We start from the raw sequence: 70,265 nt of genomic DNA on the forward strand, positions 1-70,265 counted from the left end.
TAATCGGAAAGCACTGAGGATAACTACGTGAGCTCAGCTTTGAAACTGGGCGACCCTGGGCAAACCTTATTCCCCTCCGTGGTAGACGAGACAGTTGCGGGTCCTAAGCTGCCTGAGGCACACTCCTCGCGCCCACCTTCTCTTTGCTGCCGGAAGGCCTCACCTAAGAGGCCTGAGTTTACTCGTGACGGAAGCCGTCTGAGTGTACTCGTGTGAGGCCTGCTGCTCTCAGGTCCTTGCTGGGAGCTTCAGCAAGAGCACTCTGGAGCTCGCCGACAAAAGAATTGTGAGCCCCCACGGCCTCAGGTAAAAGTCCAGACTTCCCCCGTCAGTAACACCTCGGAGTGCCATAGGAGCGAAGAAGCATGCGTTAACGGGATGCTTCAACAGTGCTAGGGATTTATTTCACGAGACACTGTGCACTCACGTTCGTCGTAACAACTGTCAAAGGGCACTGTATGCCTTCCAACTCCTCTGTTGCGTTTGAGCCACAGGAAGTAAAGGCATTCGTTTGATTAAGCTCCGTGAACGGGCAACGATGATGGCGAAGCGCTGCCCTGTTCGCTCGAAAGCTCTCGTCTGTACGGCCTTCCGGCGGCCTCAGGCTACGCAGTTCTAAACAGCCTTACATTCCACGCTGGTGTGCCCCCAATTAGGAATTTGGGCTCTTCTGTGAGACACCCACGTGCGTCCGAAATGAAACCGGGGGGCTCCCCCAGGACGTCTGCGTACGGCAGTCGGTTGCCAGCTGTTTACTTCCAGCCGGAGAAAGCAAAAGAGGACAGCTTTCCCAGGGACGATTCTGGACCCTTGGGACCATCCAGAGTCACCAAAGCCTAAACTTTGCACGGCCTGGGGAACGCTCTTCCGCCTGTCCAGCAATCCCCACGTCAAAACCTTTCTCAGCAGAGGCAGGCACTCTCTCCCTTGTACCGGATAGCTCGGCAGAGCCTTCCGAGAAACATGCTGCGTCATTCAGCTTGAACGTGGGACGCGGAGGGGAGAGTACGCTTTCTCCCCGTTTGGAGGCGCCTTGCGCTTGGCTTCAAAGCTGCCTGAACGGCACTAGCGGCCCGACGTCTCTGCACGGCAGGATTGTCGTTGTGGGCCGAGGCTGCGTGTTCTCGCAAAACGAAAACCGTGCTGGCGATCCCTTTCTAGGAACTCCTCCCACGGCACCACATGTTCAGCTCCGGCCGAACGAAAGGTGACCTCAGGCCTCAAGGTAAGTTCCAGTGTTTCACGTCGGGGGAGTTGGGTGTGCAGTGGTTTCCATGAGGCCATACTCCACCACGGAGTGCCTTAACTCTGCCACGCTCCTGGGGGCACACAGGATAGGAGCTCGTTCGCCAAGCTGGCAGGATGACTTCTCTCCGTGCCGGAACGGCGGCTCCTGGCTTCTGAGGAACCTTAGCCTCAACAGGGCCCTGGAGAAAGCGCTTCACATTTTCATAGCAAGGGCAACGTACTGCTCTCTGGCTTGCCTGGGTCGAGTGCCCCAGGCGTCAAAGAGCCTCGCGAAGGCAGTGCTGCGCAGACTCCCTTTGCCAGTCGCACGGCCTCCTTGACTGAAAGAGAACTGCAGTGCCAAAAGGCACCGTGCTGACGACTGGCTCCAGGAGGAGACTCGGGACAGCACTCTCACAGAAGCGAAAGCTAGGCTGTGGGCCCCGCCTGAGGACCAGCACGTTTTCCACACTTAACACAGCTAAGGAATGAGCCAGACGACAGCCTTGGTCCCTGAGGCCTACCTAAGGTACTGCCATACTTACCCAGTAGATCCCACGCAGAGGTCCCTGTGCCCAAACGGGCCTCCATGGAAGGGCCCTGTTCCTCCCGTGTGTTTCCTTGAGGTAATCGGAAACCACTGAGGATAACTACGTGAGCTCAGCTTTGAAACTGGGCGACCCTGGGCAAACCTTATTCCCCTCCGTGGTAGACGAGACAGTTGCGGGTCCTAAGCTGCCTGAGGCACACTCCTCGCGCCCACCTTCTCTTTGCTGCCGGAAGGCCTCACCTAAGAGGCCTGAGTTTACTCGTGACGGAAGCCGTCTGAGTGTACTCGTGTGAGGCCTGCTGCTCTCAGGTCCTTGCTGGGAGCTTCAGCAAGAGCACTCTGGAGCTCGCCGACAAAAGAATTGTGAGCCCCCCCGGCCTCAGGTAAAAGTCCAGACTTCCCCCGTCAGTAACACCTCGGAGTGCCATAGGAGCGAAGAAGCATGCGTTAACGGGATGCTTCAACAGTGCTAGGGATTTATTTCACGAGACACTGTGCACTCACGTTCGTCGTAACAACTGTCAAAGGGCACTGTATGCCTTCCAACTCCTCTGTTGCGTTTGAGCCACAGGAAGTAAAGGCATTCGTTTGATTAAGCTCCGTGAACGGGCAACGATGATGGCGAAGCGCTGCCCTGTTCGCTCGAAAGCTCTCGTCTGTACGGCCTTCCGGCGGCCTCAGGCTACGCAGTTCTAAACAGCCTTACATTCCACGCTGGTGTGCCCCCAATTAGGAATTTGGGCTCTTCTGTGAGACACCCACGTGCGTCCCAAATGAAACCGGGGGGCTCCCCCAGGACGTCTGCGTACGGCAGTCGGTTGCCAGCGGTTTACTTCCAGCCGGAGAAAGCAAAAGAGGACAGCTTTCCCAGGGACGATTCTGGACCCTTGGGACCATCCAGAGTCACCAAAGCCTAAACTTTGCACGGCCTGGGGAACGCTCTTCCGCCTGTCCAGCAATCCCCACGTCAAAACCTTTCTCAGCAGAGGCAGGCACTCTCTCCCTTGTACCGGATAGCTCGGCAGAGCCTTCCGAGAAACATGCTGCGTCATTCAGCTTGAACGTGGGACGCGGAGGGGAGAGTACGCTTTCTCCCCGTTTGGAGGCGCCTTGCGCTTGGCTTCAAAGCTGCCTGAACGGCACTAGCGGCCCGACGTCTCTGCACGGCAGGATTGTCGCTGTGGGCCGAGGCTGCGTGTTCTCTCAAAACGAAAACCGTGCTGGCGATCCCTTTCTAGGAACTCCTCCCACGGCACCACATGTTCAGCTCCGGCCGAACGAAAGGTGACCTCAGGCCTCAAGGTAAGTTCCAGTGTTTCACGTCGGGGGAGTTGGGTGTGCAGTGGTTTCCATGAGGCCATACTCCACCACGGAGTGCCTTAACTCTGCGACGCTCCTGGGGGCACACAGGATAGGAGCTCGTTCGCCAAGCTGGCAGGATGACTTCTCTCCGTGCCGGAACGGCGGCTCCTGGCTTCTGAGGAACCTTAGCCTCAACAGGGCCCTGGAGAAAGCGCTTCACATTTTCATAGCAAGGGCAACGTACTGCTCTCTGGCTTGCCTGGGTCGAGTGCCCCAGGCGTCAAAGAGCCTCGCGAAGGCAGTGCTGCGCAGACTCCCTTTGCCAGTCGCACGGCCTCCTTGACTGAAAGAGAACTGCAGTGCCAAAAGGCACCGTGCTGACGACTGGCTCCAGGAGGAGACTCGGGACAGCACTCTCACAGAAGCGAAAGCTAGGCTGTGGGCCCAGCCTGAGGACCAGCACGTTTTCCACACTTAACACAGCTAAGGCATGAGCCAGGCGACAGCCTTGGTCCCTGAGGCCTACCTAAGGTACTGCCATACTTACCCAGTAGATCCCACGCAGAGGTCCCTGTGCCCAAACGGGCCTCCATGGAAGGGCCCTGTTCCTCCCGTGTGTTTCCTTGAGGTAATCGGAAACCACTGAGGATAACTACGTGAGCTCAGCTTTGAAACTGGGCGACCCTGGGCAAACCTTATTCCCCTCCGTGGTAGACGAGACAGTTGCGGGTCCTAAGCTGCCTGAAGCACACTCCTCGCGCCCACCTTCTCTTTGCTGCCGGAAGGCCTCACCTAAGAGGCCTGAGTTTACTCGTGACGGAAGCCGTCTGAGTGTACTCGTGTGAGGCCTGCTGCTCTCAGGTCCTTGCTGGGAGCTTCAGCAAGAGCACTCTGGAGCTCGCCGACAAAAGAATTGTGAGCCCCCCCGGCCTCAGGTAAAAGTCCAGATTTCCCCCGTCAGTAACACCTCGGAGTGCCATAGGAGCGAAGAAGCATGCGTTAACGGGATGCTTCAACAGTGCTAGGGATTTATTTCACGAGACACTGTGCACTCACGTTCGTCGTAACAACTGTCAAAGGGCACTGTATGCCTTCCAACTCCTCTGTTGCGTTTGAGCCACAGGAAGTAAAGGCATTCGTTTGATTAAGCTCCGTGAACGGGCAACGATGATGGCGAAGCGCTGCCCTGTTCGCTCGAAAGCTCTCGTCTGTACGGCCTTCCGGCGGCCTCAGGCTACGCAGTTCTAAACAGCCTTACATTCCACGCTGGTGTGCCCCCAATTAGGAATTTGGGCTCTTCTGTGAGACACCCACGTGCGTCCCAAATGAAACCGGGGGGCTCCCCCAGGACGTCTGCGTACGGCAGTCGGTTGCCAGCTGTTTACTTCCAGCCGGAGAAAGCAAAAGAGGACAGCTTTCCCAGGGACGATTCTGGACCCTTGGGACCATCCAGAGTCACCAAAGCCTAAACTTTGCACGGCCTGGGGAACGCTCTTCCGCCTGTCCAGCAATCCCCACGTCAAAACCTTTCTCAGCAGAGGCAGGCACTCTCTCCCTTGTACCGGATAGCTCGGCAGAGCCTTCCGAGAAACATGCTGCGTCATTCAGCTTGAACGTGGGACGCGGAGGGGAGAGTACGCTTTCTCCCCGCTTGGAGGCGCCTTGCGCTTGGCTTCAAAGCTGCCTGAACGGCACTAGCGGCCCCACGTCTCTGCACGGCAGGATTGTCGTTGTGGGCCGAGGCTGCGTGTTCTCTCAAAACGAAAACCGTGCTGGCGATCCCTTTCTAGGAACTCCTCCCACGGCACCACATGTTCAGCTCCGGCCGAACGAAAGGTGACCTCAGGCCTCAAGGTAAGTTCCAGTGTTTCACGTCGGGGTAGTTGGGTGTGCAGTGGTTTCCATGAGGCCATACTCCACCACGGAGTGCCTTAACTCTGCGACGCTCCTGGGGGCACACAGGATAGGAGCTCGTTCGCCAAGCTGGCAGGATGACTTCTCTCCGTGCCGGAACGGCGGCTCCTGGCTTCTGAGGAACCTTAGCCTCAACAGGGCCCTGGAGAAAGCTCTTCACATTCATAGCAAGGGCAACGTACTGCTCTCTGGCTTGCCTGGGTCGAGTGCCCCAGGCGTCAAAGAGCCTCGCGAAGGCAGTGCTGCGCAGACTCCCTTTGCCAGTCGCACGGCCTCCTTGACTGAAAGAGAACTGCAGTGCCAAAAGGCACCGTGCTGACGACTGGCTCCAGGAGGAGACTCGGGACAGCACTCTCACAGAAGCGAAAGCTAGGCTGTGGGCCCAGCCTGAGGACCAGCACGTTTTCCACACTTAACACAGCTAAGGCATGAGCCAGGCGACAGCCTTGGTCCCTGAGGCCTACCTAAGGTACTGCCATACTTACCCAGTAGATCCCACGCAGAGGTCCCTGTGCCCAAACGGTCCTCCATGGAAGGGCCCTGTTCCTCCCGTGTGTTTCCTTGAGGTAATCGGAAACCACTGAGGATAACTACGTGAGCTCAGCTTTGAAACTGGGCCACCCTGGGCAAACCTTATTCCCCTCCGTGGTAGACGAGACAGTTGCGAGTCCTAAGCTGCCTGAGGCACACTCCTCGCGCCCACCTTCTCTTTGCTGCCGGAAGGCCTCACCTAAGAGGCCTGAGTTTACTCGTGACGGAAGCCGTCTGAGTGTACTCGTGTGAGGCCTGCTGCTCTCAGGTCCTTGCTGGGAGCTTCAGCAAGAGCACTCTGGAGCTCGCCGACAAAAGAATTGTGAGCCCCCCCGGCCTCAGGTAAAAGTCCAGACTTCCCCCGTCAGTAACACCTCGGAGTGCCATAGGAGCGAAGAAGCATGCGTTAACGGGATGCTTCAACAGTGCTAGGGATTTATTTCACGAGACACTGTGCTCTCACGTTCGTCGTAACAACTGTCAAAGGCACTGTATGCCTTCCAACTCCTCTGTTGCGTTTGAGCCACAGGAAGTAAAGGCATTCGTTTGATTAAGCTCCGTGAACGGGCAACGATGATGGCGAAGCGCTGCCCTGTTCGCTCGAAAGCTCTCGTCTGTACGGCCTTCCGGCGGCCTCAGGGTACGCAGTTCTAAACAGCCTTACATTCCACGCTGGTGTGCCCCCAATTAGGAATTTGGGCTCTTCTGTGAGACACCCACGTGCGTCCCAAATGAAACCGGGGGGCTCCCCCAGGACGTCTGCGTACGGCAGTCGGTTGCCAGCTGTTTACTTCCAGCCGGAGAAAGCAAAAGAGGACAGCTTTCCCAGGGACGATTCTGGACCCTTGGGACCATCCAGAGTCACCAAAGCCTAAACTTTGCACGGCCTGGGGAACGCTCTTCCGCCTGTCCAGCAATCCCCACGTCAAAACCTTTCTCAGCAGAGGCAGGCACTCTCTCCCTTGTACCGGATAGCTCGGCAGAGCCTTCCGAGAAACATGCTGCGTCATTCAGCTTGAACGTGGGACGCGGAGGGGAGAGTACGCTTTCTCCCCGTTTGGAGGCGCCTTGCGCTTGGCTTCAAAGCTGCCTGAACGGCACTAGCGGCCCGACGTCTCTGCACGGCAGGATTGTCGTTGTGGGCCGAGGCTGCGTGTTCTCTCAAAACGAAAACCGTGCTGGCGATCCCTTTCTAGGAACTCCTCCCACGGCACCACATGTTCAGCTCCGGCCGAACGAAAGGTGACCTCAGGCCTCAAGGTAAGTTCCAGTGTTTCACGTCGGGGGAGTTGGGTGTGCAGTGGTTTCCATGAGGCCATACTCCACCACGGAGTGCCTTAACTCTGCGACGCTCCTGGGGGCACACAGGATAGGAGCTCGTTCGCCAAGCTGGCAGGATGACTTCTCTCCGTGCCGGAACGGCGGCTCCTGGCTTCTGAGGAACCTTAGCCTCAACAGGGCCCTGGAGAAAGCGCTTCACATTTTCATAGCAAGGGCAACGTACTGCTCTCTGGCTTGCCTGGGTCGAGTGCCCCAGGCGTCAAAGAGCCTCGCGAAGGCAGTGTTGCGCAGACTCCCTTTGCCAGTCGCACGGCCTCCTTGACTGAAAGAGAACTGCAGTGCGAAAAGGCACCGTGCTGACGACTGGCTCCAGGAGGAGACTCGGGACAGCACTCTCACAGAAGCGAAAGCTAGGCTGTGGGCCCAGCCTGAGGACCAGCACGTTTTCCACACTTAACACAGCTAAGGCATGAGCCAGGCGACAGCCTTGGTCCCTGAGGCCTACCTAAGGTACTGCCTTACTTACCCAGTAGATCCCACGCAGAGGTCCCTGTGCCCAAACGGGCCTCCATGGAAGGGCCCTGTTCCTCCCGTGTGTTTCCTTGAGGTAATCGGAAACCACTGAGGATAACTACGTGAGCTCAGCTTTGAAACTGGGCGACCCTGGGCAAACCTTATTCCCCTCCGTGGTAGACGAGACAGTTGCGGGTCCTAAGCTGCCTGAGGCACACTCCTCGCGCCCACCTTCTCTTTGCTGCCGGAAGGCCTCACCTAAGAGGCCTGAGTTTACTCGTGACGGAAGCCGTCTGAGTGTACTCGTGTGAGGCCTGCTGCTCTCAGGTCCTTGCTGGGAGCTTCAGCAAGAGCACTCTGGAGCTCGCCGACAAAAGAATTGTGAGCCCCCACGGCCTCAGGTAAAAGTCCAGACTTCCCCCGTCAGTAACACCTCGGAGTGCCATAGGAGCGAAGAAGCATGCGTTAACGGGATGCTTCAACAGTGCTAGGGATTTATTTCACGAGACACTGTGCACTCACGTTCGTCGTAACAACTGTCAAAGGGCACTGTATGCCTTCCAACTCCTCTGTTGCGTTTGAGCCACAGGAAGTAAAGGCATTCGTTTGATTAAGCTCCGTGAACGGGCAACGATGATGGCGAAGCGCTGCCCTGTTCGCTCGAAAGCTCTCGTCTGTACGGCCTTCCAGCGGCCTCAGGGTACGCAGTTCTAAACAGCCTTACATTCCACGCTGGTGTGCCCCCAATTAGGAATTTGGGCTCTTCTGTGAGACACCCACGTGCGTCCCAAATGAAACCGGGGGGCTCCCCCAGGACGTCTGCGTACGGCAGTCGGTTGCCAGCTGTTTACTTCCAGCCGGAGAAAGCAAAAGAGGACAGCTTTCCCAGGGACGATTCTGGACCCTTGGGACCATCCAGAGTCACCAAAGCCTAAACTTTGCACGGCCTGGGGAACGCTCTTCCGCCTGTCCAGCAATCCCCACGTCAAAACCTTTCTCAGCAGAGGCAGGCACTCTCTCCCTTGTACTGGATAGCTCGGCAGAGCCTTCCGAGAAACATGCTGCGTCATTCAGCTTGAACGTGGGACGCGGAGGGGAGAGTACGCTTTCTCCCCGTTTGGAGGCGCCTTGCGCTTGGCTTCAAAGCTGCCTGAACGGCACTAGCGGCCCGACGTCTCTGCACGGCAGGATTGTCGTTGTGGGCCGAGGCTGCGTGTTCTTGCAAAACGAAAACCGTGCTGGCGATCCCTTTCTAGGAACTCCTCCCACGGCACCACATGTTCAGCTCCGGCCGAACGAAAGGTGACCTCAGGCCTCAAGGTAAGTTCCAGTGTTTCACGTCGGGGGAGTTGGGTGTGCAGTGGTTTCCATGAGGCCATACTCCACCACGGAGTGCCTTAACTCTGCGACGCTCCTGGGGGCACACAGGATAGGAGCTCGTTCGCCAAGCTGGCAGGATGACTTCTCTCCGTGCCGGAACGGCGGCTCCTGGCTTCTGAGGAACCTTAGCCTCAACAGGGCCCTGGAGAAAGCGCTTCACATTTTCATAGCAAGGGCAACGTACTGCTCTCTGGCTTGCCTGGGTCGAGTGCCCCAGGCGTCAAAGAGCCTCGCGAAGGCAGTGCTGCGCAGACTCCCTTTGCCAGTCGCACGGCCTCCTTGACTGAAAGAGAACTGCAGTGCCAAAAGGCACCGTGCTGACGACTGGCTCCAGGAGGAGACTCGGGACAGCACTCTCACAGAAGCGAAAGCTAGGCTGTGGGCCCAGCCTGAGGACCAGCACGTTTTCCACACTTAACACAGCTAAGGCATGAGCCAGGCGACAGCCTTGGTCCCTGAGGCCTACCTAAGGTACTGCCATACTTACCCAGTAGATCCCACGCAGAGGTCCCTGTGCCCAAACGGTCCTCCAGGGAAGGGCCCTGTTCCTCCCGTGTGTTTCCTTCAGGTAATCGGAAACCACTGAGGATAACTACGTGAGCTCAGCTTTGAAACTGGGCCACCCTGGGCAAACCTTATTCCCCTCCGTGGTAGACGAGACAGTTGCGAGTCCTAAGCTGCCTGAGGCACACTCCTCGCGCCCACCTTCTCTTTGCTGCCGGAAGGCCTCACCTAAGAGGCCTGAGTTTACTCGTGACGGAAGCCGTCTGAGTGTACTCGTGTGAGGCCTGCTGCTCTCAGGTCCTTGCTGGGAGCTTCAGCAAGAGCACTCTGGAGCTCGCCGACAAAAGAATTGTGAGCCCCCCCGGCCTCAGGTAAAAGTCCAGACTTCCCCCGTCAGTAACACCTCGGAGTGCCATAGGAGCGAAGAAGCATGCATTAACGGGATGCTTCAACAGTGCTAGGGATTTATTTCACGAGACACTGTGCTCTCACGTTCGTCGTAACAACTGTCAAAGGCACTGTATGCCTTCCAACTCCTCTGTTGCGTTTGAGCCACAGGAAGTAAAGGCATTCGTTTGATTAAGCTCCGTGAACGGGCAACGATGATGGCGAAGCGCTGCCCTGTTCGCTCGAAAGCTCTCGTCTGTACGGCCTTCCAGCGGCCTCAGGGTACGCAGTTCTAAACAGCCTTACATTCCACGCTGGTGTGCCCCCAATTAGGAATTTGGGCTCTTCTGTGAGACACCCACGTGCGTCCCAAATGAAACCGGGGGGCTCCCCCAGGACGTCTGCGTACGGCAGTCGGTTGCCAGCTGTTTACTTCCAGCCGGAGAAAGCAAAAGAGGACAGCTTTCCCAGGGACGATTCTGGACCCTTGGGACCATCCAGAGTCACCAAAGCCTAAACTTTGCACGGCCTGGGGAACGCTCTTCCGCCTGTCCAGCAATCCCCACGTCAAAACCTTTCTCAGCACAGGCAGGCACTCTCTCCCTTGTACCGGATAGCTCGGCAGAGCCTTCCGAGAAACATGCTGCGTCATTCAGCTTGAACGTGGGACGCGGAGGGGAGAGTACGCTTTCTCCCCGTTTGGAGGCGCCTTGCGCTTGGCTTCAAAGCTGCCTGAACGGCACTAGCGGCCCGACGTCTCTGCACGGCAGGATTGTCGTTGTGGGCCGAGGCTGCGTGTTCTCTCAAAACGAAAACCGTGCTGGCGATCCCTTTCTAGGAACTCCTCCCACGGCACCACATGTTCAGCTCCGGCCGAACGAAAGGTGACCTCAGGCCTCAAGGTAAGTTCCAGTGTTTCACGTCGGGGGAGTTGGGTGTGCAGTGGTTTCCATGAGGCCATACTCCACCACGGAGTGCCTTAACTCTGCGACGCTCCTGGGGGCACACAGGATAGGAGCTCGTTCGCCAAGCTGGCAGGATGACTTCTCTCCGTGCCGGAACGGCGGCTCCTGGCTTCTGAGGAACCTTAGCCTCAACAGGGCCCTGGAGAAAGCGCTTCACATTCATAGCAAGGGCAACGTACTGCTCTCTGGCTTGCCTGGGTCGAGTGCCCCAGGCGTCAAAGAGCCTCGCGAAGGCAGTGTTGCGCAGACTCCCTTTGCCAGTCGCACGGCCTCCTTGACTGAAAGAGAACTGCAGTGCGAAAAGGCACCGTGCTGACGACTGGCTCCAGGAGGAGACTCGGGACAGCACTCTCACAGAAGCGAAAGCTAGGCTGTGGGCCCAGCCTGAGGACCAGCACGTTTTCCACACTTAACACAGCTAAGGCATGAGCCAGGCGACAGCCTTGGTCCCTGAGGCCTACCTAAGGTACTGCCTTACTTACCCAGTAGATCCCACGCAGAGGTCCCTGTGCCCAAACGGGCCTCCATGGAAGGGCCCTGTTCCTCCCGTGTGTTTCCTTGAGGTAATCGGAAACCACTGAGGATAACTACGTGAGCTCAGCTTTGAAACTGGGCGACCCTGGGCAAACCTTATTCCCCTCCGTGGTAGACGAGACAGTTGCGGGTCCTAAGCTGCCTGAGGCACACTCCTCGCGCCCACCTTCTCTTTGCTGCCGGAAGGCCTCACCTAAGAGGCCTGAGTTTACTCGTGACGGAAGCCGTCTGAGTGTACTCGTGTGAGGCCTGCTGCTCTCAGGTCCTTGCTGGGAGCTTCAGCAAGAGCACTCTGGAGCTCGCCGACAAAAGAATTGTGAGCCCCCACGGCCTCAGGTAAAAGTCCAGACTTCCCCCGTCAGTAACACCTCGGAGTGCCATAGGAGCGAAGAAGCATGCGTTAACGGGATGCTTCAACAGTGCTAGGGATTTATTTCACGAGACACTGTGCACTCACGTTCGTCGTAACAACTGTCAAAGGGCACTGTATGCCTTCCAACTCCTCTGTTGCGTTTGAGCCACAGGAAGTAAAGGCATTCGTTTGATTAAGCTCCGTGAACGGGCAACGATGATGGCGAAGCGCTGCCCTGTTCGCTCGAAAGCTCTCGTCTGTACGGCCTTCCGGCGGCCTCAGGCTACGCAGTTCTAAACAGCCTTACATTCCACGCTGGTGTGCCCCCAATTAGGAATTTGGGCTCTTCTGTGAGACACCCACGTGCGTCCCAAATGAAACCGGGGGGCTCCCCCAGGACGTCTGCGTACGGCAGTCGGTTGCCAGCGGTTTACTTCCAGCCGGAGAAAGCAAAAGAGGACAGCTTTCCCAGGGACGATTCTGGACCCTTGGGACCATCCAGAGTCACCAAAGCCTAAACTTTGCACGGCCTGGGGAACGCTCTTCCGCCTGTCCAGCAATCCCCACGTCAAAACCTTTCTCAGCAGAGGCAGGCACTCTCTCCCTTGTACCGGATAGCTCGGCAGAGCCTTCCGAGAAACATGCTGCGTCATTCAGCTTGAACGTGGGACGCGGAGGGGAGAGTACGCTTTCTCCCCGTTTGGAGGCGCCTTGCGCTTGGCTTCAAAGCTGCCTGAACGGCACTAGCGGCCCGACGTCTCTGCACGGCAGGATTGTCGTTGTGGGCCGAGGCTGCGTGTTCTCGCAAAACGAAAACCGTGCTGGCGATCCCTTTCTAGGAACTCCTCCCACGGCACCACATGTTCAGCTCCGGCCGAACGAAAGGTGACCTCAGGCCTCAAGGTAAGTTCCAGTGTTTCACGTCGGGGGAGTTGGGTGTGCAGTGGTTTCCATGAGGCCATACTCCACCACGGAGTGCCTTAACTCTGCGACGCTCCTGGGGACACACAGGATAGGAGCTCGTTCGCCAAGCTGGCAAGATGACTTCTCTCCGTGCCGGAACGGCGGCTCCTGGCTTCTGAGGAACCTTAGCCTCAACAGGGCCCTGGAGAAAGCTCTTCACATTCATAGCAAGGGCAACGTACTGCTCTCTGGCTTGCCTGGGTCGAGTGCCCCAGGCGTCAAAGAGCCTCGCGAAGGCAGTGTTGCGCAGACTCCCTTTGCCAGTCGCACGGCCTCCTTGACTGAAAGAGAACTGCAGTGCGAAAAGGCACCGTGCTGACGACTGGCTCCAGGAGGAGACTCGGGACAGCACTCTCACAGAAGCGAAAGCTAGGCTGTGGGCCCAGCCTGAGGACCAGCACGTTTTCCACACTTAACACAGCTAAGGCATGAGCCAGGCGACAGCCTTGGTCCCTGAGGCCTACCTAAGGTACTGCCTTACTTACCCAGTAGATCCCACGCAGAGGTCCCTGTGCCCAAACGGGCCTCCATGGAAGGGCCCTGTTCCTCCCGTGTGTTTCCTTGAGGTAATCGGAAACCACTGAGGATAACTACGTGAGCTCAGCTTTGAAACTGGGCGACCCTGGGCAAACCTTATTCCCCTCCGTGGTAGACGAGACAGTTGCGGGTCCTAAGCTGCCTGAGGCACACTCCTCGCGCCCACCTTCTCTTTGCTGCCGGAAGGCCTCACCTAAGAGGCCTGAGTTTACTCGTGACGGAAGCCGTCTGAGTGTACTCGTGTGAGGCCTGCTGCTCTCAGGTCCTTGCTGGGAGCTTCAGCAAGAGCACTCTGGAGCTCGCCGACAAAAGAATTGTGAGCCCCCCCGGCCTCAGGTAAAAGTCCAGACTTCCCCCGTCAGTAACACCTCGGAGTGCCATAGGAGCGAAGAAGCATGCGTTAACGGGATGCTTCAACAGTGCTAGGGATTTATTTCACGAGACACTGTGCACTCACGTTCGTCGTAACAACTGTCAAAGGGCACTGTATGCCTTCCAACTCCTCTGTTGCGTTTGAGCCACAGGAAGTAAAGGCATTCGTTTGATTAAGCTCCGTGAACGGGCAACGATGATGGCGAAGCGCTGCCCTGTTCGCTCGAAAGCTCTCGTCTGTACGGCCTTCCGGCGGCCTCAGGCTACGCAGTTCTAAACAGCCTTACATTCCACGCTGGTGTGCCCCCAATTAGGAATTTGGGCTCTTCTGTGAGACACCCACGTGCGTCCCAAATGAAACCGGGGGGCTCCCCCAGGACGTCTGCGTACGGCAGTCGGTTGCCAGCGGTTTACTTCCAGCCGGAGAAAGCAAAAGAGGACAGCTTTCCCAGGGACGATTCTGGACCCTTGGGACCATCCAGAGTCACCAAAGCCTAAACTTTGCACGGCCTGGGGAACGCTCTTCCGCCTGTCCAGCAATCCCCACGTCAAAACCTTTCTCAGCAGAGGCAGGCACTCTCTCCCTTGTACCGGATAGCTCGGCAGAGCCTTCCGAGAAACATGCTGCGTCATTCAGCTTGAACGTGGGACGCGGAGGGGAGAGTACGCTTTCTCCCCGTTTGGAGGCGCCTTGCGCTTGGCTTCAAAGCTGCCTGAACGGCACTAGCGGCCCGACGTCTCTGCACGGCAGGATTGTCGCTGTGGGCCGAGGCTGCGTGTTCTCTCAAAACGAAAACCGTGCTGGCGATCCCTTTCTAGGAACTCCTCCCACGGCACCACATGTTCAGCTCCGGCCGAACGAAAGGTGACCTCAGGCCTCAAGGTAAGTTCCAGTGTTTCACGTCGGGGGAGTTGGGTGTGCAGTGGTTTCCATGAGGCCATACTCCACCACGGAGTGCCTTAACTCTGCGACGCTCCTGGGGGCACACAGGATAGGAGCTCGTTCGCCAAGCTGGCAGGATGACTTCTCTCCGTGCCGGAACGGCGGCTCCTGGCTTCTGAGGAACCTTAGCCTCAACAGGGCCCTGGAGAAAGCTCTTCACATTTTCATAGCAAGGGCAACGTACTGCTCTCTGGCTTGCCTGGGTCGAGTGCCCCAGGCGTCAAAGAGCCTCGCGAAGGCAGTGCTGCGCAGACTCCCTTAGCCAGTCGCACGGCCTCCTTGACTGAAAGAGAACTGCAGTGCCAAAAGGCACCGTGCTGACGACTGGCTCCAGGAGGAGACTCGGGACAGCACTCTCACAGAAGCGAAAGCTAGGCTGTGGGCCCCGCCTGAGGACCAGCACGTTTTCCACACTTAACACAGCTAAGGAATGAGCCAGACGACAGCCTTGGTCCCTGAGGCCTACCTAAGGTACTGCCATACTTACCCAGTAGATCCCACGCAGAGGTCCCTGTGCCCAAACGGGCCTCCATGGAAGGGCCCTGTTCCTCCCGTGTGTTTCCTTGAGGTAATCGGAAACCACTGAGGATAACTACGTGAGCTCAGCTTTGAAACTGGGCGACCCTGGGCAAACCTTATTCCCCTCCGTGGTAGACGAGACAGTTGCGGGTCCTAAGCTGCCTGAGGCACACTCCTCGCGCCCACCTTCTCTTTGCTGCCGGAAGGCCTCACCTAAGAGGCCTGAGTTTACTCGTGACGGAAGCCGTCTGAGTGTACTCGTGTGAGGCCTGCTGCTCTCAGGTCCTTGCTGGGAGCTTCAGCAAGAGCACTCTGGAGCTCGCCGACAAAAGAATTGTGAGCCCCCCCGGCCTCAGGTAAAAGTCCAGACTTCCCCCGTCAGTAACACCTCGGAGTGCCATAGGAGCGAAGAAGCATGCGTTAACGGGATGCTTCAACAGTGCTAGGGATTTATTTCACGAGACACTGTGCACTCACGTTCGTCGTAACAACTGTCAAAGGGCACTGTATGCCTTCCAACTCCTCTGTTGCGTTTGAGCCACAGGAAGTAAAGGCATTCGTTTGATTAAGCTCCGTGAACGGGCAACGATGACGGCGAAGCGCTGCCCTGTTCGCTCGAAAGCTCTCGTCTGTACGGCCTTCCAGCGGCCTCAGGGTACGCAGTTCTAAACAGCCTTACATTCCACGCTGGTGTGCCCCCAATTAGGAATTTGGGCTCTTCTGTGAGACACCCACGTGCGTCCCAAATGAAACCGGGGGGCTCCCCCAGGACGTCTGCGTACGGCAGTCGGTTGCCAGCTGTTTACTTCCAGCCGGAGAAAGCAAAAGAGGACAGCTTTCCCAGGGACGATTCTGGACCCTTGGGACCATCCAGAGTCACCAAAGCCTAAACTTTGCACGGCCTGGGGAACGCTCTTCCGCCTGTCCAGCAATCCCCACGTCAAAACCTTTCTCAGCAGAGGCAGGCACTCTCTCCCTTGTACCGGATAGCTCGGCAGAGCCTTCCGAGAAACATGCTGCGTCATTCAGCTTGAACGTGGGACGCGGAGGGGAGAGTACGCTTTCTCCCCGTTTGGAGGCGCCTTGCGCTTGGCTTCAAAGCTGCCTGAACGGCACTAGCGGCCCGACGTCTCTGCACGGCAGGATTGTCGCTGTGGGCCGAGGCTGCGTGTTCTCTCAAAACGAAAACCGTGCTGGCGATCCCTTTCTAGGAACTCCTCCCACGGCACCACATGTTCAGCTCCGGCCGAACGAAAGGTGACCTCAGGCCTCAAGGTAAGTTCCAGTGTTTCACGTCGGGGGAGTTGGGTGTGCAGTGGTTTCCATGAGGCCATACTCCACCACGGAGTGCCTTAACTCTGCGACGCTCCTGGGGGCACACAGGATAGGAGCTCGTTCGCCAAGCTGGCAGGATGACTTCTCTCCGTGCCGGAACGGCGGCTCCTGGCTTCTGAGGAACCTTAGCCTCAACAGGGCCCTGGAGAAAGCGCTTCACATTTTCATAGCAAGGGCAACGTACTGCTCTCTGGCTTGCCTGGGTCGAGTGCCCCAGGCGTCAAAGAGCCTCGCGAAGGCAGTGCTGCGCAGACTCCCTTTGCCAGTCGCACGGCCTCCTTGACTGAAAGAGAACTGCAGTGCCAAAAGGCACCGTGCTGACGACTGGCTCCAGGAGGAGACTCGGGACAGCACTCTCACAGAAGCGAAAGCTAGGCTGTGGGCCCCGCCTGAGGACCAGCACGTTTTCCACACTTAACACAGCTAAGGAATGAGCCAGACGACAGCCTTGGTCCCTGAGGCCTACCTAAGGTACTGCCATACTTACCCAGTAGATCCCACGCAGAGGTCCCTGTGCCCAAACGGGCCTCCATGGAAGGGCCCTGTTCCTCCCGTGTGTTTCCTTGAGGTAATCGGAAACCACTGAGGATAACTACGTGAGCTCAGCTTTGAAACTGGGCGACCCTGGGCAAACCTTATTCCCCTCCGTGGTAGACGAGACAGTTGCGGGTCCTAAGCTGCCTGAGGCACACTCCTCGCGCCCACCTTCTCTTTGCTGCCGGAAGGCCTCACCTAAGAGGCCTGAGTTTACTCGTGACGGAAGCCGTCTGAGTGTACTCGTGTGAGGCCTGCTGCTCTCAGGTCCTTGCTGGGAGCTTCAGCAAGAGCACTCTGGAGCTCGCCGACAAAAGAATTGTGAGCCCCCCCGGCCTCAGGTAAAAGTCCAGACTTCCCCCGTCAGTAACACCTCGGAGTGCCATAGGAGCGAAGAAGCATGCGTTAACGGGATGCTTCAACAGTGCTAGGGATTTATTTCACGAGACACTGTGCACTCACGTTCGTCGTAACAACTGTCAAAGGGCACTGTATGCCTTCCAACTCCTCTGTTGCGTTTGAGCCACAGGAAGTAAAGGCATTCGTTTGATTAAGCTCCGTGAACGGGCAACGATGATGGCGAAGCGCTGCCCTGTTCGCTCGAAAGCTCTCGTCTGTACGGCCTTCCGGCGGCCTCAGGGTACGCAGTTCTAAACAGCCTTACATTCCACGCTGGTGTGCCCCCAATTAGGAATTTGGGCTCTTCTGTGAGACACCCACGTGCGTCCCAAATGAAACCGGGGGGCTCCCCCAGGACGTCTGCGTACGGCAGTCGGTTGCCAGCGGTTTACTTCCAGCCGGAGAAAGCAAAAGAGGACAGCTTTCCCAGGGACGATTCTGGACCCTTGGGACCATCCAGAGTCACCAAAGCCTAAACTTTGCACGGCCTGGGGAACGCTCTTCCGCCTGTCCAGCAATCCCCACGTCAAAACCTTTCTCAGCAGAGGCAGGCACTCTCTCCCTTGTACCGGATAGCTCGGCAGAGCCTTCCGAGAAACATGCTGCGTCATTCAGCTTGAACGTGGGACGCGGAGGGGAGAGTACGCTTTCTCCCCGTTTGGAGGCGCCTTGCGCTTGGCTTCAAAGCTGCCTGAACGGCACTAGCGGCCCGACGTCTCTGCACGGCAGGATTGTCGCTGTGGGCCGAGGCTGCGTGTTCTCTCAAAACGAAAACCGTGCTGGCGATCCCTTTCTAGGAACTCCTCCCACGGCACCACATGTTCAGCTCCGGCCGAACGAAAGGTGACCTCAGGCCTCAAGGTAAGTTCCAGTGTTTCACGTCGGGGGAGTTGGGTGTGCAGTGGTTTCCATGAGGCCATACTCCACCACGGAGTGCCTTAACTCTGCGACGCTCCTGGGGGCACACAGGATAGGAGCTCGTTCGCCAAGCTGGCAGGATGACTTCTCTCCGTGCCGGAACGGCGGCTCCTGGCTTCTGAGGAACCTTAGCCTCAACAGGGCCCTGGAGAAAGCGCTTCACATTTTCATAGCAAGGGCAACGTACTGCTCTCTGGCTTGCCTGGGTCGAGTGCCCCAGGCGTCAAAGAGCCTCGCGAAGGCAGTGTTGCGCAGACTCCCTTTGCCAGTCGCACGGCCTCCTTGACTGAAAGAGAACTGCAGTGCCAAAAGGCACCGTGCTGACGACTGGCTCCAGGAGGAGACTCGGGACAGCACTCTCACAGAAGCGAAAGCTAGGCTGTGGGCCCCGCCTGAGGACCAGCACGTTTTCCACACTTAACACAGCTAAGGAATGAGCCAGACGACAGCCTTGGTCCCTGAGGCCTACCTAAGGTACTGCCATACTTACCCAGTAGATCCCACGCAGAGGTCCCTGTGCCCAAACGGGCCTCCATGGAAGGGCCCTGTTCCTCCCGTGTGTTTCCTTGAGGTAATCGGAAACCACTGAGGATAACTACGTGAGCTCAGCTTTGAAACTGGGCGACCCTGGGCAAACCTTATTCCCCTCCGTGGTAGACGAGACAGTTGCGGGTCCTAAGCTGCCTGAGGCACACTCCTCGCGCCCACCTTCTCTTTGCTGCCGGAAGGCCTCACCTAAGAGGCCTGAGTTTACTCGTGACGGAAGCCGTCTGAGTGTACTCGTGTGAGGCCTGCTGCTCTCAGGTCCTTGCTGGGAGCTTCAGCAAGAGCACTCTGGAGCTCGCCGACAAAAGAATTGTGAGCCCCCCCGGCCTCAGGTAAAAGTCCAGACTTCCCCCGTCAGTAACACCTCGGAGTGCCATAGGAGCGAAGAAGCATGCGTTAACGGGATGCTTCAACAGTGCTAGGGATTTATTTCACGAGACACTGTGCACTCACGTTCGTCGTAACAACTGTCAAAGGGCACTGTATGCCTTCCAACTCCTCTGTTGCGTTTGAGCCACAGGAAGTAAAGGCATTCGTTTGATTAAGCTCCGTGAACGGGCAACGATGATGGCGAAGCGCTGCCCTGTTCGCTCGAAAGCTCTCGTCTGTACGGCCTTCCGGCGGCCTCAGGCTACGCAGTTCTAAACAGCCTTACATTCCACGCTGGTGTGCCCCCAATTAGGAATTTGGGCTCTTCTGTGAGACACCCACGTGCGTCCCAAATGAAACCGGGGGGCTCCCCCAGGACGTCTGCGTACGGCAGTCGGTTGCCAGCGGTTTACTTCCAGCCGGAGAAAGCAAAAGAGGACAGCTTTCCCAGGGACGATTCTGGACCCTTGGGACCATCCAGAGTCACCAAAGCCTAAACTTTGCACGGCCTGGGGAACGCTCTTCCGCCTGTCCAGCAATCCCCACGTCAAAACCTTTCTCAGCAGAGGCAGGCACTCTCTCCCTTGTACCGGATAGCTCGGCAGAGCCTTCCGAGAAACATGCTGCGTCATTCAGCTTGAACGTGGGACGCGGAGGGGAGAGTACGCTTTCTCCCCGTTTGGAGGCGCCTTGCGCTTGGCTTCAAAGCTGCCTGAACGGCACTAGCGGCCCGACGTCTCTGCACGGCAGGATTGTCGTTGTGGGCCGAGGCTGCGTGTTCTCGCAAAACGAAAACCGTGCTGGCGATCCCTTTCTAGGAACTCCTCCCACGGCACCACATGTTCAGCTCCGGCCGAACGAAAGGTGACCTCAGGCCTCAAGGTAAGTTCCAGTGTTTCACGTCGGGGGAGTTGGGTGTGCAGTGGTTTCCATGAGGCCATACTCCACCACGGAGTGCCTTAACTCTGCGACGCTCCTGGGGGCACACAGGATAGGAGCTCGTTCGCCAAGCTGGCAGGATGACTTCTCTCCGTGCCGGAACGGCGGCTCCTGGCTTCTGAGGAACCTTAGCCTCAACAGGGCCCTGGAGAAAGCGCTTCACATTTTCATAGCAAGGGCAACGTACTGCTCTCTGGCTTGCCTGGGTCGAGTGCCCCAGGCGTCAAAGAGCCTCGCGAAGGCAGTGCTGCGCAGACTCCCTTTGCCAGTCGCACGGCCTCCTTGACTGAAAGAGAACTGCAGTGCGAAAAGGCACCGTGCTGACGACTGGCTCCAGGAGGAGACTCGGGACAGCACTCTCACAGAAGCGAAAGCTAGGCTGTGGGCCTCGCCTGAGGACCAGCACGTTTTCCACACTTAACACAGCTAAGGAATGAGCCAGACGACAGCCTTGGTCCCTGAGGCCTACCTAAGGTACTGCCATACTTACCCAGTAGATCCCACGCAGAGGTCCCTGTGCCCAAACGGGCCTCCATGGAAGGGCCCTGTTCCTCCCGTGTGTTTCCTTGAGGTAATCGGAAACCACTGAGGATAACTACGTGAGCTCAGCTTTGAAACTGGGCGACCCTGGGCAAACCTTATTCCCCTCCGTGGTAGACGAGACAGTTGCGGGTCCTAAGCTGCCTGAGGCACACTCCTCGCGCCCACCTTCTCTTTGCTGCCGGAAGGCCTCACCTAAGAGGCCTGAGTTTACTCGTGACGGAAGCCGTCTGAGTGTACTCGTGTGAGGCCTGCTGCTCTCAGGTCCTTGCTGGGAGCTTCAGCAAGAGCACTCTGGAGCTCGCCGACAAAAGAATTGTGAGCCCCCCCGGCCTCAGGTAAAAGTCCAGACTTCCCCCGTCAGTAACACCTCGGAGTGCCATAGGAGCGAAGAAGCATGCGTTAACGGGATGCTTCAACAGTGCTAGGGATTTATTTCACGAGACACTGTGCACTCACGTTCGTCGTAACAACTGTCAAAGGGCACTGTATGCCTTCCAACTCCTCTGTTGCGTTTGAGCCACAGGAAGTAAAGGCATTCGTTTGATTAAGCTCCGTGAACGGGCAACGATGATGGCGAAGCGCTGCCCTGTTCGCTCGAAAGCTCTCGTCTGTACGGCCTTCCGGCGGCCTCAGGGTACGCAGTTCTAAACAGCCTTACATTCCACGCTGGTGTGCCCCCAATTAGGAATTTGGGCTCTTCTGTGAGACACCCACGTGCGTCCCAAATGAAACCGGGGGGCTCCCCCAGGACGTCTGCGTACGGCAGTCGGTTGCCAGCTGTTTACTTCCAGCCGGAGAAAGCAAAAGAGGACAGCTTTCCCAGGGACGATTCTGGACCCTTGGGACCATCCAGAGTCACCAAAGCCTAAACTTTGCACGGCCTGGGGAACGCTCTTCCGCCTGTCCAGCAATCCCCACGTCAAAACCTTTCTCAGCAGAGGCAGGCACTCTCTCCCTTGTACCGGATAGCTCGGCAGAGCCTTCCGAGAAACATGCTGCGTCATTCAGCTTGAACGTGGGACGCGGAGGGGAGAGTACGCTTTCTCCCCGTTTGGAGGCGCCTTGCGCTTGGCTTCAAAGCTGCCTGAACGGCACTAGCGGCCCGACGTCTCTGCACGGCAGGATTGTCGCTGTGGGCCGAGGCTGCGTGTTCTCTCAAAACGAAAACCGTGCTGGCGATCCCTTTCTAGGAACTCCTCCCACGGCACCACATGTTCAGCTCCGGCCGAACGAAAGGTGACCTCAGGCCTCAAGGTAAGTTCCAGTGTTTCACGTCGGGGGAGTTGGGTGTGCAGTGGTTTCCATGAGGCCATACTCCACCACGGAGTGCCTTAACTCTGCGACGCTCCTGGGGGCACACAGGATAGGAGCTCGTTCGCCAAGCTGGCAGGATGACTTCTCTCCGTGCCGGAACGGCGGCTCCTGGCTTCTGAGGAACCTTAGCCTCAACAGGGCCCTGGAGAAAGCGCTTCACATTTTCATAGCAAGGGCAACGTACTGCTCTCTGGCTTGCCTGGGTCGAGTGCCCCAGGCGTCAAAGAGCCTCGCGAAGGCAGTGCTGCGCAGACTCCCTTAGCCAGTCGCACGGCCTCCTTGACTGAAAGAGAACTGCAGTGCCAAAAGGCACCGTGCTGACGACTGGCTCCAGGAGGAGACTCGGGACAGCACTCTCACAGAAGCGAAAGCTAGGCTGTGGGCCCCGCCTGAGGACCAGCACGTTTTCCACACTTAACACAGCTAAGGAATGAGCCAGACGACAGCCTTGGTCCCTGAGGCCTACCTAAGGTACTGCCATACTTACCCAGTAGATCCCACGCAGAGGTCCCTGTGCCCAAACGGGCCTCCATGGAAGGGCCCTGTTCCTCCCGTGTGTTTCCTTGAGGTAATCGGAAAGCACTGAGGATAACTACGTGAGCTCAGCTTTGAAACTGGGCGACCCTGGGCAAACCTTATTCCCCTCCGTGGTAGACGAGACAGTTGCGGGTCCTAAGCTGCCTGAGGCACACTCCTCGCGCCCACCTTCTCTTTGCTGCCGGAAGGCCTCACCTAAGAGGCCTGAGTTTACTCGTGACGGAAGCCGTCTGAGTGTACTCGTGTGAGGCCTGCTGCTCTCAGGTCCTTGCTGGGAGCTTCAGCAAGAGCACTCTGGAGCTCGCCGACAAAAGAATTGTGAGCCCCCCCGGCCTCAGGTAAAAGTCCAGACTTCCCCCGTCAGTAACACCTCGGAGTGCCATAGGAGCGAAGAAGCATGCGTTAACGGGATGCTTCAACAGTGCTAGGGATTTATTTCACGAGACACTGTGCACTCACGTTCGTCGTAACAACTGTCAAAGGGCACTGTATGCCTTCCAACTCCTCTGTTGCGTTTGAGCCACAGGAAGTAAAGGCATTCGTTTGATTAAGCTCCGTGAACGGGCAACGATGATGGCGAAGCGCTGCCCTGTTCGCTCGAAAGCTCTCGTCTGTACGGCCTTCCGGCGGCCTCAGGGTACGCAGTTCTAAACAGCCTTACATTCCACGCTGGTGTGCCCCCAATTAGGAATTTGGGCTCTTCTGTGAGACACCCACGTGCGTCCCAAATGAAACCGGGGGGCTCCCCCAGGACGTCTGCGTACGGCAGTCGGTTGCCAGCTGTTTACTTCCAGCCGGAGAAAGCAAAAGAGGACAGCTTTCCCAGGGACGATTCTGGACCCTTGGGACCATCCAGAGTCACCAAAGCCTAAACTTTGCACGGCCTGGGGAACGCTCTTCCGCCTGTCCAGCAATCCCCACGTCAAAACCTTTCTCAGCAGAGGCAGGCACTCTCTCCCTTGTACCGGATAGCTCGGCAGAGCCTTCCGAGAAACATGCTGCGTCATTCAGCTTGAACGTGGGACGCGGAGGGGAGAGTACGCTTTCTCCCCGTTTGGAGGCGCCTTGCGCTTGGCTTCAAAGCTGCCTGAACGGCACTAGCGGCCCGACGTCTCTGCACGGCAGGATTGTCGCTGTGGGCCGAGGCTGCGTGTTCTCGCAAAACGAAAACCGTGCTGGCGATCCCTTTCTAGGAACTCCTCCCACGGCACCACATGTTCAGCTCCGGCCGAACGAAAGGTGACCTCAGGCCTCAAGGTAAGTTCCAGTGTTTCACGTCGGGGGAGTTGGGTGTGCAGTGGTTTCCATGAGGCCATACTCCACCACGGAGTGCCTTAACTCTGCGACGCTCCTGGGGGCACACAGGATAGGAGCTCGTTCGCCAAGCTGGCAGGATGACTTCTCTCCGTGCCGGAACGGCGGCTCCTGGCTTCTGAGGAACCTTAGCCTCAACAGGGCCCTGGAGAAAGCGCTTCACATTTTCATAGCAAGGGCAACGTACTGCTCTCTGGCTTGCCTGGGTCGAGTGCCCCAGGCGTCAAAGAGCCTCGCGAAGGCAGTGCTGCGCAGACTCCCTTTGCCAGTCGCACGGCCTCCTTGACTGAAAGAGAACTGCAGTGCCAAAAGGCACCGTGCTGACGACTGGCTCCAGGAGGAGACTCGGGACAGCACTCTCACAGAAGCGAAAGCTAGGCTGTGGGCCCAGCCTGAGGACCAGCACGTTTTCCACACTTAACACAGCTAAGGCATGAGCCAGGCGACAGCCTTGGTCCCTGAGGCCTACCTAAGGTACTGCCTTACTTACCCAGTAGATCCCACGCAGAGGTCCCTGTGCCCAAACGGGCCTCCATGGAAGGGCCCTGTTCCTCCCGTGTGTTTCCTTGAGGTAATCGGAAACCACTGAGGATAACTACGTGAGCTCAGCTTTGAAACTGGGCGACCCTGGGCAAACCTTATTCCCCTCCGTGGTAGACGAGACAGTTGCGGGTCCTAAGCTGCCTGAGGCACACTCCTCGCGCCCACCTTCTCTTTGCTGCCGGAAGGCCTCACCTAAGAGGCCTGAGTTTACTCGTGACGGAAGCCGTCTGAGTGTACTCGTGTGAGGCCTGCTGCTCTCAGGTCCTTGCTGGGAGCTTCAGCAAGAGCACTCTGGAGCTCGCCGACAAAAGAATTGTGAGCCCCCCCGGCCTCAGGTAAAAGTCCAGACTTCCCCCGTCAGTAACACCTCGGAGTGCCATAGGAGCGAAGAAGCATGCGTTAACGGGATGCTTCAACAGTGCTAGGGATTTATTTCACGAGACACTGTGCACTCACGTTCGTCGTAACAACTGTCAAAGGGCACTGTATGCCTTCCAACTCCTCTGTTGCGTTTGAGCCACAGGAAGTAAAGGCATTCGTTTGATTAAGCTCCGTGAACGGGCAACGATGATGGCGAAGCGCTGCCCTGTTCGCTCGAAAGCTCTCGTCTGTACGGCCTTCCGGCGGCCTCAGGGTACGCAGTTCTAAACAGCCTTACATTCCACGCTGGTGTGCCCCCAATTAGGAATTTGGGCTCTTCTGTGAGACACCCACGTGCATCCCAAATGAAACCGGGGGGCTCCCCCAGGACGTCTGCGTACGGCAGTCGGTTGCCAGCTGTTTACTTCCAGCCGGAGAAAGCAAAAGAGGACAGCTTTCCCAGGGACGATTCTGGACCCTTGGGACCATCCAGAGTCACCAAAGCCTAAACTTTGCACGGCCTGGGGAACGCTCTTCCGCCTGTCCAGCAATCCCCACGTCAAAACCTTTCTCAGCAGAGGCAGGCACTCTCTCCCTTGTACCGGATAGCTCGGCAGAGCCTTCCGAGAAACATGCTGCGTCATTCAGCTTGAACGTGGGACGCGGAGGGGAGAGTACGCTTTCTCCCCGTTTGGAGGCGCCTTGCGCTTGGCTTCAAAGCTGCCTGAACGGCACTAGCGGCCCGACGTCTCTGCACGGCAGGATTGTCGTTGTGGGCCGAGGCTGCGTGTTCTCTCAAAACGAAAACCGTGCTGGCGATCCCTTTCTAGGAACTCCTCCCACGGCACCACATGTTCAGCTCCGGCCGAACGAAAGGTGACCTCAGGCCTCAAGGTAAGTTCCAGTGTTTCACGTCGGGGGAGTTGGGTGTGCAGTGGTTTCCATGAGGCCATACTCCACCACGGAGTGCCTTAACTCTGCGACGCTCCTGGGGGCACACAGGATAGGAGCTCCTTCGCCAAGTTGGCAGGATGACTTCTCTCCGTGCCGGAACGGCGGCTCCTGGCTTCTGAGGAACCTTAGGCTCAACAGGGCCCTGGAGAAAGCGCTTCACATTTTCATAGCAAGGGCAACGTACTGCTCTCTGGCTTGCCTGGGTCGAGTGCCCCAGGCGTCAAAGAGCCTCGCGAAGGCAGTGCTGCGCAGACTCCCTTTGCCAGTCGCACGGCCTCCTTGACTGAAAGAGAACTGCAGTGCCAAAAGGCACCGTGCTGACGACTGGCTCCAGGAGGAGACTCGGGACAGCACTCTCACAGAAGTGAAAGCTAGGCTGTGGGCCCCGCCTGAGGACCAGCACGTTTTCCACACTTAACACAGCTAAGGAATGAGCCAGACGACAGCCTTGGTCCCTGAGGCCTACCTAAGGTACTGCCATACTTACCCAGTAGATCCCACGCAGAGGTCCCTGTGCCCAAACGGGCCTCCATGGAAGGGCCCTGTTCCTCCCGTGTGTTTCCTTGAGGTAATCGGAAACCACTGAGGATAACTACGTGAGCTCAGCTTTGAAACTGGGCGACCCTGGGCAAACCTTATTCCCCTCCGTGGTAGACGAGACAGTTGCGGGTCCTAAGCTGCCTGAGGCACACTCCTCGCGCCCACCTTCTCTTTGCTGCCGGAAGGCCTCACCTAAGAGGCCTGAGTTTACTCGTGACGGAAGCCGTCTGAGTGTACTCGTGTGAGGCCTGCTGCTCTCAGGTCCTTGCTGGGAGCTTCAGCAAGAGCACTCTGGAGCTCGCCGACAAAAGAATTGTGAGCCCCCCCGGCCTCAGGTAAAAGTCCAGACTTCCCCCGTCAGTAACACCTCGGAGTGCCATAGGAGCGAAGAAGCATGCGTTAACGGGATGCTTCAACAGTGCTAGGGATTTATTTCACGAGACACTGTGCACTCACGTTCGTCGTAACAACTGTCAAAGGGCACTGTATGCCTTCCAACTCCTCTGTTGCGTTTGAGCCACAGGAAGTAAAGGCATTCGTTTGATTAAGCTCCGTGAACGGGCAACGATGATGGCGAAGCGCTGCCCTGTTCGCTCGAAAGCTCTCGTCTGTACGGCCTTCCAGCGGCCTCAGGGTACGCAGTTCTAAACAGCCTTACATTCCACGCTGGTGTGCCCCCAATTAGGAATTTGGGCTCTTCTGTGAGACACCCACGTGCGTCCCAAATGAAACCGGGGGGCTCCCCCAGGACGTCTGCGTACGGCAGTCGGTTGCCAGCTGTTTACTTCCAGCCGGAGAAAGCAAAAGAGGACAGCTTTCCCAGGGACGATTCTGGACCCTTGGGACCATCCAGAGTCACCAAAGCCTAAACTTTGCACGGCCTGGGGAACGCTCTTCCGCCTGTCCAGCAATCCCCACGTCAAAACCTTTCTCAGCAGAGGCAGGCACTCTCTCCCTTGTACCGGATAGCTCGGCAGAGCCTTCCGAGAAACATGCTGCGTCATTCAGCTTGAACGTGGGACGCGGAGGGGAGAGTACGCTTTCTCCCCGTTTGGAGGCGCCTTGCGCTTGGCTTCAAAGCTGCCTGAACGGCACTAGCGGCCCGACGTCTCTGCACGGCAGGATTGTCGCTGTGGGCCGAGGCTGCGTGTTCTCTCAAAACGAAAACCGTGCTGGCGATCCCTTTCTAGGAACTCCTCCCACGGCACCACATGTTCAGCTCCGGCCGAACGAAAGGTGACCTCAGGCCTCAAGGTAAGTTCCAGTGTTTCACGTCGGGGGAGTTGGGTGTGCAGTGGTTTCCATGAGGCCATACTCCACCACGGAGTGCCTTAACTCTGCGACGCTCCTGGGGGCACACAGGATAGGAGCTCGTTCGCCAAGCTGGCAGGATGACTTCTCTCCGTGCCGGAACGGCGGCTCCTGGCTTCTGAGGAACCTTAGGCTCAACAGGGCCCTGGAGAAAGCGCTTCACATTTTCATAGCAAGGGCAACGTACTGCTCTCTGGCTTGCCTGGGTCGAGTGCCCCAGGCGTCAAAGAGCCTCGCGAAGGCAGTGCTGCGCAGACTCCCTTTGCCAGTCGCACGGCCTCCTTGACTGAAAGAGAACTGCAGTGCCAAAAGGCACCGTGCTGACGACTGGCTCCAGGAGGAGACTCGGGACAGCACTCTCACAGAAGCGAAAGCTAGGCTGTGGGCCCCGCCTGAGGACCAGCACGTTTTCCACACTTAACACAGCTAAGGAATGAGCCAGACGACAGCCTTGGTCCCTGAGGCCTACCTAAGGTACTGCCATACTTACCCAGTAGATCCCACGCAGAGGTCCCTGTGCCCAAACGGGCCTCCATGGAAGGGCCCTGTTCCTCCCGTGTGTTTCCTTGAGGTAATCGGAAACCACTGAGGATAACTACGTGAGCTCAGCTTTGAAACTGGGCGACCCTGGGCAAACCTTATTCCCCTCCGTGGTAGACGAGACAGTTGCGGGTCCTAAGCTGCCTGAGGCACACTCCTCGCGCCCACCTTCTCTTTGCTGCCGGAAGGCCTCACCTAAGAGGCCTGAGTTTACTCGTGACGGAAGCCGTCTGAGTGTACTCGTGTGAGGCCTGCTGCTCTCAGGTCCTTGCTGGGAGCTTCAGCAAGAGCACTCTGGAGCTCGCCGACAAAAGAATTGTGAGCCCCCCCGGCCTCAGGTAAAAGTCCAGACTTCCCCCGTCAGTAACACCTCGGAGTGCCATAGGAGCGAAGAAGCATGCGTTAACGGGATGCTTCAACAGTGCTAGGGATTTATTTCACGAGACACTGTGCACTCACGTTCGTCGTAACAACTGTCAAAGGGCACTGTATGCCTTCCAACTCCTCTGTTGCGTTTGAGCCACAGGAAGTAAAGGCATTCGTTTGATTAAGCTCCGTGAACGGGCAACGATGATGGCGAAGCGCTGCCCTGTTCGCTCGAAAGCTCTCGTCTGTACGGCCTTCCGGCGGCCTCAGGGTACGCAGTTCTAAACAGCCTTACATTCCACGCTGGTGTGCCCCCAATTAGGAATTTGGGCTCTTCTGTGAGACACCCACGTGCGTCCCAAATGAAACCGGGGGGCTCCCCCAGGACGTCTGCGTACGGCAGTCGGTTGCCAGCTGTTTACTTCCAGCCGGAGAAAGCAAAAGAGGACAGCTTTCCCAGGGACGATTCTGGACCCTTGGGACCATCCAGAGTCACCAAAGCCTAAACTTTGCACGGCCTGGGGAACGCTCTTCCGCCTGTCCAGCAATCCCCACGTCAAAACCTTTCTCAGCAGAGGCAGGCACTCTCTCCCTTGTACCGGATAGCTCGGCAGAGCCTTCCGAGAAACATGCTGCGTCATTCAGCTTGAACGTGGGACGCGGAGGGGAGAGTACGCTTTCTCCCCGTTTGGAGGCGCCTTGCGCTTGGCTTCAAAGCTGCCTGAACGGCACTAGCGGCCCGACGTCTCTGCACGGCAGGATTGTTGTTGTGGGCCGAGGCTGCGTGTTCTCTCAAAACGAAAACCGTGCTGGCGATCCCTTTCTAGGAACTCCTCCCACGGCACCACATGTTCAGCTCCGGCCGAACGAAAGGTGACCTCAGGCCTCAAGGTAAGTTCCAGTGTTTCACGTCGGGGGAGTTGGGTGTGCAGTGGTTTCCATGAGGCCATACTCCACCACGGAGTGCCTTAACTCTGCCACGCACCTGGGGGCACACAGGATAGGAGCTCGTTCGCCAAGTTGGCAGGATGACTTCTCTCCGTGCCGGAACGGCGGCTCCTGGCTTCTGAGGAACCTTAGGCTCAACAGGGCCCTGGAGAAAGCGCTTCACATTTTCATAGCAAGGGCAACGTACTGCTCTCTGGCTTGCCTGGGTCGAGTGCCCCAGGCGTCAAAGAGCCTCGCGAAGGCAGTGCTGCGCAGACTCCCTTTGCCAGTCGCACGGCCTCCTTGACTGAAAGAGAACTGCAGTGCCAAAAGGCACCGTGCTGACGACTGGCTCCAGGAGGAGACTCGGGACAGCACTCTCACAGAAGCGAAAGCTAGGCTGTGGGCCCCGCCTGAGGACCAGCACGTTTTCCACACTTAACACAGCTAAGGAATGAGCCAGACGACAGCCTTGGTCCCTGAGGCCTACCTAAGGTACTGCCATACTTACCCAGTAGATCCCACGCAGAGGTCCCTGTGCCCAAACGGGCCTCCATGGAAGGGCCCTGTTCCTCCCGTGTGTTTCCTTGAGGTAATCGGAAACCACTGAGGATAACTACGTGAGCTCAGCTTTGAAACTGGGCGACCCTGGGCAAACCTTATTCCCCTCCGTGGTAGACGAGACAGTTGCGGGTCCTAAGCTGCCTGAGGCACACTCCTCGCGCCCACCTTCTCTTTGCTGCCGGAAGGCCTCACCTAAGAGGCCTGAGTTTACTCGTGACGGAAGCCGTCTGAGTGTACTCGTGTGAGGCCTGCTGCTCTCAGGTCCTTGCTGGGAGCTTCAGCAAGAGCACTCTGGAGCTCGCCGACAAAAGAATTGTGAGCCCCCCCGGCCTCAGGTAAAAGTCCAGACTTCCCCCGTCAGTAACACCTCGGAGTGCCATAGGAGCGAAGAAGCATGCGTTAACGGGATGCTTCAACAGTGCTAGGGATTTATTTCACGAGACACTGTGCACTCACGTTCGTCGTAACAACTGTCAAAGGGCACTGTATGCCTTCCAACTCCTCTGTTGCGTTTGAGCCACAGGAAGTAAAGGCATTCGTTTGATTAAGCTCCGTGAACGGGCAACGATGATGGCGAAGCGCTGCCCTGTTCGCTCGAAAGCTCTCGTCTGTACGGCCTTCCGGCGGCCTCAGGCTACGCAGTTCTAAACAGCCTTACATTCCACGCTGGTGTGCCCCCAATTAGGAATTTGGGCTCTTCTGTGAGACACCCACGTGCGTCCGAAATGAAACCGGGGGGCTCCCCCAGGACGTCTGCGTACGGCAGTCGGTTGCCAGCTGTTTACTTCCAGCCGGAGAAAGCAAAAGAGGACAGCTTTCCCAGGGACGATTCTGGACCCTTGGGACCATCCAGAGTCACCAAAGCCTAAACTTTGCACGGCCTGGGGAACGCTCTTCCGCCTGTCCAGCAATCCCCACGTCAAAACCTTTCTCAGCAGAGGCAGGCACTCTCTCCCTTGTACCGGATAGCTCGGCAGAGCCTTCCGAGAAACATGCTGCGTCATTCAGCTTGAACGTGGGACGCGGAGGGGAGAGTACGCTTTCTCCCCGTTTGGAGGCGCCTTGCGCTTGGCTTCAAAGCTGCCTGAACGGCACTAGCGGCCCGACGTCTCTGCACGGCAGGATTGTCGCTGTGGGCCGAGGCTGCGTGTTCTCTCAAAACGAAAACCGTGCTGGCGATCCCTTTCTAGGAACTCCTCCCACGGCACCACATGTTCAGCTCCGGCCGAACGAAAGGTGACCTCAGGCCTCAAGGTAAGTTCCAGTGTTTCACGTCGGGGGAGTTGGGTGTGCAGTGGTTTCCATGAGGCCATACTCCACCACGGAGTGCCTTAACTCTGCGACGCTCCTGGGGGCACACAGGATAGGAGCTCGTTCGCCAAGCTGGCAGGATGACTTCTCTCCGTGCCGGAACGGCGGCTCCTGGCTTCTGAGGAACCTTAGGCTCAACAGGGCCCTGGAGAAAGCGCTTCACATTTTCATAGCAAGGGCAACGTACTGCTCTCTGGCTTGCCTGGGTCGAGTGCCCCAGGCGTCAAAGAGCCTCGCGAAGGCAGTGTTGCGCAGACTCCCTTTGCCAGTCGCACGGCCTCCTTGACTGAAAGAGAACTGCAGTGCCAAAAGGCACCGTGCTGACGACTGGCTCCAGGAGGAGACTCGGGACAGCACTCTCACAGAAGCGAAAGCTAGGCTGTGGGCCCCGCCTGAGGACCAGCACGTTTTCCACACTTAACACAGCTAAGGAATGAGCCAGACGACAGCCTTGGTCCCTGAGGCCTACCTAAGGTACTGCCATACTTACCCAGTAGATCCCACGCAGAGGTCCCTGTGCCCAAACGGGCCTCCATGGAAGGGCCCTGTTCCTCCCGTGTGTTTCCTTGAGGTAATCGGAAACCACTGAGGATAACTACGTGAGCTCAGCTTTGAAACTGGGCGACCCTGGGCAAACCTTATTCCCCTCCGTGGTAGACGAGACAGTTGCGGGTCCTAAGCTGCCTGAGGCACACTCCTCGCGCCCACCTTCTCTTTGCTGCCGGAAGGCCTCACCTAAGAGGCCTGAGTTTACTCGTGACGGAAGCCGTCTGAGTGTACTCGTGTGAGGCCTGCTGCTCTCAGGTCCTTGCTGGGAGCTTCAGCAAGAGCACTCTGGAGCTCGCCGACAAAAGAATTGTGAGCCCCCCCGGCCTCAGGTAAAAGTCCAGACTTCCCCCGTCAGTAACACCTCGGAGTGCCATAGGAGCGAAGAAGCATGCGTTAACGGGATGCTTCAACAGTGCTAGGGATTTATTTCACGAGACACTGTGCACTCACGTTCGTCGTAACAACTGTCAAAGGGCACTGTATGCCTTCCAACTCCTCTGTTGCGTTTGAGCCACAGGAAGTAAAGGCATTCGTTTGATTAAGCTCCGTGAACGGGCAACGATGATGGCGAAGCGCTGCCCTGTTCGCTCGAAAGCTCTCGTCTGTACGGCCTTCCGGCGGCCTCAGGCTACGCAGTTCTAAACAGCCTTACATTCCACGCTGGTGTGCCCCCAATTAGGAATTTGGGCTCTTCTGTGAGACACCCACGTGCGTCCGAAATGAAACCGGGGGGCTCCCCCAGGACGTCTGCGTACGGCAGTCGGTTGCCAGCTGTTTACTTCCAGCCGGAGAAAGCAAAAGAGGACAGCTTTCCCAGGGACGATTCTGGACCCTTGGGACCATCCAGAGTCACCAAAGCCTAAACTTTGCACGGCCTGGGGAACGCTCTTCCGCCTGTCCAGCAATCCCCACGTCAAAACCTTTCTCAGCAGAGGCAGGCACTCTCTCCCTTGTACCGGATAGCTCGGCAGAGCCTTCCGAGAAACATGCTGCGTCATTCAGCTTGAACGTGGGACGCGGAGGGGAGAGTACGCTTTCTCCCCGTTTGGAGGCGCCTTGCGCTTGGCTTCAAAGCTGCCTGAACGGCACTAGCGGCCCGACGTCTCTGCACGGCAGGATTGTCGCTGTGGGCCGAGGCTGCGTGTTCTCTCAAAACGAAAACCGTGCTGGCGATCCCTTTCTAGGAACTCCTCCCACGGCACCACATGTTCAGCTCCGGCCGAACGAAAGGTGACCTCAGGCCTCAAGGTAAGTTCCAGTGTTTCACGTCGGGGGAGTTGGGTGTGCAGTGGTTTCCATGAGGCCATACTCCACCACGGAGTGCCTTAACTCTGCGACGCTCCTGGGGGCACACAGGATAGGAGCTCGTTCGCCAAGCTGGCAGGATGACTTCTCTCCGTGCCGGAACGGCGGCTCCTGGCTTCTGAGGAACCTTAGGCTCAACAGGGCCCTGGAGAAAGCGCTTCACATTTTCATAGCAAGGGCAACGTACTGCTCTCTGGCTTGCCTGGGTCGAGTGCCCCAGGCGTCAAAGAGCCTCGCGAAGGCAGTGTTGCGCAGACTCCCTTTGCCAGTCGCACGGCCTCCTTGACTGAAAGAGAACTGCAGTGCCAAAAGGCACCGTGCTGACGACTGGCTCCAGGAGGAGACTCGGGACAGCACTCTCACAGAAGCGAAAGCTAGGCTGTGGGCCCCGCCTGAGGACCAGCACGTTTTCCACACTTAACACAGCTAAGGAATGAGCCAGACGACAGCCTTGGTCCCTGAGGCCTACCTAAGGTACTGCCATACTTACCCAGTAGATCCCACGCAGAGGTCCCTGTGCCCAAACGGGCCTCCATGGAAGGGCCCTGTTCCTCCCGTGTGTTTCCTTCAGGTAATCGGAAACCACTGAGGATAACTACGTGAGCTCAGCTTTGAAACTGGGCCACCCTGGGCAAACCTTATTCCCCTCCGTGGTAGACGAGACAGTTGCGGGTCCTAAGCTGCCTGAGGCACACTCCTCGCGCCCACCTTCTCTTTGCTGCCGGAAGGCCTCACCTAAGAGGCCTGAGTTTACTCGTGACGGAAGCCGTCTGAGTGTACTCGTGTGAGGCCTGCTGCTCTCAGGTCCTTGCTGGGAGCTTCAGCAAGAGCACTCTGGAGCTCGCCGACAAAAGAATTGTGAGCCCCCCCGGCCTCAGGTAAAAGTCCAGACTTCCCCCGTCAGTAACACCTCGGAGTGCCATAGGAGCGAAGAAGCATGCGTTAACGGGATGCTTCAACAGTGCTAGGGATTTATTTCACGAGACACTGTGCACTCACGTTCGTCGTAACAACTGTCAAAGGGCACTGTATGCCTTCCAACTCCTCTGTTGCGTTTGAGCCACAGGAAGTAAAGGCATTCGTTTGATTAAGCTCCGTGAACGGGCAACGATGATGGCGAAGCGCTGCCCTGTTCGCTCGAAAGCTCTCGTCTGTACGGCCTTCCGGCGGCCTCAGGCTACGCAGTTCTAAACAGCCTTACATTCCACGCTGGTGTGCCCCCAATTAGGAATTTGGGCTCTTCTGTGAGACACCCACGTGCGTCCCAAATGAAACCGGGGGGCTCCCCCAGGACGTCTGCGTACGGCAGTCGGTTGCCAGCTGTTTACTTCCAGCCGGAGAAAGCAAAAGAGGACAGCTTTCCCAGGGACGATTCTGGACCCTTGGGACCATCCAGAGTCACCAAAGCCTAAACTTTGCACGGCCTGGGGAACGCTCTTCCGCCTGTCCAGCAATCCCCACGTCAAAACCTTTCTCAGCAGAGGCAGGCACTCTCTCCCTTGTACCGGATAGCTCGGCAGAGCCTTCCGAGAAACATGCTGCGTCATTCAGCTTGAACGTGGGACGCGGAGGGGAGAGTACGCTTTCTCCCCGTTTGGAGGCGCCTTGCGCTTGGCTTCAAAGCTGCCTGAACGGCACTAGCGGCCCGACGTCTCTGCACGGCAGGATTGTCGTTGTGGGCCGAGGCTGCGTGTTCTCGCAAAACGAAAACCGTGCTGGCGATCCCTTTCTAGGAACTCCTCCCACGGCACCACATGTTCAGCTCCGGCCGAACGAAAGGTGACCTCAGGCCTCAAGGTAAGTTCCAGTGTTTCACGTCGGGGGAGTTGGGTGTGCAGTGGTTTCCATGAGGCCATACTCCACCACGGAGTGCCTTAACTCTGCGACGCTCCTGGGGACACACAGGATAGGAGCTCGTTCGCCAAGCTGGCAGGATGACTTCTCTCCGTGCCGGAACGGCGGCTCCTGGCTTCTGAGGAACCTTAGCCTCAACAGGGCCCTGGAGAAAGCTCTTCACATTCATAGCAAGGGCAACGTACTGCTCTCTGGCTTGCCTGGGTCGAGTGCCCCAGGCGTCAAAGAGCCTCGCGAAGGCAGTGCTGCGCAGACTCCCTTTGCCAGTCGCACGGCCTCCTTGACTGAAAGAGAACTGCAGTGCCAAAAGGCACCGTGCTGACGACTGGCTCCAGGAGGAGACTCGGGACAGCACTCTCACAGAAGCGAAAGCTAGGCTGTGGGCCCCGCCTGAGGACCAGCACGTTTTCCACACTTAACACAGCTAAGGAATGAGCCAGACGACAGCCTTGGTCCCTGAGGCCTACCTAAGGTACTGCCATACTTACCCAGTAGATCCCACGCAGAGGTCCCTGTGCCCAAACGGGCCTCCATGGAAGGGCCCTGTTCCTCCCGTGTGTTTCCTTGAGGTAATCGGAAACCACTGAGGATAACTACGTGAGCTCAGCTTTGAAACTGGGCGACCCTGGGCAAACCTTATTCCCCTCCGTGGTAGACGAGACAGTTGCGGGTCCTAAGCTGCCTGAGGCACACTCCTCGCGCCCACCTTCTCTTTGCTGCCGGAAGGCCTCACCTAAGAGGCCTGAGTTTACTCGTGACGGAAGCCGTCTGAGTGTACTCGTGTGAGGCCTGCTGCTCTCAGGTCCTTGCTGGGAGCTTCAGCAAGAGCACTCTGGAGCTCGCCGACAAAAGAATTGTGAGCCCCCCCGGCCTCAGGTAAAAGTCCAGACTTCCCCCGTCAGTAACACCTCGGAGTGCCATAGGAGCGAAGAAGCATGCGTTAACGGGATGCTTCAACAGTGCTAGGGATTTATTTCACGAGACACTGTGCACTCACGTTCGTCGTAACAACTGTCAAAGGGCACTGTATGCCTTCCAACTCCTCTGTTGCGTTTGAGCCACAGGAAGTAAAGGCATTCGTTTGATTAAGCTCCGTGAACGGGCAACGATGATGGCGAAGCGCTGCCCTGTTCGCTCGAAAGCTCTCGTCTGTACGGCCTTCCGGCGGCCTCAGGCTACGCAGTTCTAAACAGCCTTACATTCCACGCTGGTGTGCCCCCAATTAGGAATTTGGGCTCTTCTGTGAGACACCCACGTGCGTCCGAAATGAAACCGGGGGGCTCCCCCAGGACGTCTGCGTACGGCAGTCGGTTGCCAGCTGTTTACTTCCAGCCGGAGAAAGCAAAAGAGGACAGCTTTCCCAGGGACGATTCTGGACCCTTGGGACCATCCAGAGTCACCAAAGCCTAAACTTTGCACGGCCTGGGGAACGCTCTTCCGCCTGTCCAGCAATCCCCACGTCAAAACCTTTCTCAGCAGAGGCAGGCACTCTCTCCCTTGTACCGGATAGCTCGGCAGAGCCTTCCGAGAAACATGCTGCGTCATTCAGCTTGAACGTGGGACGCGGAGGGGAGAGTACGCTTTCTCCCCGTTTGGAGGCGCCTTGCGCTTGGCTTCAAAGCTGCCTGAACGGCACTAGCGGCCCGACGTCTCTGCACGGCAGGATTGTCGCTGTGGGCCGAGGCTGCGTGTTCTCTCAAAACGAAAACCGTGCTGGCGATCCCTTTCTAGGAACTCCTCCCACGGCACCACATGTTCAGCTCCGGCCGAACGAAAGGTGACCTCAGGCCTCAAGGTAAGTTCCAGTGTTTCACGTCGGGGGAGTTGGGTGTGCAGTGGTTTCCATGAGGCCATACTCCACCACGGAGTGCCTTAACTCTGCGACGCTCCTGGGGGCACACAGGATAGGAGCTCGTTCGCCAAGCTGGCAGGATGACTTCTCTCCGTGCCGGAACGGCGGCTCCTGGCTTCTGAGGAACCTTAGGCTCAACAGGGCCCTGGAGAAAGCGCTTCACATTTTCATAGCAAGGGCAACGTACTGCTCTCTGGCTTGCCTGGGTCGAGTGCCCCAGGCGTCAAAGAGCCTCGCGAAGGCAGTGTTGCGCAGACTCCCTTTGCCAGTCGCACGGCCTCCTTGACTGAAAGAGAACTGCAGTGCCAAAAGGCACCGTGCTGACGACTGGCTCCAGGAGGAGACTCGGGACAGCACTCTCACAGAAGCGAAAGCTAGGCTGTGGGCCCCGCCTGAGGACCAGCACGTTTTCCACACTTAACACAGCTAAGGAATGAGCCAGACGACAGCCTTGGTCCCTGAGGCCTACCTAAGGTACTGCCATACTTACCCAGTAGATCCCACGCAGAGGTCCCTGTGCCCAAACGGGCCTCCATGGAAGGGCCCTGTTCCTCCCGTGTGTTTCCTTGAGGTAATCGGAAACCACTGAGGATAACTACGTGAGCTCAGCTTTGAAACTGGGCGACCCTGGGCAAACCTTATTCCCCTCCGTGGTAGACGAGACAGTTGCGGGTCCTAAGCTGCCTGAGGCACACTCCTCGCGCCCACCTTCTCTTTGCTGCCGGAAGGCCTCACCTAAGAGGCCTGAGTTTACTCGTGACGGAAGCCGTCTGAGTGTACTCGTGTGAGGCCTGCTGCTCTCAGGTCCTTGCTGGGAGCTTCAGCAAGAGCACTCTGGAGCTCGCCGACAAAAGAATTGTGAGCCCCCCCGGCCTCAGGTAAAAGTCCAGACTTCCCCCGTCAGTAACACCTCGGAGTGCCATAGGAGCGAAGAAGCATGCGTTAACGGGATGCTTCAACAGTGCTAGGGATTTATTTCACGAGACACTGTGCACTCACGTTCGTCGTAACAACTGTCAAAGGGCACTGTATGCCTTCCAACTCCTCTGTTGCGTTTGAGCCACAGGAAGTAAAGGCATTCGTTTGATTAAGCTCCGTGAACGGGCAACGATGATGGCGAAGCGCTGCCCTGTTCGCTCGAAAGCTCTCGTCTGTACGGCCTTCCGGCGGCCTCAGGCTACGCAGTTCTAAACAGCCTTACATTCCACGCTGGTGTGCCCCCAATTAGGAATTTGGGCTCTTCTGTGAGACACCCACGTGCGTCCCAAATGAAACCGGGGGGCTCCCCCAGGACGTCTGCGTACGGCAGTCGGTTGCCAGCTGTTTACTTCCAGCCGGAGAAAGCAAAAGAGGACAGCTTTCCCAGGGACGATTCTGGACCCTTGGGACCATCCAGAGTCACCAAAGCCTAAACTTTGCACGGCCTGGGGAACGCTCTTCCGCCTGTCCAGCAATCCCCACGTCAAAACCTTTCTCAGCAGAGGCAGGCACTCTCTCCCTTGTACCGGATAGCTCGGCAGAGCCTTCCGAGAAACATGCTGCGTCATTCAGCTTGAACGTGGGACGCGGAGGGGAGAGTACGCTTTCTCCCCGTTTGGAGGCGCCTTGCGCTTGGCTTCAAAGCTGCCTGAACGGCACTAGCGGCCCGACGTCTCTGCACGGCAGGATTGTCGTTGTGGGCCGAGGCTGCGTGTTCTCGCAAAACGAAAACCGTGCTGGCGATCCCTTTCTAGGAACTCCTCCCACGGCACCACATGTTCAGCTCCGGCCGAACGAAAGGTGACCTCAGGCCTCAAGGTAAGTTCCAGTGTTTCACGTCGGGGGAGTTGGGTGTGCAGTGGTTTCCATGAGGCCATACTCCACCACGGAGTGCCTTAACTCTGCGACGCTCCTGGGGACACACAGGATAGGAGCTCGTTCGCCAAGCTGGCAGGATGACTTCTCTCCGTGCCGGAACGGCGGCTCCTGGCTTCTGAGGAACCTTAGCCTCAACAGGGCCCTGGAGAAAGCTCTTCACATTCATAGCAAGGGCAACGTACTGCTCTCTGGCTTGCCTGGGTCGAGTGCCCCAGGCGTCAAAGAGCCTCGCGAAGGCAGTGCTGCGCAGACTCCCTTTGCCAGTCGCACGGCCTCCTTGACTGAAAGAGAACTGCAGTGCCAAAAGGCACCGTGCTGACGACTGGCTCCAGGAGGAGACTCGGGACAGCACTCTCACAGAAGCGAAAGCTAGGCTGTGGGCCCAGCCTGAGGACCAGCACGTTTTCCACACTTAACACAGCTAAGGCATGAGCCAGGCGACAGCCTTGGTCCCTGAGGCCTACCTAAGGTACTGCCATACTTACCCAGTAGATCCCACGCAGAGGTCCCTGTGCCCAAACGGGCCTCCATGGAAGGGCCCTGTTCCTCCCGTGTGTTTCCTTCAGGTAATCGGAAACCACTGAGGATAACTACGTGAGCTCAGCTTTGAAACTGGGCGACCCTGGGCAAACCTTATTCCCCTCCGTGGTAGACGAGACAGTTGCGGGTCCTAAGCTGCCTGAGGCACACTCCTCGCGCCCACCTTCTCTTTGCTGCCGGAAGGCCTCACCTAAGAGGCCTGAGTTTACTCGTGACGGAAGCCGTCTGAGTGTACTCGTGTGAGGCCTGCTGCTCTCAGGTCCTTGCTGGGAGCTTCAGCAAGAGCACTCTGGAGCTCGCCGACAAAAGAATTGTGAGCCCCCCCGGCCTCAGGTAAAAGTCCAGACTTCCCCGTCAGTAACACCTCGGAGTGCCATAGGAGCGAAGAAGCATGCGTTAACGGGATGCTTCAACAGTGCTAGGGATTTATTTCACGAGACACTGTGCACTCACGTTCGTCGTAACAACTGTCAAAGGGCACTGTATGCCTTCCAACTCCTCTGTTGCGTTTGAGCCACAGGAAGTAAAGGCATTCGTTTGATTAAGCTCCGTGAACGGGCAACGATGATGGCGAAGCGCTGCCCTGTTCGCTCGAAAGCTCTCGTCTGTACGGCCTTCCGGCGGCCTCAGGCTACGCAGTTCTAAACAGCCTTACATTCCACGCTGGTGTGCCCCCAATTAGGAATTTGGGCTCTTCTGTGAGACACCCACGTGCGTCCCAAATGAAACCGGGGGGCTCCCCCAGGACGTCTGCGTACGGCAGTCGGTTGCCAGCTGTTTACTTCCAGCCGGAGAAAGCAAAAGAGGACAGCTTTCCCAGGGACGATTCTGGACCCTTGGGACCATCCAGAGTCACCAAAGCCTAAACTTTGCACGGCCTGGGGAACGCTCTTCCGCCTGTCCAGCAATCCCCACGTCAAAACCTTTCTCAGCAGAGGCAGGCACTCTCTCCCTTGTACCGGATAGCTCGGCAGAGCCTTCCGAGAAACATGCTGCGTCATTCAGCTTGAACGTGGGACGCGGAGGGGAGAGTACGCTTTCTCCCCGTTTGGAGGCGCCTTGCGCTTGGCTTCAAAGCTGCCTGAACGGCACTAGCGGCCCGACGTCTCTGCACGGCAGGATTGTCGTTGTGGGCCGAGGCTGCGTGTTCTCGCAAAACGAAAACCGTGCTGGCGATCCCTTTCTAGGAACTCCTCCCACGGCACCACATGTTCAGCTCCGGCCGAACGAAAGGTGACCTCAGGCCTCAAGGTAAGTTCCAGTGTTTCACGTCGGGGGAGTTGGGTGTGCAGTGGTTTCCATGAGGCCATACTCCACCACGGAGTGCCTTAACTCTGCGACGCTCCTGGGGACACACAGGATAGGAGCTCGTTCGCCAAGCTGGCAGGATGACTTCTCTCCGTGCCGGAACGGCGGCTCCTGGCTTCTGAGGAACCTTAGCCTCAACAGGGCCCTGGAGAAAGCTCTTCACATTCATAGCAAGGGCAACGTACTGCTCTCTGGCTTGCCTGGGTCGAGTGCCCCAGGCGTCAAAGAGCCTCGCGAAGGCAGTGCTGCGCAGACTCCCTTTGCCAGTCGCACGGCCTCCTTGACTGAAAGAGAACTGCAGTGCCAAAAGGCACCGTGCTGACGACTGGCTCCAGGAGGAGACTCGGGACAGCACTCTCACAGAAGCGAAAGCTAGGCTGTGGGCCCAGCCTGAGGACCAGCACGTTTTCCACACTTAACACAGCTAAGGCATGAGCCAGGCGACAGCCTTGGTCCCTGAGGCCTACCTAAGGTACTGCCTTACTTACCCAGTAGATCCCACGCAGAGGTCCCTGTGCCCAAACGGGCCTCCATGGAAGGGCCCTGTTCCTCCCGTGTGTTTCCTTCAGGTAATCGGAAACCACTGAGGATAACTACGTGAGCTCAGCTTTGAAACTGGGCGACCCTGGGCAAACCTCATTCCCCTCCGTGGTAGACGAGACAGTTGCGGGTCCTAAGCTGCCTGAGGCACACTCCTCGCGCCCACCTTCTCTTTGCTGCCGGAAGGCCTCACCTAAGAGGCCTGAGTTTACTCGTGACGGAAGCCGTCTGAGTGTACTCGTGTGAGGCCTGCTGCTCTCAGGTCCTTGCTGGGAGCTTCAGCAAGAGCACTCTGGAGCTCGCCGACAAAAGAATTGTGAGCCCCCCCGGCCTCAGGTAAAAGTCCAGACTTCCCCCGTCAGTAACACCTCGGAGTGCCATAGGAGCGAAGAAGCATGCGTTAACGGGATGCTTCAACAGTGCTAGGGATTTATTTCACGAGACACTGTGCACTCACGTTCGTCGTAACAACTGTCAAAGGGCACTGTATGCCTTCCAACTCCTCTGTTGCGTTTGAGCCACAGGAAGTAAAGGCATTCGTTTGATTAAGCTCCGTGAACGGGCAACGATGATGGCGAAGCGCTGCCCTGTTCGCTCGAAAGCTCTCGTCTGTACGGCCTTCCGGCGGCCTCAGGCTACGCAGTTCTAAACAGCCTTACATTCCACGCTGGTGTGCCCCCAATTAGGAATTTGGGCTCTTCTGTGAGACACCCACGTGCGTCCCAAATGAAACCGGGGGGCTCCCCCAGGACGTCTGCGTACGGCAGTCGGTTGCCAGCTGTTTACTTCCAGCCGGAGAAAGCAAAAGAGGACAGCTTTCCCAGGGACGATTCTGGACCCTTGGGACCATCCAGAGTCACCAAAGCCTAAACTTTGCACGGCCTGGGGAACGCTCTTCCGCCTGTCCAGCAATCCCCACGTCAAAACCTTTCTCAGCAGAGGCAGGCACTCTCTCCCTTGTACCGGATAGCTCGGCAGAGCCTTCCGAGAAACATGCTGCGTCATTCAGCTTGAACGTGGGACGCGGAGGGGAGAGTACGCTTTCTCCCCGTTTGGAGGCGCCTTGCGCTTGGCTTCAAAGCTGCCTGAACGGCACTAGCGGCCCGACGTCTCTGCACAGCAGGATTGTCGTTGTGGGCCGAGGCTGCGTGTTCTCGCAAAACGAAAACCGTGCTGGCGATCCCTTTCTAGGAACTCCTCCCACGGCACCACATGTTCAGCTCCGGCCGAACGAAAGGTGACCTCAGGCCTCAAGGTAAGTTCCAGTGTTTCACGTCGGGGGAGTTGGGTGTGCAGTGGTTTCCATGAGGCCATACTCCACCACGGAGTGCCTTAACTCTGCGACGCTCCTGGGGACACACAGGATAGGAGCTCGTTCGCCAAGCTGGCAGGATGACTTCTCTCCGTGCCGGAACGGCGGCTCCTGGCTTCTGAGGAACCTTAGCCTCAACAGGGCCCTGGAGAAAGCTCTTCACATTCATAGCAAGGGCAACGTACTGCTCTCTGGCTTGCCTGGGTCGAGTGCCCCAGGCGTCAAAGAGCCTCGCGAAGGCAGTGCTGCGCAGACTCCCTTTGCCAGTCGCACGGCCTCCTTGACTGAAAGAGAACTGCAGTGCCAAAAGGCACCGTGCTGACGACTGGCTCCAGGAGGAGACTCGGGACAGCACTCTCACAGAAGCGAAAGCTAGGCTGTGGGCCCAGCCTGAGGACCAGCACGTTTTCCACACTTAACACAGCTAAGGCATGAGCCAGGCGACAGCCTTGGTCCCTGAGGCCTACCTAAGGTACTGCCTTACTTACCCAGTAGATCCCACGCAGAGGTCCCTGTGCCCAAACGGGCCTCCATGGAAGGGCCCTGTTCCTCCCGTGTGTTTCCTTCAGGTAATCGGAAACCACTGAGGATAACTACGTGAGCTCAGCTTTGAAACTGGGCGACCCTGGGCAAACCTCATTCCCCTCCGTGGTAGACGAGACAGTTGCGGGTCCTAAGCTGCCTGAGGCACACTCCTCGCGCCCACCTTCTCTTTGCTGCCGGAAGGCCTCACCTAAGAGGCCTGAGTTTACTCGTGACGGAAGCCGTCTGAGTGTACTCGTGTGAGGCCTGCTGCTCTCAGGTCCTTGCTGGGAGCTTCAGCAAGAGCACTCTGGAGCTCGCCGACAAAAGAATTGTGAGCCCCCCCGGCCTCAGGTAAAAGTCCAGACTTCCCCCGTCAGTAACACCTCGGAGTGCCATAGGAGCGAAGAAGCATGCGTTAACGGGATGCTTCAACAGTGCTAGGGATTTATTTCACGAGACACTGTGCACTCACGTTCGTCGTAACAACTGTCAAAGGGCACTGTATGCCTTCCAACTCCTCTGTTGCGTTTGAGCCACAGGAAGTAAAGGCATTCGTTTGATTAAGCTCCGTGAACGGGCAACGATGATGGCGAAGCGCTGCCCTGTTCGCTCGAAAGCTCTCGTCTGTACGGCCTTCCGGCGGCCTCAGGCTACGCAGTTCTAAACAGCCTTACATTCCACGCTGGTGTGCCCCCAATTAGGAATTTGGGCTCTTCTGTGAGACACCCACGTGCGTCCCAAATGAAACCGGGGGGCTCCCCCAGGACGTCTGCGTACGGCAGTCGGTTGCCAGCTGTTTACTTCCAGCCGGAGAAAGCAAAAGAGGACAGCTTTCCCAGGGACGATTCTGGACCCTTGGGACCATCCAGAGTCACCAAAGCCTAAACTTTGCACGGCCTGGGGAACGCTCTTCCGCCTGTCCAGCAATCCCCACGTCAAAACCTTTCTCAGCAGAGGCAGGCACTCTCTCCCTTGTACCGGATAGCTCGGCAGAGCCTTCCGAGAAACATGCTGCGTCATTCAGCTTGAACGTGGGACGCGGAGGGGAGAGTACGCTTTCTCCCCGTTTGGAGGCGCCTTGCGCTTGGCTTCAAAGCTGCCTGAACGGCACTAGCGGCCCGACGTCTCTGCACGGCAGGATTGTCGTTGTGGGCCGAGGCTGCGTGTTCTCGCAAAACGAAAACCGTGCTGGCGATCCCTTTCTAGGAACTCCTCCCACGGCACCACATGTTCAGCTCCGGCCGAACGAAAGGTGACCTCAGGCCTCAAGGTAAGTTCCAGTGTTTCACGTCGGGGGAGTTGGGTGTGCAGTGGTTTCCATGAGGCCATACTCCACCACGGAGTGCCTTAACTCTGCGACGCTCCTGGGGACACACAGGATAGGAGCTCGTTCGCCAAGCTGGCAGGATGACTTCTCTCCGTGCCGGAACGGCGGCTCCTGGCTTCTGAGGAACCTTAGCCTCAACAGGGCCCTGGAGAAAGCTCTTCACATTCATAGCAAGGGCAACGTACTGCTCTCTGGCTTGCCTGGGTCGAGTGCCCCAGGCGTCAAAGAGCCTCGCGAAGGCAGTGCTGCACAGACTCCCTTTGCCAGTCGCACGATCTCCTTGACTGAAAGAGAACTGCAGTGCCAAAAGGCACCGTGCTGACGACTGGCTCCAGGAGGAGACTCGGGACAGCACTCTCACAGAAGCGAAAGCTAGGCTGTGGGCCCAGCCTGAGGACCAGCACGTTTTCCACACTTAACACAGCTAAGGCATGAGCCAGGCGACAGCCTTGGTCCCTGAGGCCTACCTAAGGTACTGCCTTACTTACCCAGTAGATCCCACGCAGAGGTCCCTGTGCCCAAACGGGCCTCCATGGAAGGGCCCTGTTCCTCCCGTGTGTTTCCTTCAGGTAATCGGAAACCACTGAGGATAACTACGTGAGCTCAGCTTTGAAACTGGGCGACCCTGGGCAAACCTCATTCCCCTCCGTGGTAGACGAGACAGTTGCGGGTCCTAAGCTGCCTGAGGCACACTCCTCGCGCCCACCTTCTCTTTGCTGCCGGAAGGCCTCACCTAAGAGGCCTGAGTTTACTCGTGACGGAAGCCGTCTGAGTGTACTCGTGTGAGGCCTGCTGCTCTCAGGTCCTTGCTGGGAGCTTCAGCAAGAGCACTCTGGAGCTCGCCGACAAAAGAATTGTGAGCCCCCACGGCCTCAGGTAAAAGTCCAGACTTCCCCCGTCAGTAACACCTCGGAGTGCCATAGGAGCGAAGAAGCATGCGTTAACGGGATGCTTCAACAGTGCTAGGGATTTATTTCACGAGACACTGTGCACTCACGTTCGTCGTAACAACTGTCAAAGGGCACTGTATGCCTTCCAACTCCTCTGTTGCGTTTGAGCCACAGGAAGTAAAGGCATTCGTTTGATTAAGCTCCGTGAACGGGCAACGATGATGGCGAAGTGCTGCCCTGTTCGCTCGAAAGCTCTCGTCTGTACGGCCTTCCGGCGGCCTCAGGCTACGCAGTTCTAAACAGCCTTACATTCCACGCTGGTGTGCCCCCAATTAGGAATTTGGGCTCTTCTGTGAGACACCCACGTGCGTCCCAAATGAAACCGGGGGGCTCCCCCAGGACGTCTGCGTACGGCAGTCGGTTGCCAGCTGTTTACTTCCAGCCGGAGAAAGCAAAAGAGGACAGCTTTCCCAGGGACGATTCTGGACCCTTGGGACCATCCAGAGTCACCAAAGCCTAAACTTTGCACGGCCTGGGGAACGCTCTTCCGCCTGTCCAGCAATCCCCACGTCAAAACCTTTCTCAGCAGAGGCAGGCACTCTCTCCCTTGTACCGGATAGCTCGGCAGAGCCTTCCGAGAAACATGCTGCGTCATTCAGCTTGAACGTGGGACGCGGAGGGGAGAGTACGCTTTCTCCCCGTTTGGAGGCGCCTTGCGCTTGGCTTCAAAGCTGCCTGAACGGCACTAGCGGCCCGACGTCTCTGCACGGCAGGATTGTCGCTGTGGGCCGAGGCTGCGTGTTCTCTCAAAACGAAAACCGTGCTGGCGATCCCTTTCTAGGAACTCCTCCCACGGCACCACATGTTCAGCTCCGGCCGAACGAAAGGTGACCTCAGGCCTCAAGGTAAGTTCCAGTGTTTCACGTCGGGGGAGTTGGGTGTGCAGTGGTTTCCATGAGGCCATACTCCACCACGGAGTGCCTTAACTCTGCGACGCTCCTGGGGGCACACAGGATAGGAGCTCGTTCGCCAAGCTGGCAGGATGACTTCTCTCCGTGCCGGAACGGCGGCTCCTGGCTTCTGAGGAACCTTAGCCTCAACAGGGCCCTGGAGAAAGCGCTTCACATTTTCATAGCAAGGGCAACGTACTGCTCTCTGGCTTGCCTGGGTCGAGTGCCCCAGGCGTCAAAGAGCCTCGCGAAGGCAGTGTTGCGCAGACTCCCTTTGCCAGTCGCACGGCCTCCTTGACTGAAAGAGAACTGCAGTGCCAAAAGGCACCGTGCTGACGACTGGCTCCAGGAGGAGACTCGGGACAGCACTCTCACAGAAGCGAAAGCTAGGCTGTGGGCCCAGCCTGAGGACCAGCACGTTTTCCACACTTAACACAGCTAAGGCATGAGCCAGGCGACAGCCTTGGTCCCTGAGGCCTACCTAAGGTACTGCCATACTTACCCAGTAGATCCCACGCAGAGGTCCCTGTGCCCAAACGGGCCTCCATGGAAGGGCCCTGTTCCTCCCGTGTGTTTCCTTCAGGTAATCGGAAACCACTGAGGATAACTACGTGAGCTCAGCTTTGAAACTGGGCCACCCTGGGCAAACCTTATTCCCCTCCGTGGTAGACGAGACAGTTGCGGGTCCTAAGCTGCCTGAGGCACACTCCTCGCGCCCACCTTCTCTTTGCTGCCGGAAGGCCTCACCTAAGAGGCCTGAGTTTACTCGTGACGGAAGCCGTCTGAGTGTACTCGTGTGAGGCCTGCTGCTCTCAGGTCCTTGCTGGGAGCTTCAGCAAGAGCACTCTGGAGCTCGCCGACAAAAGAATTGTGAGCCCCCCCGGCCTCAGGTAAAAGTCCAGACTTCCCCCGTCAGTAACACCTCGCAGTGCCATAGGAGCGAAGAAGCATGCGTTAACGGGATGCTTCAACAGTGCTAGGGATTTATTTCACGAGACACTGTGCACTCACGTTCGTCGTAACAACTGTCAAAGGGCACTGTATGCCTTCCAACTCCTCTGTTGCGTTTGAGCCACAGGAAGTAAAGGCATTCGTTTGATTAAGCTCCGTGAACGGGCAACGATGATGGCGAAGCGCTGCCCTGTTCGCTCGAAAGCTCTCGTCTGTACGGCCTTCCGGCGGCCTCAGGCTACGCAGTTCTAAACAGCCTTACATTCCACGCTGGTGTGCCCCCAATTAGGAATTTGGGCTCTTCTGTGAGACACCCACGTGCGTCCCAAATGAAACCGGGGGGCTCCCCCAGGACGTCTGCGTACGGCAGTCGGTTGCCAGCTGTTTACTTCCAGCCGGAGAAAGCAAAAGAGGACAGCTTTCCCAGGGACGATTCTGGACCCTTGGGACCATCCAGAGTCACCAAAGCCTAAACTTTGCACGGCCTGGGGAACGCTCTTCCGCCTGTCCAGCAATCCCCACGTCAAAACCTTTCTCAGCAGAGGCAGGCACTCTCTCCCTTGTACCGGATAGCTCGGCAGAGCCTTCCGAGAAACATGCTGCGTCATTCAGCTTGAACGTGGGACGCGGAGGGGAGAGTACGCTTTCTCCCCGTTTGGAGGCGCCTTGCGCTTGGCTTCAAAGCTGCCTGAACGGCACTAGCGGCCCGACGTCTCTGCACGGCAGGATTGTCGTTGTGGGCCGAGGCTGCGTGTTCTCGCAAAACGAAAACCGTGCTGGCGATCCCTTTCTAGGAACTCCTCCCACGGCACCACATGTTCAGCTCCGGCCGAACGAAAGGTGACCTCAGGCCTCAAGGTAAGTTCCAGTGTTTCACGTCGGGGGAGTTGGGTGTGCAGTGGTTTCCATGAGGCCATACTCCACCACGGAGTGCCTTAACTCTGCGACGCTCCTGGGGGCACACAGGATAGGAGCTCGTTCGCCAAGCTGGCAGGATGACTTCTCTCCGTGCCGGAACGGCGGCTCCTGGCTTCTGAGGAACCTTAGCCTCAACAGGGCCCTGGAGAAAGCGCTTCACATTTTCATAGCAAGGGCAACGTACTGCTCTCTGGCTTGCCTGGGTCGAGTGCCCCAGGCGTCAAAGAGCCTCGCGAAGGCAGTGCTGCGCAGACTCCCTTTGCCAGTCGCACGGCCTCCTTGACTGAAAGAGAACTGCAGTGCCAAAAGGCACCGTGCTGACGACTGGCTCCAGGAGGAGACTCGGGACAGCACTCTCACAGAAGCGAAAGCTAGGCTGTGGGCCCAGCCTGAGGACCAGCACGTTTTCCACACTTAACACAGCTAAGGCATGAGCCAGGCGACAGCCTTGGTCCCTGCGGCCTACCTAAGGTACTGCCATACTTACCCAGTAGATCCCACGCAGAGGTCCCTGTGCCCAAACGGGCCTCCATGGAAGGGCCCTGTTCCTCCCGTGTGTTTCCTTGAGGTAATCGGAAACCACTGAGGATAACTACGTGAGCTCAGCTTTGAAACTGGGCCACTCTGGGCAAACCTTATTCCCCTCCGTGGTAGACGAGACAGTTGCGGGTCCTAAGCTGCCTGAAGCACACTCCTCGCGCCCACCTTCTCTTTGCTGCCGGAAGGCCTCACCTAAGAGGCCTGAGTTTACTCGTGACGGAAGCCGTCTGAGTGTACTCGTGTGAGGCCTGCTGCTCTCAGGTCCTTGCTGGGAGCTTCAGCAAGAGCACTCTGGAGCTCGCCGACAAAAGAATTGTGAGCCCCCCCGGCCTCAGGTAAAAGTCCAGATTTCCCCCGTCAGTAACACCTCGGAGTGCCATAGGAGCGAAGAAGCATGCGTTAACGGGATGCTTCAACAGTGCTAGGGATTTATTTCACGAGACACTGTGCACTCACGTTCGTCGTAACAACTGTCAAAGGGCACTGTATGCCTTCCAACTCCTCTGTTGCGTTTGAGCCACAGGAAGTAAAGGCATTCGTTTGATTAAGCTCCGTGAACGGGCAACGATGATGGCGAAGCGCTGCCCTGTTCGCTCGAAAGCTCTCGTCTGTACGGCCTTCCGGCGGCCTCAGGCTACGCAGTTCTAAACAGCCTTACATTCCACGCTGGTGTGCCCCCAATTAGGAATTTGGGCTCTTCTGTGAGACACCCACGTGCGTCCCAAATGAAACCGGGGGGCTCCCCCAGGACGTCTGCGTACGGCAGTCGGTTGCCAGCTGTTTACTTCCAGCCGGAGAAAGCAAAAGAGGACAGCTTTCCCAGGGACGATTCTGGACCCTTGGGACCATCCAGAGTCACCAAAGCCTAAACTTTGCACGGCCTGGGGAACGCTCTTCCGCCTGTCCAGCAATCCCCACGTCAAAACCTTTCTCAGCAGAGGCAGGCACTCTCTCCCTTGTACCGGATAGCTCGGCAGAGCCTTCCGAGAAACATGCTGCGTCATTCAGCTTGAACGTGGGACGCGGAGGGGAGAGTACGCTTTCTCCCCGTTTGGAGGCGCCTTGCGCTTGGCTTCAAAGCTGCCTGAACGGCACTAGCGGCCCGACGTCTCTGCACGGCAGGATTGTCGTTGTGGGCCGAGGCTGCGTGTTCTCGCAAAACGAAAACCGTGCTGGCGATCCCTTTCTAGGAACTCCTCCCACGGCACCACATGTTCAGCTCCGGCCGAACGAAAGGTGACCTCAGGCCTCAAGGTAAGTTCCAGTGTTTCACGTCGGGGGAGTTGGGTGTGCAGTGGTTTCCATGAGGCCATACTCCACCACGGAGTGCCTTAACTCTGCGACGCTCCTGGGGGCACACAGGATAGGAGCTCGTTCGCCAAGCTGGCAGGATGACTTCTCTCCGTGCCGGAACGGCGGCTCCTGGCTTCTGAGGAACCTTAGCCTCAACAGGGCCCTGGAGAAAGCGCTTCACATTTTCATAGCAAGGGCAACGTACTGCTCTCTGGCTTGCCTGGGTCGAGTGCCCCAGGCGTCAAAGAGCCTCGCGAAGGCAGTGCTGCGCAGACTCCCTTTGCCAGTCGCACGGCCTCCTTGACTGAAAGAGAACTGCAGTGCCAAAAGGCACCGTGCTGACGACTGGCTCCAGGAGGAGACTCGGGACAGCACTCTCACAGAAGCGAAAGCTAGGCTGTGGGCCCAGCCTGAGGACCAGCACGTTTTCCACACTTAACACAGCTAAGGCATGAGCCAGGCGACAGCCTTGGTCCCTGCGGCCTACCTAAGGTACTGCCATACTTACCCAGTAGATCCCACGCAGAGGTCCCTGTGCCCAAACGGGCCTCCATGGAAGGGCCCTGTTCCTCCCGTGTGTTTCCTTGAGGTAATCGGAAACCACTGAGGATAACTACGTGAGCTCAGCTTTGAAACTGGGCCACTCTGGGCAAACCTTATTCCCCTCCGTGGTAGACGAGACAGTTGCGGGTCCTAAGCTGCCTGAAGCACACTCCTCGCGCCCACCTTCTCTTTGCTGCCGGAAGGCCTCACCTAAGAGGCCTGAGTTTACTCGTGACGGAAGCCGTCTGAGTGTACTCGTGTGAGGCCTGCTGCTCTCAGGTCCTTGCTGGGAGCTTCAGCAAGAGCACTCTGGAGCTCGCCGACAAAAGAATTGTGAGCCCCCCCGGCCTCAGGTAAAAGTCCAGATTTCCCCCGTCAGTAACACCTCGGAGTGCCATAGGAGCGAAGAAGCATGCGTTAACGGGATGCTTCAACAGTGCTAGGGATTTATTTCACGAGACACTGTGCACTCACGTTCGTCGTAACAACTGTCAAAGGGCACTGTATGCCTTCCAACTCCTCTGTTGCGTTTGAGCCACAGGAAGTAAAGGCATTCGTTTGATTAAGCTCCGTGAACGGGCAACGATGATGGCGAAGCGCTGCCCTGTTCGCTCGAAAGCTCTCGTCTGTACGGCCTTCCGGCGGCCTCAGGCTACGCAGTTCTAAACAGCCTTACATTCCACGCTGGTGTGCCCCCAATTAGGAATTTGGGGTCTTCTGTGAGACACCCACGTGCGTCCCAAATGAAACCGGGGGGCTCCCCCAGGACGTCTGCGTACGGCAGTCGGTTGCCAGCTGTTTACTTCCAGCCGGAGAAAGCAAAAGAGGACAGCTTTCCCAGGGACGATTCTGGACCCTTGGGACCATCCAGAGTCACCAAAGCCTAAACTTTGCACGGCCTGGGGAACGCTCTTCCGCCTGTCCAGCAATCCCCACGTCAAAACCTTTCTCAGCAGAGGCAGGCACTCTCTCCCTTGTACCGGATAGCTCGGCAGAGCCTTCCGAGAAACATGCTGCGTCATTCAGCTTGAACGTGGGACGCGGAGGGGAGAGTACGCTTTCTCCCCGTTTGGAGGCGCCTTGCGCTTGGCTTCAAAGCTGCCTGAACGGCACTAGCGGCCCGACGTCTCTGCACGGCAGGATTGTCGTTGTGGGCCGAGGCTGCGTGTTCTCGCAAAACGAAAACCGTGCTGGCGATCCCTTTCTAGGAACTCCTCCCACGGCACCACATGTTCAGCTCCGGCCGAACGAAAGGTGACCTCAGGCCTCAAGGTAAGTTCCAGTGTTTCACGTCGGGGGAGTTGGGTGTGCAGTGGTTTCCATGAGGCCATACTCCACCACGGAGTGCCTTAACTCTGCGACGCTCCTGGGGGCACACAGGATAGGAGCTCGTTCGCCAAGCTGGCAGGATGACTTCTCTCCGTGCCGGAACGGCGGCTCCTGGCTTCTGAGGAACCTTAGCCTCAACAGGGCCCTGGAGAAAGCGCTTCACATTTTCATAGCAAGGGCAACGTACTGCTCTCTGGCTTGCCTGGGTCGAGTGCCCCAGGCGTCAAAGAGCCTCGCGAAGGCAGTGCTGCGCAGACTCCCTTTGCCAGTCGCACGGCCTCCTTGACTGAAAGAGAACTGCAGTGCCAAAAGGCACCGTGCTGACGACTGGCTCCAGGAGGAGACTCGGGACAGCACTCTCACAGAAGCGAAAGCTAGGCTGTGGGCCCCGCCTGAGGACCAGCACGTTTTCCACACTTAACACAGCTAAGGCATGAGCCAGACGACAGCCTTGGTCCCTGAGGCCTACCTAAGGTACTGCCATACTTACCCAGTAGATCCCACGCAGAGGTCCCTGTGCCCAAACGGGCCTCCATGGAAGGGCCCTGTTCCTCCCGTGTGTTTCCTTGAGGTAATCGGAAACCACTGAGGATAACTACGTGAGCTCAGCTTTGAAACTGGGCGACCCTGGGCAAACCTTATTCCCCTCCGTGGTAGACGAGACAGTTGCGGGTCCTAAGCTGCCTGAGGCACACTCCTCGCGCCCACCTTCTCTTTGCTGCCGGAAGGCCTCACCTAAGAGGCCTGAGTTTACTCGTGACGGAAGCCGTCTGAGTGTACTCGTGTGAGGCCTGCTGCTCTCAGGTCCTTGCTGGGAGCTTCAGCAAGAGCACTCTGGAGCTCGCCGACAAAAGAATTGTGAGCCCCCCCGGCCTCAGGTAAAAGTCCAGACTTCCCCCGTCAGTAACACCTCGGAGTGCCATAGGAGCGAAGAAGCATGCGTTAACGGGATGCTTCAACAGTGCTAGGGATTTATTTCACGAGACACTGTGCACTCACGTTCGTCGTAACAACTGTCAAAGGGCACTGTATGCCTTCCAACTCCTCTGTTGCGTTTGAGCCACAGGAAGTAAAGGCATTCGTTTGATTAAGCTCCGTGAACGGGCAACGATGATGGCGAAGCGCTGCCCTGTTCGCTCGAAAGCTCTCGTCTGTACGGCCTTCCGGCGGCCTCAGGCTACGCAGTTCTAAACAGCCTTACATTCCACGCTGGTGTGCCCCCAATTAGGAATTTGGGCTCTTCTGTGAGACACCCACGTGCGTCCCAAATGAAACCGGGGGGCTCCCCCAGGACGTCTGCGTACGGCAGTCGGTTGCCAGCGGTTTACTTCCAGCCGGAGAAAGCAAAAGAGGACAGCTTTCCCAGGGACGATTCTGGACCCTTGGGACCATCCAGAGTCACCAAAGCCTAAACTTTGCACGGCCTGGGGAACGCTCTTCCGCCTGTCCAGCAATCCCCACGTCAAAACCTTTCTCAGCAGAGGCAGGCACTCTCTCCCTTGTACCGGATAGCTCGGCAGAGCCTTCCGAGAAACATGCTGCGTCATTCAGCTTGAACGTGGGACGCGGAGGGGAGAGTACGCTTTCTCCCCGTTTGGAGGCGCCTTGCGCTTGGCTTCAAAGCTGCCTGAACGGCACTAGCGGCCCGACGTCTCTGCACGGCAGGATTGTCGTTGTGGGCCGAGGCTGCGTGTTCTCTCAAAACGAAAACCGTGCTGGCGATCCCTTTCTAGGAACTCCTCCCACGGCACCACATGTTCAGCTCCGGCCGAACGAAAGGTGACCTCAGGCCTCAAGGTAAGTTCCAGTGTTTCACGTCGGGGGAGTTGGGTGTGCAGTGGTTTCCATGAGGCCATACTCCACCACGGAGTGCCTTAACTCTGCGACGCTCCTGGGGGCACACAGGATAGGAGCTCGTTCGCCAAGCTGGCAGGATGACTTCTCTCCGTGCCGGAACGGCGGCTCCTGGCTTCTGAGGAACCTTAGCCTCAACAGGGCCCTGGAGAAAGCGCTTCACATTTTCATAGCAAGGGCAACGTACTGCTCTCTGGCTTGCCTGGGTCGAGTACCCCAGGCGTCAAAGAGCCTCGCGAAGGCAGTGCTGCGCAGACTCCCTTTGCCAGTCGCACGGCCTCCTTGACTGAAAGAGAACTGCAGTGCCAAAAGGCACCGTGCTGACGACTGGCTCCAGGAGGAGACTCGGGACAGCACTCTCACAGAAGCGAAAGCTAGGCTGTGGGCCCCGCCTGAGGACCAGCACGTTTTCCACACTTAACACAGCTAAGGAATGAGCCAGACGACAGCCTTGGTCCCTGAGGCCTACCTAAGGTACTGCCATACTTACCCAGTAGATCCCACGCAGAGGTCCCTGTGCCCAAACGGGCCTCCATGGAAGGGCCCTGTTCCTCCCGTGTGTTTCCTTGAGGTAATCGGAAACCACTGAGGATAACTACGTGAGCTCAGCTTTGAAACTGGGCGACCCCGGGCAAACCTTATTCCCCTCCGTGGTAGACGAGACAGTTGCGGGTCCTAAGCTGCCTGAGGCACACTCCTCGCGCCCACCTTCTCTTTGCTGCCGGAAGGCCTCACCTAAGAGGCCTGAGTTTACTCGTGACGGAAGCCGTCTGAGTGTACTCGTGTGAGGCCTGCTGCTCTCAGGTCCTTGCTGGGAGCTTCAGCAAGAGCACTCTGGAGCTCGCCGACAAAAGAATTGTGAGCCCCCCCGGCCTCAGGTAAAAGTCCAGACTTCCCCCGTCAGTAACACCTCGGAGTGCCATAGGAGCGAAGAAGCATGCGTTAACGGGATGCTTCAACAGTGCTAGGGATTTATTTCACGAGACACTGTGCACTCACGTTCGTCGTAACAACTGTCAAAGGGCACTGTATGCCTTCCAACTCCTCTGTTGCGTTTGAGCCACAGGAAGTAAAGGCATTCGTTTGATTAAGCTCCGTGAACGGGCAACGATGATGGCGAAGCGCTGCCCTGTTCGCTCGAAAGCTCTCGTCTGTACGGCCTTCCAGCGGCCTCAGGGTACGCAGTTCTAAACAGCCTTACATTCCACGCTGGTGTGCCCCCAATTAGGAATTTGGGCTCTTCTGTGAGACACCCACGTGCGTCCCAAATGAAACCGGGGGGCTCCCCCAGGACGTCTGCGTACGGCAGTCGGTTGCCAGCTGTTTACTTCCAGCCGGAGAAAGCAAAAGAGGACAGCTTTCCCAGGGACGATTCTGGACCCTTGGGACCATCCAGAGTCACCAAAGCCTAAACTTTGCACGGCCTGGGGAACGCTCTTCCGCCTGTCCAGCAATCCCCACGTCAAAACCTTTCTCAGCAGAGGCAGGCACTCTCTCCCTTGTACCGGATAGCTCGGCAGAGCCTTCCGAGAAACATGCTGCGTCATTCAGCTTGAACGTGGGACGCGGAGGGGAGAGTACGCTTTCTCCCCGTTTGGAGGCGCCTTGCGCTTGGCTTCAAAGCTGCCTGAACGGCACTAGCGGCCCGACGTCTCTGCACGGCAGGATTGTCGTTGTGGGCCGAGGCTGCGTGTTCTCGCAAAACGAAAACCGTGCTGGCGATCCCTTTCTAGGAACTCCTCCCACGGCACCACATGTTCAGCTCCGGCCGAACGAAAGGTGACCTCAGGCCTCAAGGTAAGTTCCAGTGTTTCACGTCGGGGGAGTTGGGTGTGCAGTGGTTTCCATGAGGCCATACTCCACCACGGAGTGCCTTAACTCTGCGACGCTCCTGGGGGCACACAGGATAGGAGCTCGTTCGCCAAGCTGGCAGGATGACTTCTCTCCGTGCCGGAACGGCGGCTCCTGGCTTCTGAGGAACCTTAGCCTCAACAGGGCCCTGGAGAAAGCGCTTCACATTTTCATAGCAAGGGCAACGTACTGCTCTCTGGCTTGCCTGGGTCGAGTGCCCCAGGCGTCAAAGAGCCTCGCGAAGGCAGTGCTGCGCAGACTCCCTTTGCCAGTCGCACGGCCTCCTTGACTGAAAGAGAACTGCAGTGCCAAAAGGCACCGTGCTGACGACTGGCTCCAGGAGGAGACTCGGGACAGCACTCTCACAGAAGCGAAAGCTAGGCTGTGGGCCCAGCCTGAGGACCAGCACGTTTTCCACACTTAACACAGCTAAGGCATGAGCCAGGCGACAGCCTTGGTCCCTGCGGCCTACCTAAGGTACTGCCATACTTACCCAGTAGATCCCACGCAGAGGTCCCTGTGCCCAAACGGGCCTCCATGGAAGGGCCCTGTTCCTCCCGTGTGTTTCCTTGAGGTAATCGGAAACCACTGAGGATAACTACGTGAGCTCAGCTTTGAAACTGGGCCACTCTGGGCAAACCTTATTCCCCTCCGTGGTAGACGAGACAGTTGCGGGTCCTAAGCTGCCTGAAGCACACTCCTCGCGCCCACCTTCTCTTTGCTGCCGGAAGGCCTCACCTAAGAGGCCTGAGTTTACTCGTGACGGAAGCCGTCTGAGTGTACTCGTGTGAGGCCTGCTGCTCTCAGGTCCTTGCTGGGAGCTTCAGCAAGAGCACTCTGGAGCTCGCCGACAAAAGAATTGTGAGCCCCCCCGGCCTCAGGTAAAAGTCCAGATTTCCCCCGTCAGTAACACCTCGGAGTGCCATAGGAGCGAAGAAGCATGCGTTAACGGGATGCTTCAACAGTGCTAGGGATTTATTTCACGAGACACTGTGCACTCACGTTCGTCGTAACAACTGTCAAAGGGCACTGTATGCCTTCCAACTCCTCTGTTGCGTTTGAGCCACAGGAAGTAAAGGCATTCGTTTGATTAAGCTCCGTGAACGGGCAACGATGATGGCGAAGCGCTGCCCTGTTCGCTCGAAAGCTCTCGTCTGTACGGCCTTCCGGCGGCCTCAGGCTACGCAGTTCTAAACAGCCTTACATTCCACGCTGGTGTGCCCCCAATTAGGAATTTGGGGTCTTCTGTGAGACACCCACGTGCGTCCCAAATGAAACCGGGGGGCTCCCCCAGGACGTCTGCGTACGGCAGTCGGTTGCCAGCTGTTTACTTCCAGCCGGAGAAAGCAAAAGAGGACAGCTTTCCCAGGGACGATTCTGGACCCTTGGGACCATCCAGAGTCACCAAAGCCTAAACTTTGCACGGCCTGGGGAACGCTCTTCCGCCTGTCCAGCAATCCCCACGTCAAAACCTTTCTCAGCAGAGGCAGGCACTCTCTCCCTTGTACCGGATAGCTCGGCAGAGCCTTCCGAGAAACATGCTGCGTCATTCAGCTTGAACGTGGGACGCGGAGGGGAGAGTACGCTTTCTCCCCGTTTGGAGGCGCCTTGCGCTTGGCTTCAAAGCTGCCTGAACGGCACTAGCGGCCCGACGTCTCTGCACGGCAGGATTGTCGTTGTGGGCCGAGGCTGCGTGTTCTCGCAAAACGAAAACCGTGCTGGCGATCCCTTTCTAGGAACTCCTCCCACGGCACCACATGTTCAGCTCCGGCCGAACGAAAGGTGACCTCAGGCCTCAAGGTAAGTTCCAGTGTTTCACGTCGGGGGAGTTGGGTGTGCAGTGGTTTCCATGAGGCCATACTCCACCACGGAGTGCCTTAACTCTGCGACGCTCCTGGGGGCACACAGGATAGGAGCTCGTTCGCCAAGCTGGCAGGATGACTTCTCTCCGTGCCGGAACGGCGGCTCCTGGCTTCTGAGGAACCTTAGCCTCAACAGGGCCCTGGAGAAAGCGCTTCACATTTTCATAGCAAGGGCAACGTACTGCTCTCTGGCTTGCCTGGGTCGAGTGCCCCAGGCGTCAAAGAGCCTCGCGAAGGCAGTGCTGCGCAGACTCCCTTTGCCAGTCGCACGGCCTCCTTGACTGAAAGAGAACTGCAGTGCCAAAAGGCACCGTGCTGACGACTGGCTCCAGGAGGAGACTCGGGACAGCACTCTCACAGAAGCGAAAGCTAGGCTGTGGGCCCCGCCTGAGGACCAGCACGTTTTCCACACTTAACACAGCTAAGGCATGAGCCAGACGACAGCCTTGGTCCCTGAGGCCTACCTAAGGTACTGCCATACTTACCCAGTAGATCCCACGCAGAGGTCCCTGTGCCCAAACGGGCCTCCATGGAAGGGCCCTGTTCCTCCCGTGTGTTTCCTTGAGGTAATCGGAAACCACTGAGGATAACTACGTGAGCTCAGCTTTGAAACTGGGCGACCCTGGGCAAACCTTATTCCCCTCCGTGGTAGACGAGACAGTTGCGGGTCCTAAGCTGCCTGAGGCACACTCCTCGCGCCCACCTTCTCTTTGCTGCCGGAAGGCCTCACCTAAGAGGCCTGAGTTTACTCGTGACGGAAGCCGTCTGAGTGTACTCGTGTGAGGCCTGCTGCTCTCAGGTCCTTGCTGGGAGCTTCAGCAAGAGCACTCTGGAGCTCGCCGACAAAAGAATTGTGAGCCCCCCCGGCCTCAGGTAAAAGTCCAGACTTCCCCCGTCAGTAACACCTCGGAGTGCCATAGGAGCGAAGAAGCATGCGTTAACGGGATGCTTCAACAGTGCTAGGGATTTATTTCACGAGACACTGTGCACTCACGTTCGTCGTAACAACTGTCAAAGGGCACTGTATGCCTTCCAACTCCTCTGTTGCGTTTGAGCCACAGGAAGTAAAGGCATTCGTTTGATTAAGCTCCGTGAACGGGCAACGATGATGGCGAAGCGCTGCCCTGTTCGCTCGAAAGCTCTCGTCTGTACGGCCTTCCGGCGGCCTCAGGCTACGCAGTTCTAAACAGCCTTACATTCCACGCTGGTGTGCCCCCAATTAGGAATTTGGGCTCTTCTGTGAGACACCCACGTGCGTCCCAAATGAAACCGGGGGGCTCCCCCAGGACGTCTGCGTACGGCAGTCGGTTGCCAGCGGTTTACTTCCAGCCGGAGAAAGCAAAAGAGGACAGCTTTCCCAGGGACGATTCTGGACCCTTGGGACCATCCAGAGTCACCAAAGCCTAAACTTTGCACGGCCTGGGGAACGCTCTTCCGCCTGTCCAGCAATCCCCACGTCAAAACCTTTCTCAGCAGAGGCAGGCACTCTCTCCCTTGTACCGGATAGCTCGGCAGAGCCTTCCGAGAAACATGCTGCGTCATTCAGCTTGAACGTGGGACGCGGAGGGGAGAGTACGCTTTCTCCCCGTTTGGAGGCGCCTTGCGCTTGGCTTCAAAGCTGCCTGAACGGCACTAGCGGCCCGACGTCTCTGCACGGCAGGATTGTCGCTGTGGGCCGAGGCTGCGTGTTCTCTCAAAACGAAAACCGTGCTGGCGATCCCTTTCTAGGAACTCCTCCCACGGCACCACATGTTCAGCTCCGGCCGAACGAAAGGTGACCTCAGGCCTCAAGGTAAGTTCCAGTGTTTCACGTCGGGGGAGTTGGGTGTGCAGTGGTTTCCATGAGGCCATACTCCACCACGGAGTGCCTTAACTCTGCGACGCTCCTGGGGGCACACAGGATAGGAGCTCGTTCGCCAAGCTGGCAGGATGACTTCTCTCCGTGCCGGAACGGCGGCTCCTGGCTTCTGAGGAACCTTAGCCTCAACAGGGCCCTGGAGAAAGCGCTTCACATTTTCATAGCAAGGGCAACGTACTGCTCTCTGGCTTGCCTGGGTCGAGTGCCCCAGGCGTCAAAGAGCCTCGCGAAGGCAGTGCTGCGCAGACTCCCTTTGCCAGTCGCACGGCCTCCTTGACTGAAAGAGAACTGCAGTGCCAAAAGGCACCGTGCTGACGACTGGCTCCAGGAGGAGACTCGGGACAGCACTCTCACAGAAGCGAAAGCTAGGCTGTGGGCCCCGCCTGAGGACCAGCACGTTTTCCACACTTAACACAGCTAAGGAATGAGCCAGACGACAGCCTTGGTCCCTGAGGCCTACCTAAGGTACTGCCATACTTACCCAGTAGATCCCACGCAGAGGTCCCTGTGCCCAAACGGGCCTCCATGGAAGGGCCCTGTTCCTCCCGTGTGTTTCCTTGAGGTAATCGGAAACCACTGAGGATAACTACGTGAGCTCAGCTTTGAAACTGGGCGACCCCGGGCAAACCTTATTCCCCTCCGTGGTAGACGAGACAGTTGCGGGTCCTAAGCTGCCTGAGGCACACTCCTCGCGCCCACCTTCTCTTTGCTGCCGGAAGGCCTCACCTAAGAGGCCTGAGTTTACTCGTGACGGAAGCCGTCTGAGTGTACTCGTGTGAGGCCTGCTGCTCTCAGGTCCTTGCTGGGAGCTTCAGCAAGAGCACTCTGGAGCTCGCCGACAAAAGAATTGTGAGCCCCCCCGGCCTCAGGTAAAAGTCCAGACTTCCCCCGTCAGTAACACCTCGGAGTGCCATAGGAGCGAAGAAGCATGCGTTAACGGGATGCTTCAACAGTGCTAGGGATTTATTTCACGAGACACTGTGCACTCACGTTCGTCGTAACAACTGTCAAAGGGCACTGTATGCCTTCCAACTCCTCTGTTGCGTTTGAGCCACAGGAAGTAAAGGCATTCGTTTGATTAAGCTCCGTGAACGGGCAACGATGATGGCGAAGCGCTGCCCTGTTCGCTCGAAAGCTCTCGTCTGTACGGCCTTCCAGCGGCCTCAGGGTACGCAGTTCTAAACAGCCTTACATTCCACGCTGGTGTGCCCCCAATTAGGAATTTGGGCTCTTCTGTGAGACACCCACGTGCGTCCCAAATGAAACCGGGGGGCTCCCCCAGGACGTCTGCGTACGGCAGTCGGTTGCCAGCTGTTTACTTCCAGCCGGAGAAAGCAAAAGAGGACAGCTTTCCCAGGGACGATTCTGGACCCTTGGGACCATCCAGAGTCACCAAAGCCTAAACTTTGCACGGCCTGGGGAACGCTCTTCCGCCTGTCCAGCAATCCCCACGTCAAAACCTTTCTCAGCAGAGGCAGGCACTCTCTCCCTTGTACCGGATAGCTCGGCAGAGCCTTCCGAGAAACATGCTGCGTCATTCAGCTTGAACGTGGGACGCGGAGGGGAGAGTACGCTTTCTCCCCGTTTGGAGGCGCCTTGCGCTTGGCTTCAAAGCTGCCTGAACGGCACTAGCGGCCCGACGTCTCTGCACGGCAGGATTGTCGTTGTGGGCCGAGGCTGCGTGTTCTCGCAAAACGAAAACCGTGCTGGCGATCCCTTTCTAGGAACTCCTCCCACGGCACCACATGTTCAGCTCCGGCCGAACGAAAGGTGACCTCAGGCCTCAAGGTAAGTTCCAGTGTTTCACGTCGGGGGAGTTGGGTGTGCAGTGGTTTCCATGAGGCCATACTCCACCACGGAGTGCCTTAACTCTGCGACGCTCCTGGGGGCACACAGGATAGGAGCTCGTTCGCCAAGCTGGCAGGATGACTTCTCTCCGTGCCGGAACGGCGGCTCCTGGCTTCTGAGGAACCTTAGCCTCAACAGGGCCCTGGAGAAAGCTCTTCACATTTTCATAGCAAGGGCAACGTACTGCTCTCTGGCTTGCCTGGGTCGAGTGCCCCAGGCGTCAAAGAGCCTCGCGAAGGCAGTGCTGCGCAGACTCCCTTTGCCAGTCGCACGGCCTCCTTGACTGAAAGAGAACTGCAGTGCCAAAAGGCACCGTGCTGACGACTGGCTCCAGGAGGAGACTCGGGACAGCACTCTCACAGAAGCGAAAGCTAGGCTGTGGGCCCCGCCTGAGGACCAGCACGTTTTCCACACTTAACACAGCTAAGGAATGAGCCAGACGACAGCCTTGGTCCCTGAGGCCTACCTAAGGTACTGCCATACTTACCCAGTAGATCCCACGCAGAGGTCCCTGTGCCCAAACGGGCCTCCATGGAAGGGCCCTGTTCCTCCCGTGTGTTTCCTTGAGGTAATCGGAAACCACTGAGGATAACTACGTGAGCTCAGCTTTGAAACTGGGCCACCCCGGGCAAACCTTATTCCCCTCCGTGGTAGACGAGACAGTTGCGGGTCCTAAGCTGCCTGAGGCACACTCCTCGCGCCCACCTTCTCTTTGCTGCCGGAAGGCCTCACCTAAGAGGCCTGAGTTTACTCGTGACGGAAGCCGTCTGAGTGTACTCGTGTGAGGCCTGCTGCTCTCAGGTCCTTGCTGGGAGCTTCAGCAAGAGCACTCTGGAGCTCGCCGACAAAAGAATTGTGAGCCCCCCCGGCCTCAGGTAAAAGTCCAGACTTCCCCCGTCAGTAACACCTCGGAGTGCCATAGGAGCGAAGAAGCATGCGTTAACGGGATGCTTCAACAGTGCTAGGGATTTATTTCACGAGACACTGTGCACTCACGTTCGTCGTAACAACTGTCAAAGGGCACTGTATGCCTTCCAACTCCTCTGTTGCGTTTGAGCCACAGGAAGTAAAGGCATTCGTTTGATTAAGCTCCGTGAACGGGCAACGATGATGGCGAAGCGCTGCCCTGTTCGCTCGAAAGCTCTCGTCTGTACGGCCTTCCAGCGGCCTCAGGGTACGCAGTTCTAAACAGCCTTACATTCCACGCTGGTGTGCCCCCAATTAGGAATTTGGGCTCTTCTGTGAGACACCCACGTGCGTCCCAAATGAAACCGGGGGGCTCCCCCAGGACGTCTGCGTACGGCAGTCGGTTGCCAGCTGTTTACTTCCAGCCGGAGAAAGCAAAAGAGGACAGCTTTCCCAGGGACGATTCTGGACCCTTGGGACCATCCAGAGTCACCAAAGCCTAAACTTTGCACGGCCTGGGGAACGCTCTTCCGCCTGTCCAGCAATCCCCACGTCAAAACCTTTCTCAGCAGAGGCAGGCACTCTCTCCCTTGTACCGGATAGCTCGGCAGAGCCTTCCGAGAAACATGCTGCGTCATTCAGCTTGAACGTGGGACGCGGAGGGGAGAGTACGCTTTCTCCCCGTTTGGAGGCGCCTTGCGCTTGGCTTCAAAGCTGCCTGAACGGCACTAGCGGCCCGACGTCTCTGCACGGCAGGATTGTCGTTGTGGGCCGAGGCTGCGTGTTCTCGCAAAACGAAAACCGTGCTGGCGATCCCTTTCTAGGAACTCCTCCCACGGCACCACATGTTCAGCTCCGGCCGAACGAAAGGTGACCTCAGGCCTCAAGGTAAGTTCCAGTGTTTCACGTCGGGGGAGTTGGGTGTGCAGTGGTTTCCATGAGGCCATACTCCACCACGGAGTGCCTTAACTCTGCGACGCTCCTGGGGGCACACAGGATAGGAGCTCGTTCGCCAAGCTGGCAGGATGACTTCTCTCCGTGCCGGAACGGCGGCTCCTGGCTTCTGAGGAACCTTAGCCTCAACAGGGCCCTGGAGAAAGCTCTTCACATTTTCATAGCAAGGGCAACGTACTGCTCTCTGGCTTGCCTGGGTCGAGTGCCCCAGGCGTCAAAGAGCCTCGCGAAGGCAGTGCTGCGCAGACTCCCTTTGCCAGTCGCACGGCCTCCTTGACTGAAAGAGAACTGCAGTGCCAAAAGGCACCGTGCTGACGACTGGCTCCAGGAGGAGACTCGGGACAGCACTCTCACAGAAGCGAAAGCTAGGCTGTGGGCCCCGCCTGAGGACCAGCACGTTTTCCACACTTAACACAGCTAAGGCATGAGCCAGGCGACAGCCTTGGTCCCTGAGGCCTACCTAAGGTACTGCCATACTTACCCAGTAGATCCCACGCAGAGGTCCCTGTGCCCAAACGGGCCTCCATGGAAGGGCCCTGTTCCTCCCGTGTGTTTCCTTGAGGTAATCGGAAACCACTGAGGATAACTACGTGAGCTCAGCTTTGAAACTGGGCCACCCTGGGCAAACCTTATTCCCCTCCGTGGTAGACGAGACAGTTGCGGGTCCTAAGCTGCCTGAGGCACACTCCTCGCGCCCACCTTCTCTTTGCTGCCGGAAGGCCTCACCTAAGAGGCCTGAGTTTACTCGTGACGGAAGCCGTCTGAGTGTACTCGTGTGAGGCCTGCTGCTCTCAGGTCCTTGCTGGGAGCTTCAGCAAGAGCACTCTGGAGCTCGCCGACAAAAGAATTGTGAGCCCCCACGGCCTCAGGTAAAAGTCCAGACTTCCCCCGTCAGTAACACCTCGGAGTGCCATAGGAGCGAAGAAGCATGCGTTAACGGGATGCTTCAACAGTGCTAGGGATTTATTTCACGAGACACTGTGCACTCACGTTCGTCGTAACAACTGTCAAAGGGCACTGTATGCCTTCCAACTCCTCTGTTGCGTTTGAGCCACAGGAAGTAAAGGCATTCGTTTGATTAAGCTCCGTGAACGGGCAACGATGATGGCGAAGCGCTGCCCTGTTCGCTCGAAAGCTCTCGTCTGTACGGCCTTCCAGCGGCCTCAGGGTACGCAGTTCTAAACAGCCTTACATTCCACGCTGGTGTGCCCCCAATTAGGAATTTGGGCTCTTCTGTGAGACACCCACGTGCGTCCCAAATGAAACCGGGGGGCTCCCCCAGGACGTCTGCGTACGGCAGTCGGTTGCCAGCGGTTTACTTCCAGCCGGAGAAAGCAAAAGAGGACAGCTTTCCCAGGGACGATTCTGGACCCTTGGGACCATCCAGAGTCACCAAAGCCTAAACTTTGCACGGCCTGGGGAACGCTCTTCCGCCTGTCCAGCAATCCCCACGTCAAAACCTTTCTCAGCAGAGGCAGGCACTCTCTCCCTTGTACCGGATAGCTCGGCAGAGCCTTCCGAGAAACATGCTGCGTCATTCAGCTTGAACGTGGGACGCGGAGGGGAGAGTACGCTTTCTCCCCGTTTGGAGGCGCCTTGCGCTTGGCTTCAAAGCTGCCTGAACGGCACTAGCGGCCCGACGTCTCTGCACGGCAGGATTGTCGCTGTGGGCCGAGGCTGCGTGTTCTCTCAAAACGAAAACCGTGCTGGCGATCCCTTTCTAGGAACTCCTCCCACGGCACCACATGTTCAGCTCCGGCCGAACGAAAGGTGACCTCAGGCCTCAAGGTAAGTTCCAGTGTTTCACGTCGGGGGAGTTGGGTGTGCAGTGGTTTCCATGAGGCCATACTCCACCACGGAGTGCCTTAACTCTGCGACGCTCCTGGGGGCACACAGGATAGGAGCTCGTTCGCCAAGCTGGCAGGATGACTTCTCTCCGTGCCGGAACGGCGGCTCCTGGCTTCTGAGGAACCTTAGCCTCAACAGGGCCCTGGAGAAAGCGCTTCACATTTTCATAGCAAGGGCAACGTACTGCTCTCTGGCTTGCCTGGGTCGAGTGCCCCAGGCGTCAAAGAGCCTCGCGAAGGCAGTGCTGCGCAGACTCCCTTTGCCAGTCGCACGGCCTCCTTGACTGAAAGAGAACTGCAGTGCCAAAAGGCACCGTGCTGACGACTGGCTCCAGGAGGAGACTCGGGACAGCACTCTCACAGAAGCGAAAGCTAGGCTGTGGGCCCCGCCTGAGGACCAGCACGTTTTCCACACTTAACACAGCTAAGGAATGAGCCAGACGACAGCCTTGGTCCCTGAGGCCTACCTAAGGTACTGCCATACTTACCCAGTAGATCCCACGCAGAGGTCCCTGTGCCCAAACGGGCCTCCATGGAAGGGCCCTGTTCCTCCCGTGTGTTTCCTTGAGGTAATCGGAAACCACTGAGGATAACTACGTGAGCTCAGCTTTGAAACTGGGCGACCCTGGGCAAACCTTATTCCCCTCCGTGGTAGACGAGACAGTTGCGGGTCCTAAGCTGCCTGAGGCACACTCCTCGCGCCCACCTTCTCTTTGCTGCCGGAAGGCCTCACCTAAGAGGCCTGAGTTTACTCGTGACGGAAGCCGTCTGAGTGTACTCGTGTGAGGCCTGCTGCTCTCAGGTCCTTGCTGGGAGCTTCAGCAAGAGCACTCTGGAGCTCGCCGACAAAAGAATTGTGAGCCCCCCCGGCCTCAGGTAAAAGTCCAGACTTCCCCCGTCAGTAACACCTCGGAGTGCCATAGGAGCGAAGAAGCATGCGTTAACGGGATGCTTCAACAGTGCTAGGGATTTATTTCACGAGACACTGTGCACTCACGTTCGTCGTAACAACTGTCAAAGGGCACTGTATGCCTTCCAACTCCTCTGTTGCGTTTGAGCCACAGGAAGTAAAGGCATTCGTTTGATTAAGCTCCGTGAACGGGCAACGATGATGGCGAAGCGCTGCCCTGTTCGCTCGAAAGCTCTCGTCTGTACGGCCTTCCGGCGGCCTCAGGGTACGCAGTTCTAAACAGCCTTACATTCCACGCTGGTGTGCCCCCAATTAGGAATTTGGGCTCTTCTGTGAGACACCCACGTGCGTCCCAAATGAAACCGGGGGGCTCCCCCAGGACGTCTGCGTACGGCAGTCGGTTGCCAGCGGTTTACTTCCAGCCGGAGAAAGCAAAAGAGGACAGCTTTCCCAGGGACGATTCTGGACCCTTGGGACCATCCAGAGTCACCAAAGCCTAAACTTTGCACGGCCTGGGGAACGCTCTTCCGCCTGTCCAGCAATCCCCACGTCAAAACCTTTCTCAGCAGAGGCAGGCACTCTCTCCCTTGTACCGGATAGCTCGGCAGAGCCTTCCGAGAAACATGCTGCGTCATTCAGCTTGAACGTGGGACGCGGAGGGGAGAGTACGCTTTCTCCCCGTTTGGAGGCGCCTTGCGCTTGGCTTCAAAGCTGCCTGAACGGCACTAGCGGCCCGACGTCTCTGCACGGCAGGATTGTCGCTGTGGGCCGAGGCTGCGTGTTCTCTCAAAACGAAAACCGTGCTGGCGATCCCTTTCTAGGAACTCCTCCCACGGCACCACATGTTCAGCTCCGGCCGAACGAAAGGTGACCTCAGGCCTCAAGGTAAGTTCCAGTGTTTCACGTCGGGGGAGTTGGGTGTGCAGTGGTTTCCATGAGGCCATACTCCACCACGGAGTGCCTTAACTCTGCGACGCTCCTGGGGGCACACAGGATAGGAGCTCGTTCGCCAAGCTGGCAGGATGACTTCTCTCCGTGCCGGAACGGCGGCTCCTGGCTTCTGAGGAACCTTAGCCTCAACAGGGCCCTGGAGAAAGCGCTTCACATTTTCATAGCAAGGGCAACGTACTGCTCTCTGGCTTGCCTGGGTCGAGTGCCCCAGGCGTCAAAGAGCCTCGCGAAGGCAGTGTTGCGCAGACTCCCTTTGCCAGTCGCACGGCCTCCTTGACTGAAAGAGAACTGCAGTGCCAAAAGGCACCGTGCTGACGACTGGCTCCAGGAGGAGACTCGGGACAGCACTCTCACAGAAGCGAAAGCTAGGCTGTGGGCCCCGCCTGAGGACCAGCACGTTTTCCACACTTAACACAGCTAAGGAATGAGCCAGACGACAGCCTTGGTCCCTGAGGCCTACCTAAGGTACTGCCATACTTACCCAGTAGATCCCACGCAGAGGTCCCTGTGCCCAAACGGGCCTCCATGGAAGGGCCCTGTTCCTCCCGTGTGTTTCCTTGAGGTAATCGGAAACCACTGAGGATAACTACGTGAGCTCAGCTTTGAAACTGGGCGACCCTGGGCAAACCTTATTCCCCTCCGTGGTAGACGAGACAGTTGCGGGTCCTAAGCTGCCTGAGGCACACTCCTCGCGCCCACCTTCTCTTTGCTGCCGGAAGGCCTCACCTAAGAGGCCTGAGTTTACTCGTGACGGAAGCCGTCTGAGTGTACTCGTGTGAGGCCTGCTGCTCTCAGGTCCTTGCTGGGAGCTTCAGCAAGAGCACTCTGGAGCTCGCCGACAAAAGAATTGTGAGCCCCCCCGGCCTCAGGTAAAAGTCCAGACTTCCCCCGTCAGTAACACCTCGGAGTGCCATAGGAGCGAAGAAGCATGCGTTAACGGGATGCTTCAACAGTGCTAGGGATTTATTTCACGAGACACTGTGCACTCACGTTCGTCGTAACAACTGTCAAAGGGCACTGTATGCCTTCCAACTCCTCTGTTGCGTTTGAGCCACAGGAAGTAAAGGCATTCGTTTGATTAAGCTCCGTGAACGGGCAACGATGATGGCGAAGCGCTGCCCTGTTCGCTCGAAAGCTCTCGTCTGTACGGCCTTCCGGCGGCCTCAGGCTACGCAGTTCTAAACAGCCTTACATTCCACGCTGGTGTGCCCCCAATTAGGAATTTGGGCTCTTCTGTGAGACACCCACGTGCGTCCCAAATGAAACCGGGGGGCTCCCCCAGGACGTCTGCGTACGGCAGTCGGTTGCCAGCGGTTTACTTCCAGCCGGAGAAAGCAAAAGAGGACAGCTTTCCCAGGGACGATTCTGGACCCTTGGGACCATCCAGAGTCACCAAAGCCTAAACTTTGCACGGCCTGGGGAACGCTCTTCCGCCTGTCCAGCAATCCCCACGTCAAAACCTTTCTCAGCAGAGGCAGGCACTCTCTCCCTTGTACCGGATAGCTCGGCAGAGCCTTCCGAGAAACATGCTGCGTCATTCAGCTTGAACGTGGGACGCGGAGGGGAGAGTACGCTTTCTCCCCGTTTGGAGGCGCCTTGCGCTTGGCTTCAAAGCTGCCTGAACGGCACTAGCGGCCCGACGTCTCTGCACGGCAGGATTGTCGTTGTGGGCCGAGGCTGCGTGTTCTCGCAAAACGAAAACCGTGCTGGCGATCCCTTTCTAGGAACTCCTCCCACGGCACCACATGTTCAGCTCCGGCCGAACGAAAGGTGACCTCAGGCCTCAAGGTAAGTTCCAGTGTTTCACGTCGGGGGAGTTGGGTGTGCAGTGGTTTCCATGAGGCCATACTCCACCACGGAGTGCCTTAACTCTGCGACGCTCCTGGGGGCACACAGGATAGGAGCTCGTTCGCCAAGCTGGCAGGATGACTTCTCTCCGTGCCGGAACGGTGGCTCCTGGCTTCTGAGGAACCTTAGCCTCAACAGGGCCCTGGAGAAAGCGCTTCACATTTTCATAGCAAGGGCAACGTACTGCTCTCTGGCTTGCCTGGGTCGAGTGCCCCAGGCGTCAAAGAGCCTCGCGAAGGCAGTGCTGCGCAGACTCCCTTTGCCAGTCGCACGGCCTCCTTGACTGAAAGAGAACTGCAGTGTGAAAAGGCACCGTGCTGACGACTGGCTCCAGGAGGAGACTCGGGACAGCACTCTCACAGAAGCGAAAGCTAGGCTGTGGGCCCAGCCTGAGGACCAGCACGTTTTCCACACTTAACACAGCTAAGGCATGAGCCAAACGACAGCCTTGGTCCCTGCGGCCTACCTAAGGTACTGCCATACTTACCCAGTAGATCCCACGCAGAGGTCCCTGTGCCCAAACGGGCCTCCATGGAAGGGCCCTGTTCCTCCCGTGTGTTTCCTTCAGGTAATCGGAAACCACTGAGGATAACTACATGAGCTCAGCTTTGAAACTGGGCTACCACGGGCAAACCTTATTCCCCTCCGTGGTACACGAGACAGTTGCGGGTCCTAAGCTGCCTGAAGCACACTCCTTGCACCCACCTTCTCTTTGCTGCCGGAAGGCCTCACCTAAGAGGCCTGAGTTTACTCGTGACGGAAGCCGTCTGAGTGTACTCGTGTGAGGCCTGCTGCTCTCAGGTCCTTGCTGGGAGCTTCAGCAAGAGCACTCTGGAGCTCGCCGACAAAAGAATTGTGAGCCCCCCCGGCCTCAGGTAAAAGTCCAGATTTCCCCCGTCAGTAACACCTCGGAGTGCCATAGGAGCGAAGAAGCATGCGTTAACGGGATGCTTCAACAGTGCTAGGGATTTATTTCACGAGACACTGTGCACTCACGTTCGTCGTAACAACTGTCAAAGGGCACTGTATGCCTTCCAACTCCTCTGTTGCGTTTGAGCCACAGGAAGTAAAGGCATTCGTTTGATTAAGCTCCGTGAACGGGCAACGATGATGGCGAAGCGCTGCCCTGTTCGCTCGAAAGCTCTCGTCTGTACGGCCTTCCGGCGGCCTCAGGCTACGCAGTTCTAAACAGCCTTACATTCCACGCTGGTGTGCCCCCAATTAGGAATTTGGGCTCTTCTGTGAGACACCCACGTGCGTCCCAAATGAAACCGGGGGGCTCCCCCAGGACGTCTGCGTACGGCAGTCGGTTGCCAGCGGTTTACTTCCAGCCGGAGAAAGCAAAAGAGGACAGCTTTCCCAGGGACGATTCTGGACCCTTGGGACCATCCAGAGTCACCAAAGCCTAAACTTTGCACGGCCTGGGGAACGCTCTTCCGCCTGTCCAGCAATCCCCACGTCAAAACCTTTCTCAGCAGAGGCAGGCACTCTCTCCCTTGTACCGGATAGCTCGGCAGAGCCTTCCGAGAAACATGCTGCGTCATTCAGCTTGAACGTGGGACGCGGAGGGGAGAGTACGCTTTCTCCCCGTTTGGAGGCGCCTTGCGCTTGGCTTCAAAGCTGCCTGAACGGCACTAGCGGCCCGACGTCTCTGCACGGCAGGATTGTCGTTGTGGGCCGAGGCTGCGTGTTCTCGCAAAACGAAAACCGTGCTGGCGATCCCTTTCTAGGAACTCCTCCCACGGCACCACATGTTCAGCTCCGGCCGAACGAAAGGTGACCTCAGGCCTCAAGGTAAGTTCCAGTGTTTCACGTCGGGGGAGTTGGGTGTGCAGTGGTTTCCATGAGGCCATACTCCACCACGGAGTGCCTTAACTCTGCGACGCTCCTGGGGGCACACAGGATAGGAGCTCGTTCGCCAAGCTGGCAGGATGACTTCTCTCCGTGCCGGAACGGCGGCTCCTGGCTTCTGAGGAACCTTAGCCTCAACAGGGCCCTGGAGAAAGCGCTTCACATTTTCATAGCAAGGGCAACGTACTGCTCTCTGGCTTGCCTGGGTCGAGTGCCCCAGGCGTCAAAGAGCCTCGCGAAGGCAGTGCTGCGCAGACTCCCTTTGCCAGTCGCACGGCCTCCTTGACTGAAAGAGAACTGCAGTGTGAAAAGGCACCGTGCTGACGACTGGCTCCAGGAGGAGACTCGGGACAGCACTCTCACAGAAGCGAAAGCTAGGCTGTGGGCCCAGCCTGAGGACCAGC

Source organism: Delphinus delphis, unplaced genomic scaffold, assembly GCF_949987515.2.
Source record: "Delphinus delphis unplaced genomic scaffold, mDelDel1.2 scaffold_78, whole genome shotgun sequence".
Lineage (NCBI taxonomy): Eukaryota > Metazoa > Chordata > Mammalia > Artiodactyla > Delphinidae > Delphinus > Delphinus delphis.